General features: G+C 41.5%; 2 protein-coding genes across 2 annotated transcripts; both read left to right on the top strand.

Annotated features, from left to right (window-relative positions):
• Positions 1 to 49254: 49254 nt before the first annotated feature.
• On the top strand, positions 49255 to 49719 carry LOC145049899 (uncharacterized). The gene has a single exon (XM_078998239.1). The coding sequence runs from the start codon at positions 49255 to 49257 to the stop codon at positions 49717 to 49719; it is 465 nt and encodes a 154-aa protein (XP_078854365.1).
• Positions 49720 to 59661: 9942 nt separating this feature from the next.
• Positions 59662 to 67055, top strand: LOC145049898 (uncharacterized). The gene is made up of 2 exons (XM_078998238.1): positions 59662 to 60407; positions 67022 to 67055. The coding sequence occupies exons 1-2, from the start codon at positions 59662 to 59664 to the stop codon at positions 67053 to 67055; spliced, it is 780 nt and encodes a 259-aa protein (XP_078854364.1).
• The last annotated feature ends 5034 nt before the right edge of the window (positions 67056 to 72089 follow it).

Here is a 72089-nt window from a genome sequence, read left to right as displayed (position 1 = left end):
GATCGGCTGCGAGAGCTGTATTCCACAGATGAAGATTTGGAGCACTCAATTCAAACCTTACTTTTGTCTGAGTTTGGAGAGTTCAAGCAAAATCCTAATGAGTCTGTTACACAGACGTTTGATCGCTTCAATCATCTTCTCAGCAAGATGATCAAACATGATATTGAAAGGAAGCTTATTGAACAGAAGGTCACTTTTCTGAATGGTTTAAGATCCGAATGGAGAGCTGTTGTGTCTACAGTTAAAGCACACGAGCAGTTCAAATCATATTCGCTGGCGAAACTGGTGGGAATTCTGAAATCCCAAGAAAAGATTGTGCTGCAAGAGAAGAGTGTGGTTTCTAGTCTGGGATCCCTGGCGCTCTTGTCCAAGGGTAAAAGTGTTGAAGAAGATGAAGAGGATCTTAATCTGGGAGATCACAATCTGACAGCCGAAGACTATGCCTTAATGGTGTCAAATCCCAGAAGGTTTATTAATAAGAAGTTTCCTTCCAACAAAAATCGTAATTGGCAAGGAAGCTATAGTTTCGAAAGAGTAAAAGATGAACCGAAAGTTGAAGAGTCAAAAAAGGAAGCTAAGAGTGAAGATGACTCTGGTGTCAGTTGCTTCTACTACAGGGGAAAGAATCACTATGCAAAGGATTGTGTGTGGAAGAAGATGGCTGAGAAAGATGAAGAGGCAATTCTTATGAAAAAGCTGGAGGAGATTAAAAGAAAGAAAGCTACTACTAATCCTTCTATGAATGCTCTTATTGTACAGGGTTCGGCAGAGGATGACGAGTTCGGTGGCGTACAGGTTTGGTCGACTGATTCAGAAGACGATGAGGTGAGAAAGCCTTCGCATGGAAAGGCTTATGTTGCAAAAGATGATGAAACCAGCGGAAGATGTCTAATGGTGACTGACGTAGCTCAGATGAGCGGATATAATACTGATGGTAGAAATGACGAGGCCAAGGAGCGAGAGGATTTATGCTTCACAGCAAAACCTCTCAGTGTGCAGATCAGTGAACTTGATGAACTGATCAAGAAGGTACAATCTGTCTTTATTTCGTTCAAAATTCCTCAAAAATCATATGAAAAGGAATTAAATAACTTGAATTCAAGACTTTCAAATCTAGATAGTTGTTTAACTCATAATCGAGTCACAAATTCTAATCTGACTGACCAAATAAGCAGGGTGTCATCCAAGAGTGAGGAGCGAAGGATGTGGATTGAGCAGAAGGAGTCGGAGCTAATTAAGTCTAGAGATGAAAACATTTATTTACAAAGAGACAATTTGAAATTGTTAAAACAAAGGAATGTTTTTTGTTTGATTGCTAAAAGACATTATGCTAATATTACTCAACTGCATCTAAATTGTGAAATAGGGCAGAAGATACATCGCATGATTCTACCCTTCCTTGAGTTTAAGGAGGATGAAATCGATGCCGAAGCATACAACTGTGAAAGTGTTGTATCTTCCAATGATGTCAATCCCACTTATATGTATGGTCTGGACAAAATAGAATCTTTTATAAAGTCCAAAGACCATAAGGACATGCTTAAAAATCTTTTGGATGAAAACGATAAGCTGAAACTTAGGACCGAAACCATACAAAAATTCGACTCATTGAATGCCAATTTAAGTTCAGAAAATAAAATTGATGTTGAAAACACATCTGAACTTGATGAGGACGATGATATGAGTGAAATTTCTGTAGAGGTTGAAGTGGACTGTTCTGAGTTTGTCAAAAGCGAACCCGAAAACCACAAAAATCTGATTTCTGAAAATTCTGTGGAATTCGCTCGTTTGTCCAAAACCAAGTCCCTAGTCCTTAAAGAAAAGGCCATTGTGTTTCAGAAGGTTAGAACTACTCCCAATCAGGTGTACAAGGTCACAAGAGTAACCGAACATCAAACAGCCGAACTCACTGCCATAGTGAACGAAGACAATACAGATGGTTGTGATGAGTTTTCTGGTCAGCTCCCATAGACAATGCAGACGAAACGGTTGGTCTGTCAGAGCGAACATCCTGGAAGACCAAAGGAAGATATGAGCCAGAACTGCTGAATAAGCCTACCAACTTTGACGCACCTGGTACAAGTGGAACAAAAGAAATTCCTGTAGAAGAAGTCACCTCCACAAGCGAATCCTCTTCTGTGAAAAGTGAACCAGCTGTCAAGAAGCTGAAACAAAAAGCTAATATCCATAGACAACCGAAACAGGTGAAAAATCAAAAGTAGCAAAGAAATCTTAGATACAAGAAAAATCTCTCAAAGCGAAAACGTTTTTGGCGCTCTCAAAATCCTCATTACTCTTACCATGATAAAAATTCTAAGTCAGAGAAAAAGACTTTCGGGCCACATGAAGCACAGAACCGAAAGGATAGGTTCGGTCCCGAAAGCAGCAGCAACCGAAAAGCGAGTTTTGGTCCGCCAAGCAATAACAGGCAAAGACCTGATTTCAGTACTTCAAGCTTTTATAATAAAAGACCAAGTTTTGGATCACCAGCCAACAACACTCAAAAATCCAACTTTGGTGCATCATCGAGCAGCTACCAAAGGTCCAGGTTCGGTCCCACTAATGACCACAAACGAAAGGGTCATTTCGGACCTCAAGTCAGAAGAAACTCTCATTCTAATTTCTTTTTCTCTAATTCGTCTCATTCTTAATCTTCTTGTAAGCCCAATTCAGTTCCTACACAAAGTTCAAGATCATCAACGAACTTGAAAGGAAAAAGGAAGATTTCCTCAGTCAAGGAAGACCGAAAGCAGTCTAGTGCTCAAACACCAGAATCTGAATCCAAAACACATGTAGCTAATTCTAACAAAATCAAAGTGTTTACTATTAAAAGAAAAGATGAAACAACCTTAGTAAAACAAACATATCTTGTTGATGTTTCTCTTGCTATTCCTGTTCCTGTGAAAGGCTCACGTGAACCCAAGAAACTTTGGGTTCCTAAATCTGCTTAATTTTTGCAGGTTATAAGTGACGAGCAGTTTGACGAAGAATGGTATATTGACAGTGGCTGCTCGCGTCACATGACAGGAAGGAAGGAAGAGTTAAGAGAGTTTCGATAACTTCAAAATGGTGGCAAAGTAAAGTTTGGTAACAACTTCTATGGAACGATAAAGGGTTATGGGATGATAACCAATGGAGACTTCACAATAAGAAAGGTGGCGTACGTAGAAGGGTTGAAGCATAATCTCATCAGTGTATCACAACTGGTAGGAGGTACCGGTCTCAAAGTTTCATTCGACGATGAAGGTTCAGAGATTATAGAGAAGAAATCCAACAAGGTCATTCTCAAATCAGATCAAAAAGGCGAAATGTTTCCTCTGAATCTCAGACCAATCAAAGGAAATCTAGCCATATGTCTTTTGTCTAAAACTCATTCTGACGAAAGCTGGTTGTGGCACCGAAGGCTCTCACATCTCAACTTCAAGGACATCAACAAGCTTGTCACTGGAGGTCATGTTCGGGGTCTTCCATTGCTCAAGTGTGATCGAGAACACTTGTATGCTGCATGTGAAATGGGGAAACAAAGTCGTCAAAGTCACCCATCAATTATAAACACAAAAGTTGTTGAACCACTTGAGTTGCTTCACATCGACTTGTGTGGTCCATCATCAATCGAGAGCATTGGCGGTAGCAAGTACATTCTTGTTGTTGTTGATGACGTCTCACGTTTTACATGAGTATTCTTTCTGAAGCACAAATCTGAGGCCACTCCTAAGTTAAAGATGTTTATCAAGCAGGTTGATGTGCAACTGAGAAAAGTCGTTCGAAACATTAGGAGCGACAATGGACTGGAATTCAAGAACAAAGAATTCGAAGACTTTTTGGCAGAAAAAGGAACCAGTCATAACTTCTCAACCCCTTACACGCCTGAACAGAATGGTATTTTCGAAAGGCGAAACCGATCATTGTGTGAGGCGGCCCGAACTATGCTAAGTTTTGCTTCTCTTCCCTTATATTTCTGGGCTGATGCTATTGCTGTAGCATGTTTTACGCAGAATAGATCTTATCTCAACAAGCGTTTCTCTCTCACTCCTTATGATATCATCAATAACAGGAAGCCGAACGTAAAATTCTTCCATGTGTTCGGTTCACGGTGCTTCATCTTCAACTCCAAAGAACATCGTAACAAGTTTGATATTAAAGCTGACGAAGGAATTTTTCTGGGATATTCTCTTACTTCAAAAGCATACCGGGTTTTAAATAAGCGCTCTAGAAAGATTGAAGAAACCTATTATGTGACTTTCGATGACAGATACATCAAGAAGCTAAAGACTTCTGAAGAAGCAATTGGAGAGATTTTCTCTCAAACAGGTCAAGTCACAGCCATGATTGCTAATTTATTCGATCAATTTGTTGACTTATTCGATGAACCTGAGAAAGCCACTCTCTCGGAAGCCAAGGCAGCAGATAACAAAATCGATCATATGAAGAAAATTGTGGAAGATGCAGCCAAACAAATGGGTGAAGGAGAACAAGTTCCAAACGAACCTCCTCAGCACGGCACTTCAGTTGAGGGGGAGAATCTATTTTCTTCAAATCAATTGAACTCACACTTTCAGGGGGAGAATTCCATTCCTATAGCACCCGAAAGTCCAGTTACACCTGAAATTCCTGTAGCACCCGAAAGCCCTGCTACACCCGAAAGTCCAGTTACACTCGAAAGTCCTGTAGCACCCGAAGGTCCGACTCAATCTGAAATTCTAAATAATTCATCATCAATCGAGGGGGAGAATTCTGATATGTTCTATGATGACGATAGTCAATCTGAATTGGAAGAAATGGTCGACGCCGAATTGGATCCATCCTATGATCCAAATTATCCTCCCCTCATTAAATTGGACCAGAGATCATCCTGTATCTCAGATAGTGGGTAATGTATCTGAAAAGGTCCTGACCCGATCCCAAGTGAAAGCAAAGCAATCCTCCCTATTTTCTAAAGTAGAGTTCTGCATGTATAATTCGTTCGTATCCAAAGTTGAACCAAAGACAGTCAACACTGCTCTTGATCATTCTGATTGGGTTCAGGCTATGCAAGATGAACTCAATGAATTTGAAAGAAACAAGGTCTGGCGTCTCATTCCAACACCAAAGGATGCCTCAGTCGTTGGTCTCAAATGGGTATTCAGAAACAAAATGGATAAGGAGGGTAATGTGATTCGAAATAAAGCTCGTCTTGTGGTGAAAGGATACTGCCAGGAAGAAGGAATTGATTACGAATAAACTTTTGCTCTGGTAGCAAGACTGGAATCTGTTCGAATATTTCTTGCCTACGCTGCACACAAGAACTTCGAAGTCTATCAAATGGATGTGAAATGCGCCTTTCTAAATGGAGAACTTGAAGAAACGGTTTACGTAGAGCAACCTCCATGTTTTGTGAATGAAAAGCATCCGAATCACTGTTACATTCTAGACAAGGCGGTTTATGGTCTGAAACAAGCGCCTAGGACATGGTATGAAACGCTAACTAAATTCTTAAAGATGTCTAAATTCAAACAAGGTTCGGTTGACCCAACCTTCTTTCGAAAGAAGGAAGGTAACCACCTTATGATAGTTCAAATCTATGTCGATGATATCATCTTTGGCTCAACGAATCCTAGCTTAACAGCTGAATTCAGAAAGCTGATGGAGACTAAATTTGAAATGAGCTCAATGGGTCCGATTAACTTTTTCCTTGATTTAAACATTAGACAGGGACCCGAAGGCATCTTTATCAACCAGGAAGCATACACCAAGACTCTTCTTGCTAAATTTGGCATGATGGGAGATTCAAAGGTCAAAGTCCCAATGGCGTTCGGTACCAAACTCACACAATCCTTGGAAAAACATGCAGTCGATATTACGCTATATCGCCAAATGATTGGTTCCCTGATGTACCTCACAGCTAGCAGGACCGATATAATGTTTTCTGTTTGTTATTGTGCTCGGTTTCAGGCGAATCCTCGTGAACCACACATGCTAGCAATGAAAAACATACTCCGATATCTGAAGCGAACCACCTCCCTTGGTCTCTGGTATCCATCAAACTCTGGTTTCTTTGTTCAAGCCTACTCAGATGCAGATCTTGGAGGATGTGGTTTAGACAGGAAAAGCACTACAGGAGGTTGTCAATTCCTTGACAGAAAGTTGGTGAGCTGGCAATCTAAGAAACAAACATGTGTTTCACATTGCCGCCGCTTCTTGCACATCTCAAGTGATTTGGATCCAAAGCCAACTCCAAGATTATGGACTCAATATGAAAAAGATCCCTCTATATTGTGACTCAGAAAGTGCAATTAGGATATGTCATAACCCGGTGCAACATTCCAAAACCAAACACATTGCATTGAGGTATCACTTCATTAAAGACCACGTAGAAGACGGAAACGTAGAAATTCATTTTGTGCGAACTACTGATCAACTGGCTGACATCTTCACCAAAGCCCTTCTTGAAGCCAGTTTTAATAAAATTCTACAAGGGCTAGGTAAGATGGAATCGGAGTCAGTACCAAAAACTACTTCTCAGGACTGAAAGTTGGAAGTGAAATGAACCGAACGGGTTCGGTTCACGTGAGTGCCGAAATGAACCGAGCGCTCGGGTTCGGTCCTAATCTCTTATCTTCGCTTATCACTTAAAAGTAGTTTCTTTTGTTGTAAACTTTTTGTACTCTTATTTCTCATTTTCCAAGTTTTTTTCCTTTCTCTTTTTCAAAGTTTTTTTTAACCGAAATGAACCGAGCGTTCGGTCTATTTTGGGTTCGGTTCACAACTTTTTTTTTTCTTTTTGACTTCTTTATTTTTTTTATATATATCAAAAACTCCAAAATATTTTATTTCTTTCTTTAACTCAAAAACTCCAAAAATATTTTTGTTTGTTTTTCTCTTTAAATCAAAAACTCCAAAAATATTTTTTTTTTCGTTAATTTTTATTTGTGGATATTTGTAGGGAAATTCTAGTTCTCACGTTTTAATTAGTTAAGTGTCCCTAGAAGCATGCTGCTGTATGTGTCCAAAGCCTCACCCAATTCTGAATAATAGCCTTACTGACTTGGTAAATACAACCCTTGTCTTCCCAAATAGGCTTTTATATTTATTCTAATCATGAGCTACCTTACTCTCTTCTCACATGAGATAAGAGTTTTCTGCTTGGTCCTTTTTTTAACAGCAGAGGTACTTTGGTTTCTTTATACCATCTCCAACATTTTTCTCCATCCTATTCGCCTCATCCACGTAACCCTTGAGACTCTCAGAAATTACCACTGAGGTTTATGGTTACACAATTTCTATGTTTATGATCTTAGCTTCGTGCCACTACGTGCTAAGTGAAACCCACAATTCAATACCTACTATGCATTGACGGTGACCAATTAAATTTGCTCTAGTTTTCACTAAAGAATTGACGACTTCACCCATGGGGCTATTCCTTGAAATCTGTAAATTTTCTCTTTGTGTGATTCTTATGAAATTGTTAAATCCCGTAACATTTCTTCCCTTAGAATCCAATTTTATTTTTTTTAGATTTTCCCTAAAAGCAATTTCAAACTGCCACGTAAATTCTCTTCACACCTACTTGTTCAACAGACTACATTGGTCTCACAAGTACTTCAGTCGATTTCTGTCTTATGTCAAGATCATGAATTCTGCACTGAAGCGAAAGCCACCCAAATTAGCCTAATTAAAAGATGCCTTTCAACACTTCTCAATAAGTGTCTAATCGTAATTCAAAGGGAAACCAAACAAACACTTTAAGGTCTCTCTTGACTTTGAAGGAAGAGATTCGTGCCCGGGATCCATTGTTTCGTGTCTTTACTGACATCACAATTTCCCCCATATGTGTTGCTTTATTTCTTTTTCATTTACACACTCTATGCACGAAAATCTTTTTGATTTTCCATAATTCTGGTTTCATTACTTACAAGCAAATTTTGGCTATGAGATTCAACATTATAAAAGAGATGTGGTTCATAATGTTACACATGGTTACTTTGCTTTATGATGACAGCTCACTCTAAAGGGATAAGTTGCTAACTTAGCCAAAAATCTAATCGGTTTGATATTTCAAATGGCGCTTGATGGGAAGGCGTGTGAAGTGGAACCGTTTTTGACATGTTAAACGACGCCTGATGGGAAGGCGTGTGAATCGGGACAGTTCTTCTCTCTCCTGCGTAATCATCGGGGCTCTACACTGTCACGTGTCAATCATCTAAGGAAACTCTTCGTATTTCCCTTGAAGATTTGGGAACAAATTTTTCTCTCTCTTCTTACCACAGTATAAAAGGTAATTTCTACCATCATTTACCTCTTTACTGCACCAAACCTTCAGAGAGCAAGAAAAGCTTCGTTTCTTCTACTGTTCATCATCTCTTCCAAATTACTTTCTTCAATGGCGGATTCATCCTCAGTTCATGCTACATCTCACATTCTGCCAATCCGTCCTCAACAAAGCTTGATTATCGACCTCACTCCTCAATTTTATGATGCATTCATGTTTCCAATCATGGAATGTCTCAAGTACTCACCGTTGGTTCCAGCTCTCACCAAGGTCGAAACTGTTCCCATGGAGTGTCTCTCGCAAATATTCTCCACAGCTCACTATGACAAGTCTGTCGATCGAATCTTCTTCGACATTCTTGATCACAAGGCCTCCATCTCCAAGCAGCAATTCTGTTCGCTTTTAGGTTTTGCACCTGATGAATCTAGGGTTAACCCTGAATCCATCCCGGTGGGACAATTGTTTTCCATGTTTTATAACATGGGCTACACTGAAGTTCTGACGACGGTTACCAAATTCAAGAAGTCTTGCTTACCTCCTCAATGGAACGACTTTTTCACCGTCTTGTTCAAGGGGTTATCAGAACGTAGTGCAGGCTCAGACGGGGCGAGTCATCTGTTTATGACCATTCTTTATGGGTTATATCACGGCATTAACCTAGATTATGGGTCGGTTCTATGGCAGCAGCTGATTCAGAGTCTCACATCCACATCTCGCCATTCAGAGATCTCCTACGCCAGATTCTGGACACTGGTCGCAAAATGGGGAATGGACAAGTATCACGTTCCAATCGTTGCTGATTCTCCACTTTCTTCGATAGGTACTTTCCACACCACAAAGATTATTGTATCTGATTCTTCTAAGTTTCAGTTTATTGGCTCAATCCCTGAGTCAATGTATGGGGATGTTCCAAGTGACAGCTGGATCATCAGAACTTACAAGGAGTTTCGTCGCTCTGGTCCCAAAGAACTCACTCCTGACATGATTCAATCGATTCATGATGCCGATTGGCCTGCTCCCAGGGGAAAGAAGAATGACAAAGGAAAAGGAAAGAATGTTGTCAAGGGGGTGAAAGGTCCTTCTCCGATGAAACGAAAACCCTCCAAAGCTGCTCAATCTCATCCTCCAAAGAAGAGAAAGACTCAACCTAGGCGAAAGCTGATTCTTGCCTCCTCCTCCAGTGAATCTGAGGAAGACAGTTCAGACTCCGAAGAGTCTCTACGTGGTAATACTCCTCCATGTTCGCCTATCTCTGAGGTACATGTTTCCCCTAGACCTATTTCTCCTCCACCAATCTCCATTTCTATTTATATTCCCCCATAACCTCCACTACTCAAATACCACCAACTTCTATCCCTGTACCCCCTCCCATTTTCACTGAAGCAACAACAACAACCACCACTGGAGTTAGAACCAACGTATCTGATACGGGGGCTCCTACTATAGCACCCGAACCCACTCCCACTACCGAACATACATCCGTACCCGAACCTACTTCCACAATCGAGCCTCCACCCTCACCCTCATCTCCTGCTCCCTCAGCAGATAATGAAGAACCTTTCCTTGGAGGAGAGGACATGACATTTGACTCAGTCTATTACAGTCCGTACCAAATGCAGAGCGATGATGATGATGATGCTCCGGTAACCAAGAAGCATCTCAAGGAGCTTCATGAGAAGATTGATTCTGTAATTGCTTCCTCCTCTTCTTCCTCACAGTCTACCATCTCCCAGGATGCTATTCAGGGGATTATTGATGCTTTTACTAAGGCTCATGACGCCTCCATCAGCTCAGCCACTGCCGCCATTGACGCCTCTACCAAGGCATGTGCTGCTGCGACCGAAAAAGTCGAAAAACTATTTGCTGACGCTACTTCTCTTTTGCAGTCTTTACAGGGCACTGCTGAATCCAATGCAGAGAGGCTTGACTCTCTTGACAACACGCTGACTTCCTCAGTTGCCTCAGAACTGGCGTCATTCGCCGGTCTTCGTCAAGCTTTTAGTGATGACAACACATCGTTTAAGACGACTATTGAGGAGCGCCTGACTAAACTGCATGAAGACCTTGCTGCCGAGAACTCCGTCACGGACGCTCTCGCTCGTAAGACCACCGCTCTCAAGGTCAAGAGTCTTCAGCTTTTCCACTCTCAAAAGGAAGTTGACTCTCTTCGATCTGAGCGTGAGGTTATTCATTCGTGTGTTTCGGATGTCCACGCTGCTCTTTCCAACATTTTTGAAGCCCATGATCCGATACTGAATTACTCAGTGAGGCATACTCTCGCGGAGAAGCTTGCTCCTGCCCTTGCTCTCCTAAGCAAAATTGAAGGGCTCCTTGAGTTCGTTTCCATTCCGAAACAAGGGGGAGAAGATGTATCTCAACCACCTCCCACTTCTACAGCAACTAAAGCAACCGAACCTCCTGCTTCAGCAGGTCAAGCCTCAGGTTCAGGTGTCAAAGATAAAGGAAAGAAAATTGCTAAAGACAGTGAGGATGATGACAAAGAGACGATTGCAGATCTCTTAAAGAAACAAGGCCGTGATAAAGATGCAGACATGAGCGCTCGCGTTGCCAGAGAGGCTGAGGCGAACGAAAGAAAAATGAAGGAGGCTCATGACCTTCTTGAGAGCAGGAAAACCCTTTTTCCTCTGTGGACTCTCAAGAAGCTTTTGAAAGAGGCGATCGAAACTCCCAGCATTCTGTGGCTTGAACCAGTGATTTCATTGGACCGTATCAACTCTGTCGCTTCTCAATTCGACATGCCATTGACCCGAAAAGCCTTCATCTTTCATGCCTTTGATAAAGTTGCTGATGTCCCTCATCCTCATCCAAAGGCTGATAGGGAACTCGTCGAATTCTATCTGAAGTTTGCTCAACCACAGTATCAAACTTGGAGCGCTCAGAAGATTGTCAACGTTCGGGTCCTCAAACCGTTTCGTGAGGGGAACTTCACGAACGTTCGGTTCAAAGTGCTGAGGGGTTCTGCTAAAACCGAACATGCCATATCGCTTGCTGATCTTCCCAACCTGAATCCACATGACTGGATTATTTTGCACAACATCCTCCTCACTAACGAAGCTGAGTATGGTCCAATTATTGATCACTTCAAAAGGATGCTCGTATGCTACATTATGGAGGTTGTCAAGATGGATCAGGAGATCGCTAGCGTATTCAAGAAAAAGCCCACTATTTCTCCTGTTGGCTCTGCTAGTGATTTGAACATGATGCAGATGGGAAGGATCGACCCGAAACGGAATTTTGTCATGTTTACAAGGAACGAAGGCCAAAAATGCCTGTTCGCCTTGGCTGATAAACACCTTTACACCACTGCATGCTTGGAGCATGTTCTAAGTATCATTCATCGATGCAAGAAGAATTCGGCGGATGACAAGAAGTACTTCGATGACATGATTCAGTGGTACATTCGCTTTAGACAGACTATCCTTGCTCTCATTCCACGTCTGTTTGATACCACTAAGAAAGTTCATGCAGCTGGACCCAGCAAGCCGAAGAGTTAGTCTCGCTCCAATTGACGCAAAGGGGGAGATTGTTAGGTTTAGAAGGTGTTGCATCTTGGGCTCGCTTTTTAGTCCAGTTAGTCTCCGGTATGGGCCTGTCCATCCGTGAGTTATTTTATAGGGTTTTGTATTTATAGGTGCTTGCATGCATCCTAGAACGTAAGATTTTAGAAGGAATTCTGTCAAGTATTTTGATCTTCATTGTAACCCTAATATCCTCTACAACGGAAGTTCTTTATTGAGCTTTGCTGAGGATTGAATCAATCGAATCATTCGACATATTCAGATTCATTCTTGTGTTTGATCTTTCTGTTAGTATTTTTCTGATTAACCTATTTGAAGATCTAAACGATCAAAGAGTTTATTAAACTCATTAATTGTTTATAGTGAACTCAGTATATCAATTCATAAAATATATACAAACTATAAATAAATTGGGGCTGAGAGCTCTGACTACAAGTATACTTTTAAAATTTAAGTATTTTTACAAGAAGTATACTACCACTCACACATACAAGAACAATATCACAGTCATAACAAATATAAAAGTATTTGGATGTTGAGCACTGCAGTCAAACCTAGGCAGTTATGTAATCATATCTGGGATTAATATAGCCTGATCAACTGTATTTGGTTTGAGATACGACCAACATGTGTTTGGGAGTGAAGGTAGTGTTGCAACAAGTCTAAAACTTACCAACTATACAGAAGAACTCTAGAACAGAACATAAAGTTAAAATACTATAGGAGTTCTTTAGGCACTGTATACTAAGAACAAACTACATGAAAATAAAGGACTCCTATTGGTAGATCTATAAATACTAAGTGTATACATTACAATTATATATAATTAAGGTTATATATAGACTTAGAATGTGTGATTTAGCTTAACTTCCCTTTTCCTTGTTTGGATGTGGGGGTAGAGTAGGATCATTTATTCGAAGGTCTATTTGACTCAAGTTATATATAATTGGTATATACTTTGTAATTATAGATGGACCCAATAGGAGTTATACCATACATAATTCATTATCTATTAACTGTAAGTTTCTCTCGTAGAAACTTGTATTTTCAATTTATCTATACTAATTATATTCGATATTTCTTATATCCCTATTCTCGCTTAGATAATAATGGATGAATTCCATCTACTTGGAGACCCGTACTTTCCCAATCAGGGAAATGGAGGATGGCTTGATGCAGAGCAAGAAGAGAATCCTGAAATTCCCTTAGATGACGATTTTGCAGAAAATTTTTATGAAGATTCTGACTCAGGATCAGAAGCCTACAATCCACCACCGATTGCCTAGAATCCCAATCCACGATAAAACTTCCAAGGCCCAACGCCTGTATGGGCGATAAACTTAGACAGGTGGAGTAACAAACAGGGTCAGCACCATCCTTACCAAGGAGACTGAAGCTTCTACAATCTGGACACAGGAGGCTCAACAGACAGATCCCTTCCGATGTTAGTTCATCGTGTGGCACGAAACGATGAACAAGGAAGAGCTGCTATCGAGCGATTCATGTATGTTGATGCTACTACTGGAGTTAACACCGTTCACAATCACAACCTAGAAGACAATCATTATGCGATAAGGGATCGTACTAATTTCTTACTGAGAGAACTAGTGGCATCGCAAGCCGAAGTTAGAGAAATGCGAGAGCGAAAAATAACACAAGAAAGACATATGTGCGAAATAGAACATCAGCTAGCCAAATCCAGGGCCGGATCTAGTAGGAAGTAGATATTACTCTACCTGTTCACTACTTACTCTTTTGGTTATAGTGTAAGTCTTTGGATATGTTCTAGCATTATTTTTCATGTTGTTTAGTACAACCGTGAAAATTTCATTTTTGGTAGGTCGGTTTAATGTCGATATTTTCCCAGTATTGTGGTGTATTGTAGACCTGTTTAAGGTCAAGTTTTCCAAACTCTATGTACTTAATAAACCAATACAATTGACATGCATTTTTCATACTCTTTGAAAAACTAACCACTCAAATTCATATTATCATGCTGCAAGTTGTACTTGTAATAGACTTGTATTTCCAATTCCTTACAAGATTCATATTTAACTAAGTATTTTAGTTCAGAGATATCATATTCATGTTCATTCTTGATATCTTACCATCTTTTCATCTTTTAACTTTTATAGTGAAAGATGCCTCCACGGAGAAACCCAAAGCATGTCAATGTTAATGAAGAGCCCATATCACCTCCGCCAACACCTCCACAATTTGACGTTGTCATGTTTCTGGCGGCGGTCATTGCAGAGGTTGCAGCTGCTACGTCCCATATAAACACTACTGGTTTTAGTGGATCAGGAGTTGGTGCGCATTCCTCCAACCACGGCGAAAGTCACTGGCACTCATGAGAGTGTACCTACAATGACTTTTCCAATGCCAAACCCATGACCTTTAACGGGAATAGAGGAGTTATGGCATTAAGGCAATGGATTGAGAAAACAGAGGCAGTCTTCGAGATCTGCTCCTGCCCGGAAGGTAGCAAGGTTAAATTCGTTGCTTGTACCTTTGCTCATAGAGCCCTAACATGGTGGAACGACCATGTTAAGCCACTGACCTTAGTAGTGGCTAACTCTATAAGTTGGGAAAACTTGAAGACAATGCTGATGTGGGAGTACTGCCTACAGGGTGAAATTTAGAAGCTCGAGCAAGAGCTCTGGGGTCTTACTATGGTAGGTTCAGACATAACAACCTACACAAATCAGTTTTGTGACTTAGCGATTCTTTGTCCAGAAATGGTTGCTCTGGAGAGCAAAAATATTGAAAGGCACATCCGGGGCCTGTCACCCCAACTTCAGGGAAGTGTTATTGCTTCCAGGCATGTTACCTTTGACAATGCCAAAGAGTTGGCACATTCGCTTATTGACCATGGAGCACGTCAAAACTTAGTGGTTGCTGCTCCAGAACAACCTAATGGAAACAACAACAACAACAACAACAACAACAACAACAACAACAAGAAAGCCTGGAATAAAAGGAAGGGCAAATATTCTCAATAACCCTCGAAAAAGCAATAGTTAGGTGCTGTTTGTTTTTTCCGAGACAAAATGTATGCAGTCTGCGGACCACATCTGTAGACCTCTGCAGTAGAAGAGGTGGACCAAACGTCTGCAGTCTGAAAAAAGAAGATTGTTTGTTTTTTTAACATCTACGAGCTACTAAAATGAACTGAAATATAAATAAACTGATTTTTTTAAACTTCAAAGTGATTTTTTAATATTTTTATGACTCTGTTATAAATAACTAACGAATCTAGATCAACTTTTATGTAATATTGTATAAAAATAAAAATAAACACGGTATGAATTAACGTATATATTTGATAAAACCAACAATTTTGGTTGCAAAGTTATAACTAAACATTATAATTAGTGATCAAAGAATTTGATATATAAATGGATGGAAATAAACTTCCATTTTTTCAATTAAATCCGTTAAAAACGTGTCATAAATATTTTCTCGAGAAATTGACGATACTGTATTAAATAATGTTTTACAAAATTTGGCAAAAAAATATAAGAATATATTATGTTTTTTTTACATATTTATATAAACAACTTCAACGACTATTATTGTAATAAATCTTTATTTATAAATTTGTCAAAAATATCATGTTTGTATCGTCGAATGTTTTTTTTTTGAAGTTTTGTAATTTTTTTTTTCAAATTGTTTATCATTAATAAAGTTGGAAAAAATATAAATTAAAAAAAAAACATAAAAAAGTTAAAGATATATATGTTATTTTAGGCTAGAAGATGTCTGAAGATGTTGGAAGACTCTGGTCCACATCTGTGCCAAGAAGAGGGCGCGCAGACATTTTTAGGTCTGCAGTCTTCAACAAAACAAACAGTCTGCGAAGGCTAATGTTTGCACGTGGTCTGCGCGGCGCAGACAGAAGAAGCCATGCAGATCTACAGACAAAAAATGAACACTACCTTAGTGGCAGTCCATGCTGCTACTGTACCTACAGTTGTTCCTGCTAACCTTGCACCAGCTAAGCCCTATGCTGGTAATCTTCCTAAATGTAACAAGTGAAAATTCCACCACAACGGAAATTGTCGGGAAATGCCGGTGTCGTAACTGTAATAGAAAAGATCATACTGCCCAATTTTGTAAATCACCACCCCAACCGATTAACCAAGTACTACCGCTGGATTAGGTCAACCATGTTGTGGATGCAGTGATATTGGGCATTTCAAAAGAGATTGTCTGAAAGATGGAAATTCTGGTGGAGTTGGGAGTATTCTGGCAATGGGTCACGAGTAAGCTGTGGCAGACCCTGCGGTGGTCACAGGTACGTTTCTTCTCAACAATACTTATGCATGCATTCTATTTGATAATGGCACTGAGAAGAGCTTCATGAGCCATAAATTCGAACACCTACTAAAACAAAACTCCAAATCACTAAATGAAACCTTCATAGTAGAAATGGCTAACGAGAAATCTGAATACTCTAACGATATATACATAGGATGTACCCTTACCTTGAATAACTTTTCTTTCCCAATAGACCTTATGCCTCTCTCTATCAAAAGTTTCAACGTCATTATTGCTATGGATTGGTTGTGCTCTAACCATGCTGACATTCTATGTTATGAAAGAGCCATTCAGCTGAACTTGCCAACTAATGAAACTCTTATCATCTACGGCGACAAACCCAAAACGAATCTTCAGATTATTTCTTGTATCAAGTCACAAAAGTACCTTCGCAAAGAGTACTATGCTTTCTTAGCCCACGTGGTAGACAAAAAGCAAGAAGTTAAAGACATCGCTAGCATTCCTGAGGTCTGCAACTTTCTAGATATATTTACCGGCGATCTTCCAGGAGTGCCTCCCGAATGACAAGTCGAATTCAAAATCCACTTAGTCCTTGGGGCTACTCCTGTAGCCAAATCCCCCTATCGTCTTACACCTTCAGAAATGCAGGAATATCCAGCCAGCTGAATGAACTCCTTAGCAAAGGCTTCATAAGTCCAAGTTTCGCACCATGGGGAGCACCGGTTTTGTTCGTGAAGAAGAAGGATGGATCATTCCGTATATGCATAGACTATCATGAGCTGAATAAACTTACCATTGAGAATCGATATCCTCTACCTCGCATTGATGATCTATTCGACCAACTTCAAAGTGCGAGTTACTTCTCAAAAATAGACTTAAGATCTGGGTATCTCAAATTACGAATTTTGGAGGAGGATGTTCCCAAAACAGTGTTCAGAACTCGTTATGTTCATTACGAGTTTGTAGTGATGCCTTTCGGATTGACGAATGCACCTGCTGTGTTCATGGACTTAATGAATAGAGTGTGTCGTTCGTACCTGGGCAAATTCATCATAGTCTTCATTCACGACATCCTTATCTACTCAAGAAACAAAGAAGAGCATGGCCAACATCTTTGTCAAGTCTTGCAAACACTGAGAATAGAGAAGTTATATGCGAAGTTCCCAAAGTGCGAGTTTTGGATTAGGAAAGTTGATTTCCTAAGTCACGTGGTCAGGTCAGAAGGAATACATGTGCACCCTTCCAAAATAAAGGCAATTGAGAACTGGTCAGCACCTAAAGCACCTACATAAATCTGTCAATTCTTAGGTCTTGCTGGCTACTGTCACACCCCAAAACCAAGAACGGCGGAAACGTTCTGGGGCGGAGGACGTCATGTATAATATCAACAACAATGTAAAGTAGTAAACAAGCAACAACATTATCCATTGCATTAATAAAATAATTATTATACAATTGTATTCTGTCAAATTTTGATAAACACTAAGGCATAAATCAAAATGAAAGATAAGTCTTGAATAAGCTCCATCTTCCTTTCTCCTTGCATCTGTACCTGTCTATGATGACCTGAGGTTACAAGTAATTTTGAAAGCGAGTATCAGCTTTGAAACTGGCGAAATCATAAGTATTTAGTGTCTTAATTTGTATGTAAGAATTTGTAAGTCTATGTATTGTAAGAATTTGTAAGTCTATGTAATGTAAGAATTTGTAAGTGTATATAATGTAAGAATTTGTAAGTGTATATGAATTAAAAGTGTTTGAAAAACCCTAGAATCCCTATGATTCCTTCTAGTATATGAAGGTGTCTTCTACCAAGACCTAACTGTTCTGTGTGTGTGTCTCTTGTAAGAGTATGTATTTTCCAAAGTATAACTATCATTATCCAAAAATATAGTTTGTACATTTATGTTTAAGTGAGGTTATCACTAAAAATATGTAATGGGAAAATTAACGTAGTACTACAACGTAGCTCTAAAAGGAATACTACCGTACTAACTACCTTAAACCGGATTTTAGGCTAAGGCATTATGTGATAAATTGTACCATACTATCGACTGGTAACAACGACATACGAATGGTCGTAATAAGAAATGACGTTTGGCACCTGCAGATCTGCAGATCCCATTGTAGCTAGCAGTAAGGTGTAGGGTAGTCAATCCAGTATAGATCTATACACAAACTCATACTATATACTGGTTACATCGACATAAGAATGGTCGAAATTAATGTATGACGTTTGGCACCCACAGACCTGCAGGTCCCGCTGTAGCTAGCAGCAAGGTGTAGGATAGTCAATCCATTATAGAATCTATACGCAAACTCACGCTCTCCCTTCAAGAGACTCTGTCTACAACTCGGGCCATGTCATTTAAGTCATGCTCCGATTTAAATCACAGTAAATAACGTATTCTAGTATATGTAATGAAATGAACTGTTCTAGCTGTAATGTACGTGCTCTCTACCTAGCAAGTATAGTAATGTAAGCGTTCTAGTATAGTTGTATATGTTCTCGTCCTAGTATAGTTGTATATGTAATGTACAGTAATGTTCTAGAAAGTATTGACTCATGAATGAACTGACTCATTGTATGATATCGCGTTCTAGTAATGGTTCTAGTATCTTCCTGAACTACCCACATGGTAGCATACTAGTAATCTAAGTGGTACGTATGGACATGGATGTATACCCTTGCTACCCAAGGGCATAGGATGAACTGGAAGGACCTTTTATGACTTTATATGTACACATGATATATAACTAATATTTAAATGACCTTCGGACGAGTATCCGATATCCCACCAGACCACATCTCAAGGCGCGAAAAGGAAATAGGGTGGATAGCCTTCCTAAGTCTTTTAAAAATTTCTTATATAACTATACATATAGAGGCATGCAATTTATAATATAAAAGCATAAATAAGTTTTGTAAGACATTTGAAATATAAATATTATTTTAAGAAAAGATCGACTTGATGTCAACCTATAAAACAATTTGAAGGCATAAGTTTGATAAAACAATTTAAGTATAAGGAACATTTGTTTGAAACACAGTTGTAAATAAGTTTGAAATATGATATACAGAGTAAGAGGTACAGTGTAATAAGGAGTTTAAAACATATAAAATGTTTATAAAAATCATTTGAAGGAAACTGTTTGGTAAAACGGCTAATGAGTAGCCAAATCTTTTGAATGCTGTATAATAATCATATGTGATGGATGTAATAACTAGCGTAATTCTACTTATTAATCGCATGTGATTGATATAATACTAGCATGATTCTACTTGTATCCCCCCCCATAAAACATTTAAAATAATTTAAAACATTAGTTAAGGGGTATGAACTCACCTACAGTAAGTGACTGGAATTGAACGGGCTGTTATCGTACGGAAGGATCGGACAAGTGCTTGGTGTCAAGTGAAGACTTAGACACACAGAATGATCCTAATTATATATGAAGACATATGTATATAAATAATTAGAGATTAAATCACTAATTATACAAGTATAAGCATTTAAGCACGAGGACAACACTTTTGGTCAAGTGCTAGGAGGCTAATGGGTTGCAACAAAGGAGTGCAATGTCCCTAATGGAAGTTTAAGGTCTAATGACCATACTCATTGGAGTTTACAGCCCAGGGGAGTAAGCTCCTGGCCGTAAACTCTCAACCAAGGCTTGGAATGGTACTTTGAATTACTACAACCTTAGTGGGAATTGTTTCAAGGCCTATGCAAGTGTTTGGGCACAACATTGACTCCTTTGGGGAGTTTACGGCCCAAAGACCCTTTTCCCTTGGAGTTTACGGCCGTAAACTCCCTTGGGAGGGTTCTTATGGTGCTTTCAGGTCCCTATAGTAACTAGGAACAATTCTAGGCTTTAGTACTTGGCTTTAGGAGGGTTTATGGCACCAATTTGTACCATTTTATGGAGTTTACGGCCTTGGAACCTTTTGGGCCATAAACTCCCTCACAAATGGGGTTCTTAGAATTTTAACTAGTCCAAAACTCATCTAGGTACTTGCCCAAATAGTCTCTTGGCTTAAGGAAAGATTTAGGGTGTCCTTTGACCCCTTTATGGGAGTTTACGGCCCAAGAACCACTCTTGGCCATAAACTCCTCAACACTTGTGCTTTTCTTATGTTTCCTAGGTCCTAAACACATTAAGGTATTTGCCTAAAATAGAGTCCAAGCCTTAGGAAGTGTTTGAAAGGATTTTGGCACTTAAACTTGGATTTTACGGCCTAAGGAGCTTCTTGGCCGTAAACTCCCTTCTAGAAATGATTTCTAATGGTTTTGTTGGTAATAAGCATGAGTTTAAGGCTTCTAGGTTTTTGTTTTAAGGCTAAGGGAACATTAGGAACTCATTTGTGCCTTCACTTGGAGTTTACGGCCCAAGAGATGTTCCTTGGCTGTAAACTCCTAAAACTAGATGGTTTTGATTGATTTCTAGCCTCTAATGTTCATACATAAAGTCCTTAACTAGTTGCCTAACACGGAAATGGGACTAGATAGCTTTTAGGCCTTGTTTTGGAGTTTACACCCTAAGAACGTTCTTGGGCCGTAAGCTCCCGGATCTTGTGTTTTGGACATGTAAATAATGTTATTAAGCATATAACAAGTATTAAAACACATCTAGGAAAGTAGACTCACAATCTGGGATGAAAACCCGAAGATCCGTGAGAGAGAAATTGGCTTTTCTCTAATTGGAATTCAATTAATGAACCAATTTGGTTCAGAATTCTATTTATAGTCCTGAGATTTTTGGCAGAAAATATTTCTATTCTCGGAATGGATTCTAATGACCTAGCGTAATGGAATTACAGCGTTGCACAAAATCCTAGTGCATCCACTCTCCTACTAACTCCTTAGGTGTAAAACCCTGAAAACTGCCAAACTTATTCCATAAGTCTGAATTTTCACTGTCACTGCTCTACTTCTATTGGATTGAAATGGTTTGATTAGAATGGAAATTTCGGGTTGTCACATCATCCCCCTGTTAAAGGGAATTTCGTCCCGAAATTAGAATTTAGGCAAGGAAGTATGCACGAATGATCGAGTCGTGAGGAGGAAACTTCCTAATCGATTGGTTCTAGCGCACTTAGGTGAAATCGGGCTCTCGGTTGGCATTCCAACGAACCTTCACTAACTGGCGACGGCGTTGCTTCGTCTGCTTGACCTCTCGGTCGAGGGTCACTACGGTTCTAGTACGAAGGCGAGGATCTCGATGAGTGGACTTGCAAGAGTCCTAAGGTAAAGGTATGGTTTCACGATCGAGATGCGAAGGGTAGAATGTACGTTACTGAGTTCGCGGAGTAGGTCTAGTTAGTGCGAGGCACAGGACCGATTCTGATAAGAATCTTGGAGGTCCTGTCTAACTTGGATTTAGCTTTCCACGCTTTACGAAGCGTATTAAGCCATTGCCAAAGTGAGTTATCCTAAAGAACTTTGTCACTCACTCATAATCTCAAAGGTTCCTTTTCTTGCGTAACTTCCCAGTCAAAGGCCACCCCTTGCTGGGTCAAAGTCGTACGAGTTTCTGTAGCTTGCGAAGAGTTCTGAATGAACTAAGGCGGAAGGTCAGTAAGACCTAGAATCTAGCAAAAAACTGACGGCGTCTCTGGTGTCGATAAATGCTCAATGGTTTTTGACAAATTGAAAGAGTACTCAAAATTTCCCACATTACTAACAGTGTGTCCTAGAAATTTGACTCTTCAATTTCAAAACTCGTGCCTAGAGAACTTTGCTAAAAGTTCCTCTGTAGGACACGTTTTCATGGGTTTTCTTCTTACTACGAGGGTAGATAAGTAAGTCATTACATGGAGAAATGACGAATCGATCCAAGTAAGAAAGACGTAACCCTATTCATTTAGCTCATGAAAACTATGGGCGTATTGGTCCTATCCGAAGGGTACCACTACGGACTTGAAGTGTCCGTATCGAGTTCAGGAGATAGTCCTTCGGACATCCTTCCCTAACACTCGAACTGGTGATATTCGGATTTCAGATCCATTCATGGAAGTAGTTTCTTTCCTCGCGTTTGCTCAACCATTTTATCTATGCGAGGCAGAGATAGCGATCTCTAATGGAAATTTTGACGGAGTCCTCAATAACCGAGGTACATACAATGCGATCCGTTGATCTCTGAAGAATATGACCGGGGTTCTCTAGGGTGAGAAACCTAGTCTTCTAATTCTATTTCTGTGTAGTTCGCTTAGTTGTTTGCACTGTTCTGGTATCTCTGTGGGTGTTTAAACTATAGGGTGATCTGTTTACGGGAGTCGTACTGGGTTCTAAGGTTGTTCACATGACGATGTGATTACTCTTAGGCTTAAGCAGTTCTCCGTCCTGAAGTTCATATTAGAATTCATACTTGGTTTCACCATCACAATTTCGGGTATATGAGTCGCATATAATTAAGGTTGAAAAAGGTAGTTGAATAACTGATTCTTCTTTAAGCTCACATTCCATCGGGGAAAAAGAAGTTAAAGTGGAATCATCAATTCTAAACCTGTAGAAGCTTGATTATATATCACTCTTATGTATACCATTTTTCAGTGATAGATCATTCGCATGAATCCTTGGATTAAACTTGACGTACTGCTCGAGTGGTACTTCGGGGATTTCTTCGTAAAGAAAATAACTAAGAGGTACTCCTGGCATGAGTACTTCGGGGATTTCTTCGGAAAGAAAAAAAAATAACTAAGAGGTACTCCTGGCATGAGTACTTCGGCGTTCTGATATGACGGCTTCGCTGGAAAAGTGATCTAGAAGAAAGAGATGTACGTATGAAGCTGTTTTCGCGAGGATCAAATTTAATCGAGTCGTATGATAATGTTGGAATCATACTGAAATTTAAAGACATTAGATTTGAACATAAGACGTTTACAGACAAGACACAACCATGCAACCATGAACAGAGTTACGGTACTTTAGATTTACCACATGACTATTGCTGGGCATAAGATATACTACAAAAGACAAGTATACGCAGCACGAGAATTCCTATACAAACACGATCTCGCAAAAGGTAAGACTCTGGTTGCACTAGTTCTAGATAGTTTATAAGTCTGTTAATACGAAACGCCTAAATTACATTTAACGTGGTTCCGGAGTAGGCTCTCCTGCAGCTGTGATCCTGAGAATTTTCCCATCAGCACCTGAGTTCTTTGTTATTGGGCAATCTTTCTTGAAGTGCCCTAACTCACCGCATTTGTGGCATGACTGGCTAGTACTAGCCTTGGTGACGGGATTGCGGTGTTTAGCCAGTGTTATGTGGACACGAGTGCCTTCCGCATTACTCCACCTTGGGAATTGCTTTCTAAAGCGTTCTGCCGGAGTTTCCACTGGTGGTGGTGGCATGGCAAGTCTTTGGGCTCTCTTGCGCTCCCTTAGGGCTTTACGATATCGTCTCTTCCTTTTGGTCTTTAGGCTTCGCAAGTCCATGAATGTTGCCATTTGTTGGTTTCCTGGTTTGGTACTATCATCGGAACTCTCGACTCCTCTTTCAGTCTTGTTTGTGTTGCCTGACTTGATGTGTGTAAGGAAAGTTGTCACCGCAGCCGCTACTGCAGCTTGTAATGTAGCGGCGTCGATAGGAAAAGTAGAGGTCTCGTTGCTTGGCTGGTTTTTTCCGGATGACGACATGATCCTGTAACACGCAAGATAAGGATTTTATGAGCGATTCTGGTTAACCCTGATGTACTTAGATTGTTATTGAAAAAGGGGTAAGAGTATGATCTCGAAAGTTTGACCTACATCCCTATGATGCAGTCCTAGTAAAGAATGAAAGTATGTTCGCGAAGGTTTGACCTACATCCCTATGATGCAGTCCTAGTAATGAGTAGAGGTAAGTTCGTAGAATGGTCTCAAGACGTTTGTTGTACAAGTTGAGGTATCGTGGGTTGGTGAATAACAAGATCCAACCACTGAACGAGACTTGGAAATGTCCCCGGAGCTAAATTACTATAGTCCAAATGACTTGACTAAAGCATGATTCAGATAGACTCTAATGAAAGAATGATAAGAGTACTTGAATGAAGAATGACGCAAAAGTTAGCCGGCTGTCAATATCTTTGATATTCACGATGTAACGGTTCAGAAAAATGACCTTGTAGAGGTCTTACATCATATCCACAGAAGATAGTTCCTGACAGCATAAAGACCTAACTAAAGTATTTACGGTACAAGATAATTTCATAGAAAATACCACATCAGGCATAGACAGAAAAATATGATTCCTCTTTATAAGGAAATAAAGTAAAGCGTCTACTACTGGCGACGGTCATCCCTCTGGTGAACTCTCAGTTCAGCCAATTGACGTTCCATGTCAAACGGGTGTCTTTCGCACACCATCTGGCGTACTCGGAGTTCTATGACTTCGGCTTGTGATTCAGCCAGTGCTTGCAGCAAGGTTTCATGGTTTCTCTCTGATCTCTTGTGAGCATCTTCTAGATGAATGGTGTGGAGGGTATGCATTCTAGCATAGGCGACTACTTCTGTAATCTGACGTAGGGCTGTCCTGCCTTGAATCTCATTTCGGGTCACTCTGCGGACCAAGATTGGCAAGACTCTATCTGCTGAGCCGCCATTGTTCAACTCATAAAAGCTTCGGTCGCCACCAAATGGTATAGACTGATCTTGTCCTTGGCTCCATGTTTCCAAGCATTCCACTCACTCAGGGGTCGGGCCATGAAAAGTCGGACGAGGGTTAGGAATTTGGAAAGGGAGCTGCTCGGGGTAGGTTCTCAACCTCTGGTTTGGAGTTAGCGTTGTACGAAAAGTCTTCATCATGGTGATCATTCAAGGGGATAGGATGATCATCCTCTGGTTCTTCTCCAAACCAACCAGCTATGACTTCGTTCGGAAGATACTGGTTGTCAAGGGGATGGAGTCCAGCTATGATTTCTATGCGAGAATTTAGGGTAAGAGGATAATTATTAGACGAACTATCTAGATAATTATTTAGGAAAACCTTCATTAGTTACATCGCTATTTGTTAAGTGCATACCAGCTATGTGTAATCTAAACAGGATAGACCTTCGAATAAGTGACCTTATTTCCAAATTCACACAGAATAGGGGTAAGGCAAAATTATCACCGATTCTAAGTCTATAACATCCTAATTACATGTAGCCTTAGTGTATCCACTTAGAAACTATCAACTTAGTTATGAAGACCCCGTTTTAATTCTCAAGTATAAAGTACTTATAGTAACACCAAATACTCCTATAGTATTTTAAATTTATTGTTATGTTGTATTGTTCTCATTGTGGTAGGGTTGGTAAGATTTTAGCATTGTTGCAACCACACAATTAAATTTAGGCACATGCTAGTCAACCCTCGGATAATATAGGCGATCAGGCTATATCTTCCCAGTTTTGACCATATGTCTCTAAGCCCACTTGTGTTGTCCAACAATCGTAATTCTTTTGTACTGTCCTAGTGACACTGATTTTAGTATGAATGCAGCACATATACTTTATTAAATATTTTATTATTTAAAGTATAAACTCTTGGTCAGAGTATGTTTAATCCCTTATGTATTTATAGTTAGTATATCTTTTATGGGTTGATATACTTAATTCACTATAAACAATGCTCTGATAGCAATCTGTCACACCCCAAAACCAAGAATGGCGGAAACGTTCTGGGGCGGAGGACGTCATGTATAATATCAACAACAATGTAAAGTAGTAAACAAGCAACAACATCATCCATTGCATTAAGAAAATAATTATTATACAATTGTATTCTGTCAAATTTTGATAAACACTAAGGCATAAATCAAAATGAAAGATAAGTCTTGAATAAGCTCCATCTTCCTTTCTCCTTGCATCGGTACCTGTCTATGATGACCTGAGGATACAAGTAATTTTGAAAGCGAGTATCAACTTTGAAGCTGGTGAGATCAAAAGTATTTAGTGTCTTAATTTGTATGTAAGAATTTGTAAGTCTATGTATTGTAAGAATTTGTAAGTCTATGTAATGTAAGAATTTGTAAGTGTATATAATGTAAGAATTTGTAAGTGTATATGAATTAAAAGTGTTTGAAAAACCCTAGAATCCCTATGATTCCTTCTAGTATATGAAGGTGTCTTCTACCAAGACCTAACTGTTCTGTGTGTGTCTCTTGTAAGAGTATGTATTTTCCAAAGTATAACTATCATTATCCAAAAATATAGTTTGTACATTTATGTTTAAGTGAGGTTATCACTAAAAATATGTAATGGGAAAATTAACGTAGTACTACAACGTAGCTCTAAAAGGACTACTACCGTACTAACTACTTGAAACCGGATTTTAGGCTAAGGCATTATGTGATAAATTGTACCATACAATCGACTGGTAACAACGACATACGAATGGTCGTAATAAGAAATGACGTTTGGCACCCGCAGATCTGCAGATCCCACTGTAGCTAGCAGTAAGGTGTAGGGTAGTTAATCCAGTATAGATCTATACACAAACTCATACTATAGACTGGTTACATCGACATAAGAATGGTCGAAATTAATGTATGACGTTTGGCACCCGCAGACCTGCAGGTCCCGCTGTAGCTAGCAGCAAGGTGTAGGATAGTCAATCCATTATAGAATCTATACGCAAACTCACGCTCTCCCTTCAAGAGACTCTGTCTACAACTCGGGCCATGTCATTTAAGTCATGCTCCGATTTAAATCACAGTAATTAACGTATTCTAGTATATGTAATGAAATGAACTGTTCTAGCTGTAATGTACGTGCTCTCTACCTAGCAAGTATAGTAATGTAAGCGTTCTAGTATAGTTGTATATGTTCTCGTCCTAGTATAGTTGTATATGTAATGTACAGTAATGTTCTAGAAAGTATTGACTCATGAATGAACTGACTCATTGTATGATATCACGTTCTAGTAATGGTTCTAGTATCTTCCTGAACTACCCACATGGTAGCTTACTAGTAATCTAAGTGGTACGTATGGACATGGATGTATACCCTTGCTACCGAAGGGCATAGGATGAACTGGAAGGACCTTTTATGACTTTATATGTACACATGATATATAACTAATATTTAAACGACCTTCGGACGAGTATCCGATATCCCACCAGACCACATCTCAAGGCGTGAAAAGGAAATAGGGTGGATAGCCTTCCTAAGTCTTTTAAACATTTCTTATATAACTATACATATAGAGGCATGCAATATATAATATAAAAGCATAAATCAGTTTTGTAAGACATTTGAAATATAAATATTATTTTAAGAAAAGATCGACTTGATGTCAGCCTATAAAACAATTTGAAGGCATAAGTTTGATAAAACAATTTAAGTATAAGGAACATTTACTTGAAACACAGTTGTAAATAAGTTTGAAATATGATATACAGAGTAAGAGGTACAGTGTAATAAGGAGTTTAAAACATATAAAATGTTTATAAAAATCATTTGAAGGAAACTGTTTGGTAAAACGGCTAATGAGTAGCCAAATCTTTTGAATGCTGTATATTAATCACATGTGATTGATGTAATAACTAGCGTAATTCTACTTATTAATCGCATGTGATTGATATAATACTAGCATGATTCTACTTGTATCCCCCCCATAAAACATTTAAAATAATTTAAAACATTAATTAATGGGTATGAACTCACCTACAGTAAGTGACTGGAATTGAACGGGCTGTTATCGTACGGAAGGATCGGACAAGTGCTTGGTGTCAAGTGAAGACTTAGACACACACAATGATCCTAATTACATATGAAGACATATGTATATAAATAATTAGAGATTAAATCACTAATTATACAAGTATAAGCATTTAAGCGCGAGGACAACACTTTTGGTCAAGTGCTAGGAGGCTAATGGGTTGCAACAAAGGAGTGCAATGCCCCCTAATGGAAGTTTAATGTCTAATGACCATACTCATTGGAGTTTATGGCCCAGGGGAGTAAGCTCCTGGCCGTAAACTCTCAACCAAGGCTTGGAATGGTACTTTGAATTACTACAACCTTAGTGGGAATTGTTTCAAGGCCTATGCAAGTGTTTGGGCACAACATTGACTCCTTTGGGGAGTTTACGACCCAAAGACCCTTTTCCCTTGGAGTTTACGGCTGTAAACTCCCTTGGGAGGGTTCTTATGGTGCTTTCAAGTCCCTATAATAACTAGGAACAATTCTAGGCTTTAGTACTTGGCTTTAGGAGGGTTTATGGCACCAATTTGTACCATTTTATGGAGTTTACGGACTTGGAACCTTTTGGGCCGTAAACTCCCTCACAAATGGGGTTCTTAGAATTTTAACTAGTCCAAAACTCATCTAGGTACTTGCCCAAATAGTCTCTTGGCTTAAGGAAAGATTTAGGGTGTCCTTTGACCCCTTTATGGGAGTTTACGGCCCAAGAACAACTCTTGGCCATAAACTCCTCAACACTTGTGCTTTTCTTATGTTTCCTAGGTCCTAAACACATTAAGGTATTTGCCTAAAATAGAGTCCAAGCCTTAGGAAGTGTTTGAAAGGATTTTGGCACTTAAACTTGGATTTTACGGCCTAAGGAGCTTCTTGGCCGTAAACTCCCTTCTAGAAATGATTTCTAATGGTTTTGTTGGTAATAAGCATGAGTTTAAGGCTTCTAGGTTTTTGTTTTAAGGCTAAGGGAACATTAGGAACTCATTTGTGCCTTCACTTGGAGTTTACGGCCCAAGAGATGTTCCTTGGCCGTAAACTCCTAAAACTAGATGGTTTTGATTGATTTCTAGCCTCTAATGTTCATACATAAAGTCCTTAACTAGTTGCCTAACACGGAAATGGGACTAGATAGCTTTTAGGCCTTGTTTTGGAGTTTACACCCTAAGAACGTTCTTGGGCCGTAAGCTCCCGGATCTTGTGTTTTGGACATGTAAATAATGTTATTAAGCATATAACAAGTATTAAAACACATCTAGGAAAGTAGACTCACAATCTGGGATGAAAACCCGAAGATCCGTGAGAGAGAAATTGGCTTTTCTCTAATTGGAATTCAATTAATGAACCAATTTGGTTCAGAATTCTATTTATAGTCCTGAGATTTTTGGCAGAAAATATTTCTATTCTCGGAATGGATTCTAATGACCTAGCGTAATGGAATTACAGTGTTGCACAAAATCCTAGTGCATCCACTCTCCTAATAACTCCTTAGGTGTAAAACCCTGAAAACTGCCAAACTTATTCCATAAGTCTGAATTTTCATTGTCACTGCTCTACTTTTATCGGATTGAAATGGTTTGATTAGAATGGAAATTTCGGGTTGTCACAGCTACTACCATAGATTCATCCAGAATTTCTCCTGAGTTGGGAGCAGTGGTATTTTCTCTGAAGATCTGGAGACATTATTTATATGGCACGAAATGCATAATATTCACGGACCATAAAAGTCTTTAGAATATCTTCGACCAGAAAGAGCTGAACATGAGACAACGACGGTGGGTAGAGCTACTGAACGATTACGAATGTGAGATTCATTATCACCCTGGTAAAGCCAATGTAGTAGCTGATGCCCTTAGCAGAAAAGAATACTCGAGACGCCGAGTAAATTCGTTGACCATGACGATCCATTCACATTTGTCCACACAAATCAAAGAGGCTCAACTTGAGGCCTTGAAACCCGAAAATGTGGCAGGTTAAAACCTGAGAGGAATGGACAAGAACTTCGAAATCAGGAGTGATGGAGTCTATTGTTTCATGAACCGGATCTGGACACCAAAGTTCGGTGGTTACAAAGACGTGGTTATGAATGAAGCACACAAAACCCGATACTCCATTCATCCAGGTTCAGACAAGATGTATCTGGACCTTAATAAATTGTATTGGTGGCCTAACATGAAGGCCGAGATTGCTACCTTTATGGACAAGTACCTTACTTGTGTCAAAGTTAAGGTAGAGTACCAGAAACCTTGAGGTCTATTGCAACAACCTGAAATCCCTAAATAGAAGTGGGAGTATATTACGATAGATTTTATAACTAAGTTACCCAAGACATCGGGTGGTTATGATACTATTTGGGAAATCGTCGATAGATTGACCAAATCCGCACACTTCTTGTCAATAAAACAAACTGAGAAGATGGAGAAGCTAACGAGAACTTACCTGAAAGATATTGTTAGACTGCATGGTGTGCCAATATCTATTATTTCTGACTGAGATAGCAGATTCACCTCTCATTTCTGGCAGTCTTTACAAAATTTTCTGGGAACTAGGCTGGACATGAGTATAGCCTACCATCAACAAACAGACGGACAAAGTGAGAGGACAATTCAAACTCTAGAAGATATGTTGCGAGCCTACGTAATAGACTTTGGAAAGTCATGGGATACTCATTTAACCCTTGTCGAATTCTTTTATAACAATAGTTATCACACTAGCATAAAGGCTGCTCCATTCGAAGCCCTCTATGGCCGCAAGTGCAGATCACCTTTGGGCTGGGCTGAAGTGGGGGAAACGCAACTAGCTAGAGGTCAAGTTCTTGATAGTACTCTCACTGGTCTAGAAATCATTCGTGAAACCATGGAGAAAATCATACAAATTCGGGAGAGACTTAAAGCTTCCATAGATAGAAAGAAAAGCTACGCTGACAAAAGGAGAAAACCCTTGGAATTCCAGATTGGTGAGCGCGTCTTGTTGAAGGTCTCACCCTGGAAGGGCATAATACGCTTTGGAAAGCATGACAAACTAAACTCTAGGTACATCAGACCATTCAACATTCTTTCTAGAATTAGTCTAGTAGCTTTCAAACTTCGACTACCTCAAGAAGTAAGTAACATACATCCTATCTTCCACGTCTCTAACTTGAAAAAGTGCTTATCCGATGAATGTATTGTTATCCCATTCTACGAGATTGAGGTAAAGGAGAGCCTTAACTTTGTGGACGAGCCCGTAGAGAGCCTAGATAGGGAAGTCAAGAGAACCAAACAAATCCGTATCCTGATAGTGAAGGTTCGCTGGAATGCAAAGCGGGGACCTGAATTCACTTGGGAGTGGGAGGATCAAATGCAACAGAAATATCCACATCTATTTCTCTAGTCTTTCTGTAATGCTATAGTCCTAATTTTGGGACGAAATTCTCTCTAACGGGGGGATAATGTAACAACCTGTTATTGTCTACTTGTAAAGTCAACCCTAGTTAATCAAAGTCAAACTTGGGTCAACTATGGTCAACTCAAATCTTATGCTATCTTGGATAGGTTAGAATTAATGTTTTATAAGTGTTTACTAAGTGTTTACACCTTGTGTTCAAGGTGTTATATGTTTAACATGTGGAAACTTGAAGTCCGAAGACCATTCTTTCTTTCTCTTCGGATAACAGCCTCGCAACTGAGAACAAGCAGGCTTCGGCCGTGAACGAGGGCCGTAAGCCCTCGGACCGTGAAAGCCTTCTCGGCCACAACCGCCTTCGGACTGCAAACGACGTTCACGGCCGTGAACCCTTCGGACCGTGAGCCTTCACATATATATATATATATATATATATATATATATATATATATATATATATATATATATATATATATATATATATATGAGTATTAGCCATTTTCTCCTCATTTCTCATCTTCCAACCATGAATTCTCCCATTCTCTCTCAAGTATCATCCACAAAAGGGTCTCCTTTCATCTAAAAAACGTAAGTATCACACCCTTTTCTTGTTATTCCTTGGAAACCACTTGATTTCACCTATTGATCCTTCACTTTTCATCAAAGTTTTCAAGATCTTCAAGAAGTTCTCACCGTGAACCCTTCATCTTGGCCGTGAACCCTTCATACAGTCATCATTTGGGTCATGAACACTTCAAGTGTTCTTGGACCGTGAACTCATCAAGGGCCGTGAACCCCTCTTGTGTAGCCGTGATCATCTTTTAGCTCTTCATTTTCGATTATAACACTTTATTGTAAGTGTCTCCTAGTTCCTAAGGATGTTTCTTTTACATATTAACTATTATAGGCTCTAATTTCATACACATACACACACACACACACACATATATATATATATATATATATATATATATATATATATATTAATAAATGCTAAATAGGATCCATTAATGTAATGGTTGTTTGTACTTTGATTACTATAATGCATGTGTTGTGATACTACAAATAAAGTCATCCACCCCCGGACGTTTCCGCCGTTTAGTTTGGGGATGTGACAGAGAACTTAGCGTACATCTTCTCCTTCTTCAGAACTTCTAACACTTCTCGCAGGTGCTTGCCATGCTCCTGCTGGCTTTTTGAGTAAACCAGAATGTCATCTATGAACACTATTACATATTTATCGAGGAACGGTTTACAAACCATGTTCATCAAATCCATGAATACTGCTAGAGCATTGGTTAGTCCAAACGACATACCCAAGAGCTCATAGTGTCTGTACCTCGTTCTAAATGTGGTTTTCTCAATATCCTGCTCCCTCACCTTCAGCTGATGATATCCTGACCTAAGATAAATCTTGGAGAAATAACTCGAACCTTCCAACTGATCGAACATGTCATCAATCCTCGGTAGTCTATACACATTCTCATGCTCCCGTCCTTCTTTTTCGCGAATAACACCAGAGCTCCCCAGGGTGATGAACTAGGTCGAATAAAACTGTTGTCCAACAACTCATGAACTTGCGTCATAAGCTCCTTCATCTCCGTTGGTGCTAATTGGTATGGTTCTTTTGCTATTGGTGTCGTTCATGGTAACAAGTCTATTCGAAACTCTACTTGTCTATCAGGGGATAATCCAGAAAGATCATCGGGAATGACTTTCGGATAGTCACACACCACTGGTATATTTTTCATCTCCTTCTTTTCTTTCTTAGCATCGATCACAAATGCCAAGTATGATGTGCATCCTTTCGACAAATATTTTCTGGCTTTCGTTAGTGAAATGATTCCAGAATTCACTCTACGTTTGTCCCCATACACCACAAATGTGTAACACCCTAAAAATGGTATGTCTTGAAACCCTCAAAAAATTTCATTTTTCATAATTGGTCCTTTAAGTACGCTGGGCATACTTAAGTGTACGCTTAGCGTACTATGCATGGATGGACGCGGAGGAGTTAGGCATACGCTGGGCGTACATGTCGGGGGTCCAAAACCCTAATTTTCGGACATGAAACCTATTTAAGCAACCTTAAGTCCCTTGGACTTAACCCTAGAGAGCCTCCACTACCATAGAACGTCCTTATACTCCAGAGAAATTTGTGAGACCATTTTTGGGCTTTAAAGAGTGCATTCTAGCCTTTTTAGTGTTCTTTCCAAGAAGAAGAGGTGGATAAACAAGCTTGGAACGAGTTGGTGATTCAAGAACTTGAATATTAGGCACCTTGCAAAGCTATCGGAGGTAAAAAGCTTGGATCTTTCTTCTTTAATCTTTAGATCTAGCTAGGATTTTCATCTTTGTCCCTTTTGGTTGATTTTAGACCTCTATTAATGAGTTATGCAACTCCAAAGGATGGAAATTCCAGATCTGAGGTCCCTTAGTCCTTTTTCAACATAAAAATGGAGTCTTGGTGGGTATTTTGACCTCATGCATGGGTTAAGAGCTTTAAAAAGGTCTTAATGAGGGTGTTGGGAGCATATGAGACATGCAAAGGTATAAAGTTGCCAACTTTATGCCTTAGGTCGTCTTAATAGGGTTAGATCTTACTTCTGGACGTAAAATAATTGAGTATTAAGCACTTAATGGAAAAAGTGCTTAAACCGCTGGTACGTTGGGCGTAACCCAGTGTACGCTGCGCGTACACCTTAGAACCTCAGTACGTTGCGCATAGCAGGATGGTACGCTAAGAGTACACATGACGGTGGAGCGAAATCTGTTTTGGGCCTCATTTGATTATTGGGCTTGAGGGTATTCTAGGAATTATGGGCTATATCATTCGCTATGGACCATAGACATATTGATTGGGCCTTATTGGGCTAAGTGGTGCATTAAGGATTTTGGACTTGGACTTTGGGACCAATAGCAAGGGATGGATAATTGGGCCTTATGGAAGGGTTGGGAATTTGGGTCTCCCTTGGTTATTTAAGTCCTAACATTATCTAATATTATTATTCAGCACCGGAGGTTGCAGACTCTTAGAAGAGCAGCTTTTGTATTCAGCAGACAGAGGTGAGTCTCCTCACCATACCAATGGGTCGAACGCACCAAGGTCGGCCTATTAATTGTTACATATATTCTATTTAGACTATTTGATATGCAATGTGCTAGTTGTTTCTGTGTATTGTGTATGGAAGACCTCGGGGGGGTTCCCGAGGCACTTAGGTGTAAGACCTTGGAGGGTTTTCTTGGCTTCCTAAGTTATAGATCCTGGGGGGGGGGGGGGGGGGGGTTTCCCGGGGCATTGGGCTAAGACCATGTGGGGGTTCCCATGGCACCTAGAGTAAGAACCTGGAGGGTTTCCAGGGCTTCCTTATGTGTTGTTTCGCATGGATTATGTATTCTGTATTGATGTTTATCAAGTATGACATGTTGTATGTGTTCTTGTGTGTGGGTATGTTTTGGGGAACTCACTAAGCTTCTAACCTTACCGTTTGTGGATTTGTTTTAGGTACTTTTGAGCCCAAGGGCAAAGGCAAGGCATGATGGCACGGCGTGCACTCTATCTCTTTTTTTTACCACTATGTTTTGGGACACTCTGATGATTTAAACAAAGTTGTAATGAATATGGATTTGAAACAATTATGTTGGAATTTCTTGGGTTATGCAAGTGTTTTTATTAATTAAAAATGATAAATTTCTTTGTAAAAATTGGGTTGTTAGAAGTTGGTATCAGAGCCTTGGTTTGAGGGATTCGAGGACACTCTCGAGTGTGTCAGGACTCAAACTAAGGAAATGGTGAAATTGTTTTCAAAAAAAAAAATTAAAAAATGGTTTTCAAAAGGAAATGAAAAGATGAGAGTGCAACGCACGTGATCAACCTAGCCAAGTAAGTAGTTCCTCAATATGTTAGCCATTCTATACTGATATTTGAGCTTGTTGATTTCATGGAACTTGCTATGTGTATGCTTTTAAAATTGTATACGGTTAGGAGCTTATAGCCTTAGAATGATTGATTTGGCCTTATTTCCTGTTCCTTGTTTGGTTGTGGTCCTAGGGTAGAATCTTTTATTCGAAAGTCTATTTGATCCTTTTTTTGTGTACAATTTGCATGCATAAAGGCAACCTGTCAGGATTAGTTTGATGGATGTGAGTAGAATAAATCTTAGGATGGCCTGAGATTTGATGTATGCGGTAGTTTGTGGAATATGGTTTAGTTTTGGGACAATTTGGGGTTGTCAGGTAGGGAATTGGGGCAAGGTACATGTAGGTGTGGAAGGTAGTATAGGGCCCGTACTACTGAAAGCACAGGAACTGTACCCGAACCAATGCTAGATCTGACGATTTCAAGGAGGACCGGTGTGGAAAGATCCCTTATATGGAAATCTGGATCATTATAATTTATGATATTTTAGTCCAGCATGGTGGTGACACGATTTGGAGCAGGAGGATCAGGATCAGGGTCTGGATCCGGGGCGGGATCAACATATACTACTGATGCCATCAATGAGAGGCTGCACGAACTCATTGCAGCCGAGGTTAGCAGGGGCATCCTTGACGCGACCCTGATCATTTTTAGGACGGTCAAGGAGGGAATGGATGGGGTGCCTAGGGAAGCACAACAGAACCGCGTCTAGCCGAAGTGCCGAGCCCGCCAACCAAGCTCAGCCCAGCAGGCTCAGTGCCCGCTGGCACCCCCGGGAGCGAAGCGCGCAAGCGGAAGGCTCGCGCCTGCCAAGAGGCGCTCCTTAGTCCTAGACAAAAGATATGGTCAGGAGACAAGAAGAAGGATCAGATCATTACCATCGGAGCCAATGAGAGCGCTCTAACGGTTGAAGGCGCACGACCCTCCAATCAGCGCCTCTGGTCCTGTCTCCCCAAAAGCGATCCTATCCGGTATGGCTCGGGCAGGAGTGCTAGGTATAAAATGATGTGCACTCAGACCTGCGAGTTAAGTTCTCTGAGATCTCAAAAGAGAATACACACAAACCCTAGAACATCCTCTAACTTGACCGTCGGAGCATTCTTCCGGGAGCTTCTCCCGGAAAGCGGCTGACGGCCTCTGTTCTTTGTGACCTTGCAGTAACAACTGGACGTTCGATAGAAGTTCACGGAAAAGAAGGGCTCAAGGTCACATCATTTGGCACCATTCGTTTGTGAGACGAAGAACACAGACAAAAAGCACAAAGGCAAACATCAATGGCGTCCACCGGCAGTGAGGGACGATCGATTAGTTCCATACGTCCCATGACGGCGTTGCACGAAACACCACCGCCTATAGTGGCCAACATGGCCATTTTATGCAAAGGAAGCTCTACAGCAATCGCCGGAAATGTTCCACAACTGCCATGTTCTCAGTAAGGAATGACTCCGGTGGGGTCACTTCCGTCTACACACCTTCAGATGCCACCATTCTTTGCACCGCCGCTGCAACAAACACAACCGGTTCACTCAACAACACTTCCACCGAGTCACGTTTTCATCATCTCACCATCGTTTGCGACACCATCATCATTCCAGATGAGTGGTGGACAGACTTCAACAACCTGGTTACCGCCGTTGGCGCAAACCATGATAAACCACCCACCACCCATCTACCCGGTGACCGGCACATGGACTGGACTGACTATTCCCGCCAGTTACCCCCTCTAGCTGCCATTCCAACCATCCCCCTTTTATGGGTCATGTCCCGGCTATTTCACACTGCCATTGCATGGCATTAACCCTCAATACGAACAGGGAACATCAACAATCCCAAGCCAAGATAGTTTTCCCCGTAGCGTGACATCCCCGTTTGTTAAAGAGCTGTTGGATTATGAAATACTGAACACAAGAAAGCTCGCGACGCTCAAAACGTACAATGGGACCACCGACCCGGATAGCCACATCGACACGTATGAATGGACGATGAGGTCGTTGAAGCTCAACGAGAAGTTCTGGTGCACATACTTCCCGACGAACCTTGATGGCAATGCCGACACGTGGTTCAAGAAGTTGCAACCAGGCAGCATTTCAAACTTTGCTCAGCTTAAGTACCTCTTCCTGACCAACTTCATGTTGTTACGTAAGTACTAGGGAGATTCTCATTCAATCATCGGCTGTAAACAGAAAGAAGGGGAAACCGTGTGAGAATATTTCACAAGGTTCACCAATGCTACGCTGGATGTACCGGGAGACGATGAAGGGCTCATAGCCGGCGCCTTTACATGGGGGCTCTTACTAGGCCCTTTGTCTCAAAAACTCATGGGAAAGAATCCCTTAACACCGGCCGATTTGAAGGAAAGGGTAGAGCGGTATCTACGGCAGGAGGAAGGCGAAGCGGCCAAACAGGCCTACTTGAATGCCATGGCGACCAGACATCACAACTTGGGTCACATGGATTTCTAGGGGGGGAATAGGCACTATGGCCAGGCAAGAAGACCACCGACGCGTTTTCAATCGTTTGACAAACGCAGTCGCCACCCAGAAGTGTACACGGTGTCCAAGAAACAGCAACCGACCAAGTCACCCAAGAATCGATACTGTGAGTATCATAAAAGTAAAATGCATGATACGACCAACTGTTCGGTATTGAAGAAAGAGATGGAAGAAAAGCAACTCAAAGGAGATCTGGTGGAAGTAGTGCGAAGCCTGCGCGCCAAGTTTGATGCAGAAAACGCCAAGAGCACACCTCGTGAGGGGATCCAGCCCAACGAGATATTCATGATACGAAGTAAGAGAAGCTGGGAGGAATAACGGGGGGAGCAAGAGATCGCCAAACTTTCAGCACAAACACTCACGTTTTCCGTACAGGACCCCCGACCGGAAGGATGGAGGGGCGACAACCCGCTGGTGATACAAGCTTTCATCAGGGATGTAACTATACATAGAGTCTACGTTGACACCGGGAGTTCGACAGACATCATCTATGAGCATTGTTTTCGGCTCCTCCCAGACCGCTGGCAGGATAATTTACGGCCCACGACCGGGAGGCTAGTAGGATTCACCGGTCATAGCCTATGGCCGCTGGGCACAATCCACCTCCCTCTGACCATCACTAGCCACGACAAACAGCGGAAGAAAACCGCCTTGATAGACTTTATGGTCATTCGGGACTCGGCGAAACACAATATTTTCCTGGGAAGACCGGCACTCCTAAAGCTGGGGCAAGTACCATCAACTATGCATGGGATTATGAAGTTCGATAACCCAATGGGCGTGGCTATTGTGACATCCCCAAAAATCACGGCCAGAAAAGACCGGTTTGTTTATGCTTTGTTTAAAAATCAGAGTAACATTTTAAATAAAAGTGTTGCAGAATTTGTCCCAAAACAAAATATGATAAAGATTTATCAAATGCATTTCCATAGAAATGTATTTCATTAAAAGACTTGGGATGTCATGTTAGTACAGATCAAAAGCATAAACAGTACAATATAAGCCTTACTACATTATTTCATATCTACAGGCCTATATCCGTAATCCCTCGTCCAAACATCATATCTATGCTCAAGCGCCACTACCTGTAATACAAGAAACTGAGTGGGTCAGGCTTAGGAGCCTGGTGAGCACATAGGGTTTTCAACCCACAATAAATAAGTTATTAGATTTATCAAACCAAACAAACCCGATTACCCGTTCCCGTTATCCTCACTTTACGTCCCTAAAACATCTAACACAAGGGACCTAGTCTAAGGACTATCATCGGGATGGACACTACTACTAAGGGGATTCCTCAGCAATAAATGTCCTTAAGGCAACCAAGTGGGGGATGGAGTACACCTGGTGAGCACACAGTTCACACAGTTCGAATAAACACCTACAGGTTGCGAGCCTGCTAGTGTTTCCACTGGACTGTCTGGAATAGTCCGTGGTCATCATCTATACTCCGCTAGATGACTGGATCATCAATAACATCTATAACGAGGCCTCTCATTATTTCATTTTATCACACAACATCTAATACATCTACCCATGTTTTACCCTAACATTTTCGTAGATATAAAATACATATACAGTTTAAATTATTGAAAACATGTATAAAAACGTTCATCCAGCATAGATAGCAGGTATTCAGATAATATGCAGACACAACATGTAATTTATATAAAATACTTCATATCAATGTGTAAGCTGAAAGGGACTATGCACTCACCTGAAAGGTGGTGACTCAGCACTCGGACAGCGCCTCGATACTCTCAAAACGATATTCCTTCGATAAAACCTAGTATCGATACCACTAGGGTTTAGTCTAACGATAACCGCGACAAATTAATTGTCTAACTATTATTATTATTATATAAGCGTTAATAACACTCAATATAACTCATAATAATAGCCCAAATAATTATTTTAAGGACCTAATAACATTCCTATAATTATTTGAAAGCTATATAAAAAATTGCGTAAGCGTAGCACACTTACAACGAATTTTATCGAAAAACGGAACTTAATTAGAGCAGCGTTTCGAAACCGAAAGGCTCTTTTTCTCGGGACTCCGGGAGCCTCGGGGCTTCCCTCGGGAGCTAGGGGATTTTTCCTAAGGTTTAGGGGTGGTTTGGAGCACTTAGAGAGAGAAAGTAGTGAGAGAAGTATGAGAAATGGTGTGAAAATGGAGGCAACCCTCGCAACTATTTATAGGCGCGAGCCTCCTCGGATTACGCTGGGCATCGGAGGAGCTACGTTAGGCGTAGTCTCGGATATGGTTGCCAGCTCGCACCAGCTGGCTCGCACTCGGACTCGGAAGGGATAAGACCGGAGGTACGCGGGGCGTACAAACTTCGGACGCGGAGCGTAATAGCGAGGCTTCGTGGCATGATCCGAAGCGAGATCTGAGACCATCATCGGATGGTTGTGGTGCTGCCACGTCATCGACTTAGCAACAGACTTCGCAATTTCATGCTTCAACTTTAAAAATTCGTAACTTTCGCATACGAGCTCCGTTTTCGACGTTCTTTATATCCACGCGAAGGTGGGAATGTACTCTACAACTTTCGTTTAGAATCCGTCGGCTAATTTTGGCTCAATTTTAGATTTTATATTATTAACAGGCCGGGACAAGATTGGTCCGTTAAATTCTCATAACTTCTTCATCTGATGTCCGTTTTCGCCCATCTTTTTCTCGTTACGCTAGTCTTAACGAGATCTTCGATTCTCGTTCAGGTCATGTCGGCTAAAAATCGCTCGATCTAATATTCGGATTTCGGGCTGTACACTGCTAATCCGAAACTTCGAAAAATCATAACTTCTTCATACGAAGTCAGATTTGGGCGTTCTTTTTATCGATGTTCTTAGTTTAACATATTCTACGACTTTTATTTAGATCGCTAAGGCTAAATCTCTTCCTATCGTAAATTTACTATTTACGCTTCCCGATGTCGTGCCGGTTCTGTCGCGAAACTTCGACGGGTCATAACTTCTTCGATATAACTCGGATTCGGCGTTCTTTATATGTACGGAAACCTTGTGACATATTCTACAAGTTGGTTAAGATTATTTATTCTAAATAATCTTTTATCGAAAAGTCGTTTTCGACCCCTATTGCCTCTAAATTGACTAGCCCGAATTTGCGGGCGTTACAGCTATGGTGATGGCCACCCCACCTAAGGAATTGCAATGCTACACAACCATGAAGCTGGCAGAGATAACCAAAGAAACCAAGAGGCCCAAACATAACCCCGTGAAAGGAAAGGAAGTAATCAATGAAAGATACCCCGACCAGCCAGTCGATGTTGGAAGAGACCTCCCAAGTCACACAAGAAGAGCACTGGTTGACTTACTCAAACAATACAAACATGTGTTAGCATGGAATCCTACGGACATGGTAGGGGTAGAAAGAAAGGTTATCGAGCGTAAACTTGTAATCAAACCAGGTGCAAAAGAGGTTAAGTAGAAAAATAGAGTCCAGGGAGGAGATCGTAATAGGAAAATTAATACCGAAGTGGCCAAATTGGTAGAAGCCAGGATAGTACGGGAGGCAATATTCCCGACATGGATCGCGAACCTAGTTATGGTCCGCAAGCAAGATGGGTTGTGGCGCATGTGCATAGACTTTTCCGACCTAAATAAGGCATGCCCTAAATATTGCTACCCCCTCCTGGAGATTGATCAGAAAGTGGAATCGTTACAAGGGTTCAAGCTAAAGTGTTTCTTGGACGTATACAAAGGGTATCATTAGAATTTGATGAGAAAAGAGGATGAGGAGAAAACAACCTTCTACACGAATCATGGCACTTTGTGCTACACCAATATGCCTTTTGGCTTAAAGAACATAGTGGCCACATATCAGCGCCTGGTCGACTCGATATTTTCTAAACAAATCGGGAGAAACATCGAGGTATATGTGGACGACATGGTCATTAAGAGCTCGCATGAGGACAAGATGTTGCAAGATATTGAGGAGACTTTCTGAAACCTAGATGCGGTAAAAATGAAACTGAACCCGGCCAAATGTATGTTTGGGGTTCAAGAGGGGCAATTCTTGGGATACTACGTCACCAAGCAAGGTATCCAGCCCAGCCCGTCCAAAGTTGATGAATTCATCGAGACGCCAACCCCGAACTCCATCAGGGATGCACATGGTCTAAATGGGAAACTTACAGTTCTGAGCAGGTTCATTTCGAAATCCGCTAACAAAGCCATGCCGTTATTCCACACGTTGAAGGGATGTATTGAGAAGAGCAATTTCCAATGGATGAAGGAAGTAGAAGAAGCGCTCCAAATAATCAAGGGAGTGCTACATGAGTTACCCACGCTGGCTAGCCCTGTACCTGGAGAAACGTTACAAGTGTACCTCTCAACATCAGGCGAAGCGATATCTTCGGGTTGACTGTAGAAAGGGAAGGGGAACAGAGACCGGTATACTTTGTTAGCAGAGCGCTGCAAGGACCGGAACTCAACTATCCTATGTTGGAGAGGCTGGTCTTGGCACTCATCTATGCAGCGCGACGACTAAGGCGGTATTTTCAAGCACACCAGATCGAGGTGCTCACGAGTTACCCCATCAAAGAGATACTACTCAAGCCAAAGACGTCGGGCCGACTGGCGAAGTGGGCGATCGAACTAGGAGAGCACGACATAAATTACCGCCTAAGGACAAGTGCTAGCCGATTTCCTTCTAGAAATTCCAGACGGAGGGGACCCGACCAAAGAGAAAGTTTGGGTAGTTGGAGGGGCCCCGGGTGATAATGAGTCATGGACTTTGTATACGGATGGAGCGTCCAGCAGGGAAGGCTCAGGGGCGGGGCTGATCCTGACTAGCCCGGAAGGAGAAGAGGTAACCTATGCTCTCCGTTTCGATTTCCACAAGTCAAACAACGAGGTGCAGTACGAAGCCTTGCTCGTAGGATTGCGCCTAGCTAAACAGATTGGTACGAAAGCTGTAACGACCCTAACCGAATCAAGGCTAGCAGCAAACCAGGTTAACGGAAGCTTTGAGGTAAGAGACCATAGGATGGGAAAGTACGTAAAGATGGTGAAACAACTGATAGGGTCATTTGGGCAGTTTACAATCAAGCAGATACCCAGGAGCGAAAACAAGAGGGCAGATGCTCGAAGTAAGCTGGCATCCACGTGCTTCGACCACCTGTCAAAGAAGGTCTTAGTAGAGGTACTCTGCGAAAGAAGCATATATGAGAAGCAGGTGAACACTCTAACCCCGGCTGGGCCCACATGGATGACACCGTTCCGAGAATACCTACAAAGGGGGGTGTTGCCAGACAATCACGACGAGGCTCGGAAGATACGTATAAAAGAGCCTTCGTACGTAATGGTTAATAGAGAATTGTACAAGAAAGGGTTCACGGCCCCATAGCTAAAGTGTGTGGACCAAACCAAAGGGAGAGAAATGCTACAGGAAACACACTCAGGCTAGGTAGGCTCGTACGAAGGGGCACGGGCTTTAACAGGTAAGGTGTTACGAATGGGGGTGTACTGGCCGACGATACAACAAGATGCGATAGAAATGACCAGGAAATGTGGGGAATGTCAATCTTACACCGCAGTCCAAGCGAAACCCCCAGTGCCACTGCATAACATATCCAGCCCGTGGCCATTCTACCTATTGGGTCAAAATATGGTTTATACTTTGCTTATCTGGGCAAATGTATTTTTCTGTAATATTTATGAATTTATGGTCTAGTTTACGGCCTAAACACCTTACGGCCGTAAACCTATTTACGGCCCATGTCCACCAAGCCCATGTTCCCCTTGTATAAATATACGTGGTAGGGTGTGAGAAACAGATTGATAAACAAAAGAAAACATAGGAGCTTATATGTGTGTGTGTGAATCTTTTGTATCTGGAACTTTAATTCATATCAATTCATATAGAGATTCATATTATTCTTCTCCTTCTTCTATTATAATTGATCTGACATCATCCGTTTGATTGGGATTCCGCACCATCAAACGGATCTGATTGATACATTGGCAAATTAGGCACTTACAATTGGTATCAGAGCTTGGTTGTATCAGTCAATTTTGGTAGATTTGGGGCATTATTTGATCTTATTTTCGAAATATTCTTGCGTTTATTAATAGATCTCTGAAAAATAAGGGGGGTTTGTTCTTCGCGTTTTTCATAAAAACGGGTTTTTGATCGAGTTTTGGAGCAAAAAAGGGTAAAAAACGGTGTTTTTAGTCGTAAACAGCGAAGGGGTGGCGCCCGGCGGCTAGGCTTTCGGAGTTCACGGCCGGAGGTTCACGGTCCGAGCTTGCGGCCTCGGAGTTTACGGCCGGTCCTCGGAGTTTGCAGTCCAACAGTCTCGGTCTTCACCTCGCACCTCGGTCCTCGTCATCGCTTCGCAGCAGCCTCGCAGCAGTAGCAACCCTTCGCATATAAAAAAATAGCAAGCGAAGGTGGAGGTGCCGGGGATCGAACCCGGGTCTCCTCTTTACTAGTCCACCCGGGTCTCCTCCTTACTAGTCCACGCGTTTTACCAAGTCTTCTACGCTGCATCTTGGTTTATTCCTTCCGATTTTAATTCATAAAGACACCTTTTCGCACCCAATTTCGAATTTTGACACTTTTAACCCAAAAACTCAATTTCTTTTAATTTTAAACTCCTTTTTCATCCAAAATTAAAAAAAAAATTATTAAAAAAATAAAAATAATAATAATAAATAAATAAGTAATAAATTAAATTTTAATTAATAAATAAAATTATATATATATATATATATATATATATATATATTTGACTTTTATTTTTGATTTTTTATTTTGACTTTGACTTCCAAGTTTGATCTTTGATTTTAAACTTTGACTTTTCCGTTTAACTTTTAAATTTTCAAATTTAGTTTTTCGGTTTGACTTTTAAGTTTGAATTTTGAGTTTAACTTTTTAAATTTGACTTTTAAGGTTGACTTTTGAGGTTTATAATCAAAGGGTTTGACTTTTAAGTTTGATTTTGGTTTCTAGTTGTGCTTTTTAATTGATTTTAAGGTCTACGAGGGGGTTGAAACATGAAAGAGAGTCGTCAGGATATGTTAAGACAAAATTTCAACATTTTCGATTATATCCCTGAAGAAACCCTTGAAACTCAGTTGCAGCGATTTACTACACTTACTACTGAGATGAATATAGCCGGGATCTTTTTGACTAAGTTCGAGATAAACAAAAAGCTGCTAAATTCACTTTCGAAATCGTGGGATATGAATGTGGCTATCATCAAGAAGACAAAAGATCTCAATCATCTTAGTCTTGCTGATGTAATTCAAGAACTTGATGCTTTGAAGTGTAGAGAAACAATGAGTTCTGAAAACATTTTGGTCACTGAAGTTACATGTACTCCAGCTTGTGAAGCTACGATTAAATTTCTTCGGGATCAAATTGATTTATTAAAAAGAGAAGTTGAGGACCTAAGATATGAAGGATATCAACTTAGGAAACGACAGAAACCTCTGAAGGCTGAGTTAGAAGCAAAAACCAAGGACTTTAGGAAACTTCAGGAAGAGTATAGCAACAAGTGTGAAAATTATGATTATGTTAAGAGACAACTTGCTGCTGTAACTGAAGAACTTGACGCTTTAAAAATTAAGTGTGGAAAAACAGACATTAGTTTCAAAAATTATACTGCGTCAAGTCAGACAGTCGAGTCCTTATATGAAACCCAATTAAAATTCAAAGAAAATCAAAACAAGGGTCTAGGGTATGATAGTGTACCTCCTCCTTATAATCATAACTACACATCCATCCCTATGACACAGGACGAAACTGACAGGGAGGCACATCTTTGATATGGCAAACTAGCTGGATTTGTGTCAGGAGGAGTTATTAATGTTGAAAATACTAATGTTTCTACTTCTTGTGCAAGAAAAGTAACGGTGGATGAGAACAAGGAGAGTTCTTCTGAACAAACAAACGACCCCTTAAACTCTAAATCTGTTACTTCTAATCAACCTACCGTTGGTAAATACAGGCCACCATTTCAAGCTAAACAGAGTGCCTGTTGCAACTGTGTGTGTGGGAAAAGCAAGATACAAGGCAAGGATACGCCACCAGGGGCAGGAAGAAACAACTTCACAGTGAATAAAAAGACTTGTTATCACTGTGGAACACCTGGACACATTGCTAGAAATTGTCCTAATCGTGCATACGTTCCCTACTATGCATAAGGATGGCAAAACGTGCCAAGTGGGAGATACTTCAAAAGAAACCCTTCAAGGTCACGTTCAGACAATGTTGACTGGAACGCGCAGAAGGCAAAGAATCAAACCCACAAGGCCAAGAATCCGAATGCCAAGGGCAAGAAGGGAGTGTCGGCCAAGAAGCCCAATCTAAGAGATGCTCCAGTGAAACAAAGACCGGCTAAGTCAAAGTCATCTCGAAGATCGGTTTCAAGTTCCAAAGCAAGTGCCGAGGCACCCATCGGATCGAACAAGAAATGGGGTAAACCCGAATATATATGGGTACCAATGGTGAAAACTCCCAAATCTCCTAATGCTTCTAACGTTTCTACATCTTCTGTTTGTGATAAGCAGGATATGTCATGGGAGAGAGTATCGTGCGTTGATGACAAAGGTCGACCCAGTTTCAAAATGGACTGGGTTCCAAAGACCAACTGATCCGGCTCTGTGTCGGAGCAGCTATGGAGGCATATCATCAGACTTCGGTTTGTTGGTAGTAGCTGTTCCAGGCACATGATAGGGGACATCTCTCAACTATACAACACTCAGAACATTATTTGAGAGTATGTGTCCTTTGCGGGAAGGGAAGAAAGGAAGGGATCACTCATGGGGTTAGTGCTTAATGACATAAATAATTTTCGAATCTGTTCTGAGATTACGCATGATGTTCTCAGACCTTCTGAATGCAGATTCAATCGGTGAATTACGGTTTGCATTTTCTTCTCTATACACCTAAATTTTTCTTAAGCTGATTCGCTTTAAAGACTAATTTTTGTTTTAGGATAGTTTAAATTTGCGCATTTACTTTCTTTTCTCTCCTATGCATAAATTTAGGGGGAGAAATAAAAACAAAACAAAAATTTAAAAATTTAAACAAATCCAAAAAGCATTACAAAATTAGAAAATTCAAAAAAATATGGTGTAAATGAAATGTGCTTGAGGGAGATGTTTTGGGAAATGAAATCAACAAGTGATAACGGGCAATCTGAATCGGCGTAAGGTACCTAAGTTGAATCGTCTATGCTCTGTACTCGATGTGCTGGTAGGCACGAAAGATTTTAAATGGACTTGACTAGGAAAAGTTGAACCTAATGAATTTAAGGACTTGACAAACTTTGACCTAGTTAGATCCGTTTAACCTGATGTCATGACGCTCAGATAGGTTGAGCAGGGAGATATACATGAGAATCTACCGGTCACATTAAATAACCCGTATCTAGAACTGTGGATTCACTTTTCCTCGATGTGTGGATTTTGTCCTTAATTCCGGTTAGATGGGGCGACTGGTAAATTCCGATAAATTAGGTCTGTAGAATATCATTTTATTTCTTTCCGTCTGTTAGCCATATGTTGTCTCCTTTGCGTGACTTCCAATCCGACCTAGTACGCAACATATGCAACTCTATTTCTCTGCAGGCTATATATATGAAATTCCTCTCATCTGTTAGCCATATGCTGTCTCCTTTGCGTGAATTCTAATCCGACCTGGTACACAACATATGCAACCTTCTACTTCTCAACCCCTCTAAAACAATAAGTAATAGAATTTTGAATCTATCCTCTCTCTGAATGGTTGTCTGCTCACCCGGTGTAAGGAGTATTCTGCAAGTTCTTGATGGCTGGGGCATGTCAAGAAATGGGAAACATGTTCTGGTACACTTAAAAATTGAACACATACAGGTTGTTTGTAGATCTCGCTGCTCGATTTAGGTGGACAACAATATCCCTGGTTGTAGTCAGTTAAATGGTCTTAAGAAAAGTTTATTTAAGAATTAGAGCCAATCATGATAATAAAGTTACAATTAGATATATGCATGTATCATGTCATTGGTAAATTGTCCAAAATTGTCACAAATTTTTCGTGTTTAAGTGGACCACAATACTGGCGATCGATCAGACGAAGATGTGAAGATAAGGGTACCGACAAGTGGAATAAGGTTGTCCAACAACTTTGATCCCAAATCACTCTTAAAGTTAGCTATTATTTTTGTTTTTGTTAATTTTGTTCATAGTGTTCTTCTAATTTAAATATAAGGGGGAGAACTAAAAATAAAATAAAATAAAAAAAAACAAAAATTAAAAAAATTAAAATTAAAAATAAAAAAAAATAGTGTTATTTCTGTTTTATTTCTTGTTTAGAAAAATCAAAAATCCAAAAATATTTTTGTTTCTGTTTTAATTTGTGTGCTAAGTTTTCTTTTAGTTTTGTTTTGTCTTGAAAAGTGATTTCAGGTATAGATGAGACTCATGGGGTTTATGTTGAAGATTTCTGAGCAAAAGGCTTCGTCCGCGAGCATCGAAGAATTCTCATTCGAAGGAGCAAGAAATGAAGATCATTCTTTCAACATTCAATCCTTCAACCCCAGAAGCAAGGTGAAGCAGAAATTGAAGATTATGTGACGGATTGCATTGAAGCCTCCTCAACCAGTCTGCTGCTATATTAAATCTGCTGAAGTGATCCAGAAGATTTGTTCTCTCTGATGTTCTCTCTGAAGATTCTCAAGCTGAAAGCGATATCTTTCAAGAATCAGTACGTCAAGCCTCCTCCCCCAATGTGGGTTCAATGCCAAATTATGAAAAAAAGTTCAAGTGCTCAAGATGAAGTCATTCATTGAAGATTCATCAAGTTCATCTTGAAGTTGTGAAGAATTTGAAGATAAATGCTGAAGCCAATCTCCCAATGAAGATTAACAGGAAGAGCCAGCTACTTTTTAGGGGGATTTTGTTGGGTCATTAAAAAAAGAAAGCTATAAACCAAGGGGGAGATTGTTGGGTCAAAATATGGTTTATACTTTGCTTTTCTAGGCATATGTATTTTTGTGTAATATTTATGAATTTATGGTCTAGTTTACGGCCGTAAACACCTTACGGCCGTAAACCCATTTACGGCCCATGTCCACCAAGCCCATGTTCCCCTTGTATAAATATAGGTGGTAGGGTGTGAGAGAAAGATTGATAAATAGAAGAAAACATAGGAGCTTATATGAATGTGTGAATCTTTTGTATCTGGAACTTTAATTCATATCAATTCATACAGAGATTCATATTATTCTTCTCCTTCTTCTATTCCAATTGATCTGACATCATCCGGTTGATTGGGATTCCGCACCATCAAACGGATCTGATTGATACATAGGCAAATTAGGGACTTACACTACCAATGGGGCATAGATATAGTAGGTCCGTTCCCAGAAGCGCTAGGAAAACTAAAGTATATGGTGGTGGTTGTAGACTACTTCACAAAATGGATCGAAGCGGAGCCTCTGGCGTGCATATCGGGGAGACACTTGATAAAATTTGTATGGAAGAATATCATGACAAGATTTAGGACACCTAAAGTTCTTATCAACGATAACGGTCTACAGTTTGCTGAGAACCCATTCAGAGAATGATGCACCACCAAAGGGATAAACCAACGTTTCACATCGGTAGCACACCCACAAGCGAATGGACAGACGGAGGTATCCAATCGAACCATTGTGAATGGAATCAAGAAGAGGTTGGGCAAGGCGAAAGGGAATTGGGCGGAGGAGATACCGATGGTGTTGTGGTCGTATAGAACTACACCACGAACAAGCACGAAGGAAACCCCTTTCAGTCTGACGTATAGGACAGAGGCCATGCTTCCCATGGAGGTGGCAGTGAACACACTGAGGGTTGCCAACAAGGATGAGGAAAGCAACGCACAAGACTTAAGGATAAACCTGGATATCCTACAGGAAAAGTGTGAAAGATCCGGAATGCGCCAAGCTGCATACAAGGATGCAACAGAAAGGTACTACGATCAAAGAGTAAAGGAAAAAGTGTTCAGAGTTGGTGAATACGTTTTAAGGAAAAATGAAGCAAGCTGCGCCCAACCCCAAGGCAAGTTGGGCCCAACGTGGGAAGGCCCTTATAAAGTCACAGAAGCAAACAGGAACGGCGCATATGTGTTAGAAACAATGGAAGGAAGGCAGATTCCAAGAACATGGAACGCCAGGAACTTAAAGAAGTATTTATTTTAAACAAGAAAGAGGAAAACAGACACAATCCTAGCTGATCGATGTGCTCCTTAGTGTGGCACACCCCAAGTACTTAGAGTACATATGTCCATGCTTAGTGACATGAGTTTAATACTTAGTGTATTTAAAAGTCCGTGGTCAATATAAAATGATAATGCAATTGTAACATCTGGAATTTCAGGTATTATAATTATTCATTTTATTTCGAGTTTTGTGGAAGGACTCGGCGATTTGGTGCGTAGACTCGCTGAGTAGAGACGCGATTTCTCACCCAGATTAATGACCAGACTTGACGAGTCACATTGGTGGACTCGACGATTTCGTGCTATTTAATGAAACCCTAATTTCTCGGGTTTGGGACCTCTTTAAACGGCCTTATGGCCGTCATTTGTGATCACCAGTCCTCAGAGTGAAACCCTAGCGAGCTTGAGTGTTTGGAGTGAGAGAAGGAGCCATTGTTGACCTTGGTGGTGTTATCTAGAAAGGGAAAGGAAGCTATAGCCAAGAGGAAGAAAGAGGGTTAACTTCCTGAAGATCTGAGGTCCAGAACATCACATTTGAGGTAATGTTTTCGAACCATTTTCTGTTGAGGTGATGCTCATGTTGATTTAGGGCTTATTGAGCCCTTTTATGACTAGATCTAGTGCTCCCATGGTCCCTTAAGCGAGTTAGGTTTTGGATCTGGACCCATGGAGGTCCAGAGTGCCTCTTTGTCCAATCTTTATATGAGTCTATGGAGGTTTTGGTTTGGGATCTTTGTGGTTGAGGTTAAAACACCATTTATGAGTCATTAGGTGTGATATGAGCGCCAAGAAATAAACTTTACGTGATAAATAAGCTTGGAAAGACTGGATCTATGAGTTAATGGAACAGATCTGACCTCAGAAGGTCGTTTGGGGTTGTGCATGGAATGCACTCGTCAAGTCCATTGGCAGACTCGATGAGTTGGAGCGAGTTGTTCCATGTTTTCGAACCAGGGGTTGAGTAACCGAGTTGGGTGAGTGACTCGGTGAGTCGGAAGGGGATTTAGAGGAATCGGGTCCCCGAAGGGACTTGGCGAGTCCATACCAGACTCGGCAAGTTGGGTTGACCGTTGACCAGAGTTGACTTGATAGAGTTAGTCAACCCTAGTTGGGAAAGTGTTAATTAGAGATGTATTTGTGTTATAGGAGGACTATACCTCGGGAGATCGAGCACTAGTGATTTCAGGGATTTATGAGTTACCGAGATACGCGAGGTGAGTCTTCTCACTATACTTTACCTTGAGTAGGTAATTAGAGTTATGTGATACAGTGTTGTATGCTATATATGTGTTATGTGTTGCACTGCATTATTCTATGTGATTTATGCTGTGCATGCTACAGAGTTAGAACCGGAAGGTTCACAGAGATAGAGCCTGAGGGTTCATAGAGTTGGGTGCACAGACCCAAAGAGTTATAGCCTCGAGTGGCTAATATGTGTTATATATGTGGTATTTTGGGGAAATCACTAAGCTTTGTGCTTACAACGTTTGGTGTTATTTGTTTCAGGTACTAGTGAGGATCGCGGGAAGGCGCCGGCCTGATCAATACACACACGGGATTTTTATGTTATGAGATCTTGGGAATTGTTATGTGCTATGAATTTGAGTTTCAAACAATGATGTTTTTATGAATAATAAATGAACTATGTTTTTTATAAAATGTGAAAAATTGTTTTGAAATTTACGGTGTTACAGCAATTGCTAATCTTCGATACTTAGCATATTAATTTATAACGATTGAATGTTCACATGCAAAACTCGATCGTGGGATGCTAAGAGCACCCAATACCTACACTTAGTGTGTCAACGATAACATGGGTAAAGAGAAATGCCCAGCGCATCAGGGCGCTATATCTCCTAAACAATGTACAATAAACAAGCAAGCAAAACGATAAGCAAAGAAATAGACAATGCTTAGAGCATGCAAAATACACATCTTGGAAAGCAAAACATTGTTTTTTCAAAAAAAAAAAAACAAAAAAACAGAAAAAAAAAGTCCAAACGTTATACAAGCCAAAGCACTAAAACCCAAACCAGCTAAACAGAGAAATTTTTACACCCCAGGAGGGGTAGCACATGATGCCGAGGCATCCTCCCCAACACCCCCTCCACCACCAACAACCGCCTCACCAACGTTACCATCATCAATATTTGCTCCAACACTGCAATCACCTCCACCATCAGCCTCACCATCCTTACTGACTTACCCCGCATCAACTTCAACTACCGACACAATTTCCTGACCCACTCCGCTTTCTAGAGTACTCTTGAAACCATTAAAGGAACACAGCTCACGAAGACCTTCAATACCCAACTCCCCCAAACCCAACAGAGATGCATGATCCATACTAGCGAAAGAAAAAAGAGCATTGTTTACACTAACCGCAGGACCAACCGATGGCGCACTAGCAATTACCTCCACACCACCAATACCAACAGAAGTCTTCTTGTAGTGGTGTTGATTATGATGGGATGTGCGGAATTAGAAAGATCTAGTGAATCATCATGTAAAATCAAGAACACAAGAAGTAAATAATTCTTTTTAAGCTCTCATTAGTTTCATAGAAAGAGTACAAATGGGTCTTGCAATATTTCTCTCTCTAAACTAATGCTCTCATAAGTGTTCCTTCCATAAAATGAGTGCTACTCACTTCCTTATAAAGGAAAGGCAACTCATTAAACACACAAGTGGGTAAAGCCTCATCCAAGCGTGACTTTGCACCCTAACATTCTCCCCCTCAAAGTTATGATTGGATGTCCGGCTTCAATATCCAACGAGCTAGCGCGATCAAGACAAAAATCCCCCTCGAATTATCACCGGTCTTCAAGATCCGCAAAGAATATCCGAGAAACCCGTGAAGCTTCGAATACCCATCATTCTCCCCTTTTTATAATCAAAAAATGATTATAAAACCCACTAAGGATGAGAAGCGCCCGAGGAATAGTCTTCACACACTCCCCCTTGATGTGTACCAAAAATGAATCACCAAAAATCTTGCACGGAAAAACAAACACAAAAAAGCCTCAAAAATTTTCCAATTTGTGAAATTTTTTGACTTTTCGGGTGAACGTTGCAAGATTTTCCAAAAACCGGGTATACATTGTCACTTTCTGAAACTTGCAGGGACCCGTTGCGTCCAAAACAGCCAAATATGCAAAACTCTCCCCCTTTTCCAAAGCTGGGTAGAAAGCGTCAATTTGCACAAACTGCAGGGACTAGAAATGAACATTCTTCAATTTCTCAGAAAATTTGCCAAATTTCGAAGTTGGGTATTTTCTGCCAATATTTCGAAACTGCAGGGACTCATTTCAAAACTTCTGCATTCTTCACTTCACAAACATAACAAAAACACCCATTTTGTCGAAACTGGGTGAAAGATGTAACTTTGCAGAATCAACAGGGACCAATTGTGAAATATTCTATCATCTTCCCAATTCTAACGAAAATAAACCCACACAGCTTCCCATTTGACATCGACCTGTAACCATTCGACTGTAAACACGATTCTCATATGAACCAAATCGTGAGCTCAAATCGATCAGATAGCGAAGCCATTGATGCCAAAACAAACCATCGATCAACAGATCTTCGAAATCAATCCATCAACCAAAATCGATTTCTTGACCCATCTGATTTCAATTTCAGTTCTAAGTTCTCAAGAACACTGATTTTCACTCCAAAAAGTCAATGCAAACCCAATCAACATTCAAATACTCAAAACGATTCCCAATCTTCGTTCTCAAGCAATCGACATAACATAGCAGCTTCTAGTTCGTTCCAAAACTATGACCATTAATCAACTGTTTGTCATCATTCGTCGACCATCGAATATCGACCATTCACTTTAAGTCCTTCTTCATTAATCATTGAATGATTGTAACATATACTTCTCTTGTTGAGACTAACCCAAAATTGATTTCACTTCTCAGTCCAAATCACAATTCCAATACCCACAAATACAGTCGATGCAAAACTTGACCCCAAACCAATGATTTTCGATCAAAATCAACTTCACAAAACTAATTTTAGTTGCAATCGACTCCATAACAACTTCTAAACTGATAAAGAAACTTGCTTGGCCTCTAATTCATTTTCCAGTTCATCAGAATCAAACCAAAGTCGACCATTGGAATCACAATCAATCAGGCTTCGTTAATAAACCCACAGCTGTTAATCAAAAACCATTGATTTTGACTTTTCAGCAGCCTTTGACTTCACGATTTTGTATTCAATTCATTCCATTCTCTGGTTCGCAATTTCAATAGAAAAGAATTGAACATATGAACCACTTCGTATCAGAATTAACTTTCAACAATCTGAACCCAATTTTGACTTCTACTTTTATCATCGTAACACATTTTGACTTTCAATTCAAGATAATCAGTGGAACAAGTCGAAATTATGTTGACTCGAATCAACACATAGTCAAAATCAAATTATTCCAGAAAATCCCACTATCGACTCTAAAGAAGAATCGATTCAAATCAATTTCGATTGTAAAATCAAAAACAATTTCAATTATGTGGCTTACGATTTGGAGACTGACTTCAAAACAATATCGATACTAGACTGATTCTCAAAAATCAAGACATCGAGAAAAAAAACGTGAATGAACAAGAATCGATTAACAGAAAAGTAATGAAATCATATGCGATTAATCATTCACATTGAAATCATGAATTCGATGCTTGTACCAGACCGTGAAGACACATCGAGATGAAACATCAGATGGAACAAGAAATTTCTCAAATCGATTTGATAAAATACGCCTTTGAGCAGATGCGATTTAAAAAAAATCAATCGAGAGATGTGAATAATGGATTCAATCGAGAAGTACAAACCGGATAGAAATCTTGGGTTCAATAAACGGATTATGAATAGAAGTGGATCGAATGCTTAATATTGGGCCTAAAGAGGAATGATGAACAGTAAACAGATAGAATTTAATTTTGATTTTGGTTTGGGTTTGATCTATGAAAGAAAATAGATTGGATCTGCAATTTGGCTTGAAACGAATTCGATCCAACCGAGACAAAACGATCAAAAATGAAAAACGCAAAATATGAATCGAAATCATGGACGTTTTGGAATCCATTTGAGAATTTGAGTTACCTTTTTCACGAATCGAGATCCATTTTCAACGAACGAATCAAATTTGGAAGATCTTGGTTCTTTTGTCGGAATGAGAAAATCTCCAAATTGAACATTGTACCACCACCATGCGAGATGTACAACTCGTTCTTCGTGTTCTTCGTCGGTCCAAGAACATCTTCAAAAGAACCACCACCACTTTTGGGTTTTGACTTCAAATTCAATTCAACACTTGGAGATTGTTGCTTTGGAACCCAAATTTGCTTCACGGATTTTGGCTTCACAACATATGACGATTTTTGTGAGTAAACCCGCTTGTTCTTTCGATTCATCTTCTTCTTCTTTTTCTTTCTCATCTTTTTGCATCTTGAAGACTTGACTTCATGAACAAACCCACTTTCAACAACATGAACATTTTGAGTTTGAATCAAATCTTTTGGAGTTTGATATTTGTGATTTTCTTGGATCACCGGCTTTCGATAAGGAATCATTCCTTCAAACGAATCACAAGAACACAAAATATCATCGGTTTGAACTCCAATTGAGCAAAAAACTTTTTCATCTTGAGAATCAACTTGAACTCCTTTTTCTTGAACATCAAGAACATCACATTGAACTCCTTTTTCTTGAACATCAAGAACATCACATTGAACTCCATTGTCAAGAACTTCAACAATCTTAAGAGCATGAAGATCATTTGGGTCTTCAATAAGAGAAACATATTTCTTATTGAACAAATCTCTTTCTTCTCCTTCCTTTTGATTTCTACTACGAACTAATATGGACAAGGCAATTTTATTCAACCATGCAATCTTACAAATTGGTTGAAATACCAAGCTTCCATGATTATCCTTCAAACCTCCATAAGAAACCAAATTACCCCATGAAATCAATTTGCTTAACAACAACCCATAAAATTGATCTTCATTGACTTTGTATTTCACATCTTTAACGATCACAATCCAAGAATCATATGGCAAACCCACCATGATCACAAAAACTTGATGATCGAATCCACCATGATCATAAGAAGGGACTCAAACCCGACCACAAACGCTGCATGACGAATGAGGCTTATGGCATTGGTAAAATCGTGATGCTCGATAAACTTGTCAACAATACGGACAACGCCAACACGCACCAACGAATCCAGGTCTTGACGGGAAGCATCCACATCTGACTATAGCGACGACATAAGCTTGTCACGATCAGCGACATCACAATCAAGACTCTCCACCTGAATCATCAAACCCTCATTCATTTGAGTGAGGGAGTCAACCTTAGCTTCCAACACGGCTCTAGTTTCATCATGGACATTTTTCTCAGACACTAGCAACTCACACTTTTCCTCAGACAAATGAAGATCATCACCAAGCTCCCTAAGGCGGCGCTCCAGACTTGCCACATGTGATCCACAGGTGGCATGCGTGGTCTCCATCTCGCCAAGGGCATGGATGCGCCGGGAACCTGCAACAAGGTAAAACATGGACTGCGCGGCAACATAGGCCATATTGTGTGCAAGGGCAGGGTTACCCATTGCCTCCATATCTCCAACAGTAGCCGGAGGAAAGGCGTGGCGCGAAAATTCCAAAGCATTAGCATGCACGGAGAGCTGAGAGTCATTACGCAAATCCCAGGATGGAACAAAAACAGTAGACCCAGAAGCACAATCTCCGGAACCACCATCCTTGGAGACGGCAGCTTGACCGGGGACACCAAAACGTTTTTCGGGGGAAAGCTTCAAAGGAGTAAACAAAACACGTAGAGAAGGAATAGAAGAAAAGTCTGAAATAGCGGGCTATTTAGTCGCCCTGTTGATCCCTTCGGACTATTGTGTGTCGTCATCAGGGATCGCTACCACACCAGTTGGTTCAGAACTCATAGAACTCAGCAGGCGAGAAAAGTTGCGCCTAGTATGAATCCTCTTGGCAACAGTGGGCGCGCCGGTAGCAGGCTCACCCATGGCTTGTACAACTTTTCGTTTTGCCTGCATCCGCCGGACATCATTGATGATTCCCTCCTTGCTATCCTTACTGTCCTTCACGAAGGACGAAGAAACTCCGCCCAGGGGTATGACAACAGAAATGGGGCGAGCGTGCAACGGATTCTCCTCGAACGCTGAAGAACTTGTTGTAGGAACGGGAGGAGAAACGGTTAGGGATAGTTGATCCACCCGATGAGGTGGAGGAAGTCGATCGACCAGATCCACCTCGCAAAACTCCAACCTACCACGATAGCGCTTTCGTAGCACCTCATCCATGGACACAGAAGTCTCAGCACCTAAGGAAAGCAGAACGGAAAAATAAATAACATAGGAGTATAAAGGGGGTGAAAAGGAAAAGAGGAATACAACACTCACCGTCAACGACGGAGAAGAACACCGCCATTTTTCCACACCGCCTCCAAGAGGGGCTCATCCCTACCCCAGAGAGAAGCGCTTCGTAGAAATCTTCAGCGGACACCTGCACATTCTTCAAGTAGTCGGCAACACCTTGGTTGTGAGGAAAGAGCTTAGGGATGGTGTCGGCGAAAGCGTTGGCACGATAGCGACCACTCCCAACCAGCTCCTGATTCACCCACAACCATTTTTCCTACCAGTTTTTGGGGGTACGTCCATCGGGAACTAAGGCGTGTCCCCCTCGCTGGACCGAGAAGGTGCATTTATCTCCAGTAACACATAATCGGAAGAAAAACTTGAAGACAATGTAATCTGGAAGATACTCGTTAGCCCTACAGATCATCTCAAACGCAACCACTTTGTTAACCGCATTGGGAGTCAACATCTGAAGACTGCAACCGTCTTTCTAAACGACCTCCTCCTGAAAATCCCTTAGAGGAAAGCGTATACCAGCGTCTAGGGTTTTCAAGTAAACCTCAATCTTACTAGGGGGAGGGGAAGAGATGCTAGAACCAGGAGAGGGAAATTCCACACCCTCCAAAGACGACAAGCCATAAATGACTTCCAACTGATGATACTCGATAGCGGATGGAATGATCCCGGGAAGGTTTGCCATGAAAGGAAAATAGAAGGTAAACACAAGATTGAGAAGAAGGAACAGATGAAGCAAGAGAAACCGTGCAAATACCCTTATCAAGAAGTGGAGGAGGCGGGACATTTAAATGACTGACACAATGACGCAACTGCCAGTCATCCTTATCTGTCACGTCTCCATTAAGAGCAGAGTGGCGGATAAAGAAAAACCGACACGCGTTAATTAATTAAGCCCAGAAGATCGTAACTAGCGCTGCAACGCTACGACTAGTGGACCGGGGGACTTGATGGCGTGCCTAGGGCAGCACAGCAGAACCGTGTCTAGCCCAAGTGTCGGGCATGCCAACCAGGCTCAGCCCAGCAAGCTCAACGCCCGCTGGCGCCCCCGGGAGCGAAGCACGCAAGCGGAAGGCTCGCGCCCGCCAAGAGGCGCTCCTTACTCCAAGACAAAAGATACGGTCAGGAGACAAGTAGAAGGATCAGAGCATTACCATCGGAGCCAATGAGATTGCTCTAACGGTTGAAGGCGCACGACCTTCCAATCAGCGCCTATGGTCCTGTCTCCCCAAAATGATCCTGTCCGGTACGGCTCGGGCAGGAGTGCTAGGTATAAAAGGATATGCACTTAGACCTGCGAGGTAAGTTCTCTGAGCTCTCAAAAGAGAATTCACACAAACCCTAGAACATCCTCTAACTTGACCGTCGGAGCGTTCTTCCGGGAGCTCCTCCCGAAAAGCGGCCGACGGCCTCTGTTCTTTGTGACCCTGCAGTAACAGCTGGACGTTCGAGAGAAGTTCACGGACAAGAAGAGCTCAAGGTCGCATCAGGCATCATGGAGATTATGGAGGAGAGACTCAGATCTTTCAGGTCTGAGTTGGCGGTGGGTCAGTTTGAGGCCTGAACTCCCTTGTTTCGGGAGTTCAAGGCGTGTGGGGCGCCGGAGTTTTTCGTGGTCAGGGACCCTATTGTTAGCTGACGCTGGGTAGCGGATATTGAGAACGCTCAGCGCACGAGTTCCTGCCCGGATGTGGCAAAGGTTGGGTTTGCTTCATGTATGCTGAGGGATAGGACCCGCGATTGGTCGGGCGAGGTTACTTGCCAAGTGGGGCCAGCCAGGGTGGCAGAAATGACATGGACCGAGTTTGTTCGGCGATTTGATTCGGAGTTTGCACCACCTATTGAGGTGCAATGACTAGTGAGGGAGTTTCATGACTTACAGCAGACCACCGAGACTGTGGCGGAGATCACCGCCAAGTTTCGGGAACGTGCCTTGTTGATTCCGCAGTATATTACTGATGAGTAGTTGAGGTGTACCCGATATCATTCCATGTTGAGGGATGATATTCGGGAATTTGCGAGCTTTACGGGTTGCAAAACCCTGAATGAGATGGTGGAGAAGGCCCCGGACGGGAGATGGAGTTGGACTTCCGCACGAAGCGGAAGCCTAAGCAGGCCCAGGCAACAGTAGATCAGGCTAAAAAGCCAAAGACCTCGGATTCATCTAGTCAGGGCCAACAGGGTTGGGGCCAGTGCGCCAAGTGTGGGAGGTCGCAAGGATGAGCTTGTAGGGGACAGGGCACGACGTGTTATACCTGTGGTCAGCTGGGCCAGGCGAGTAGGGACTGCCCTAAGAAGGGCTTGATATGTTGTCACTGCAACCAGACTGGCCACTAGCAGGTCGATTATCCAAAGTTGCAGGGAAGGGGTAGAGCTGTGGTGGCACCCGTGCCCGTTACATTGAGGATTGCCGATGGCCGCCCTGCCAAGGCGAATGTTCCAGCGGTAAAGAGTGGCACTTTTTAGTTTACCACCGAGGAGGCTCGGGCAGCACCAGACGTCATGGCTGATACATATCTATTATTCTCTGCTCATTATGATTTATACGAATTATGTGTATTCTATGATTATACAGGGACCTTTCTGGTCAGTGGTATGCCTGCTCATGTCTTGATTGACTCGGGTGCTACCCGATCATTTGTATCACTTGCTATTAGCAATAAGTTTAGGGACGCGCCAGGGACCTTGGATTCCCCGCTCGAGGTAGAGATTGCTGACGACCGCACTGTCAGTGTTGCAAGGGTATATCAGGGCTGTGTCCTGAATGTGTTGGGTGAAAGGTTCCGTGTTGATCTAGTTCCGATACCATTGCAAGGTTCGGAAGTGATTGTTAGGATGGACTGGTTGGGGGTGAACGGGGCCATGATCGATTGCGAGTGCCAGTTGGCCAGGGTTCGAACCCCAAGTGTGGGAGAACTGGGTATTCACGGTGAGAGGGTCTCGCAGGGACCGACCCTCTATTCGGCTGCAAGGGATAGGAAGTTTTTACAGCAAGGCTGCACGAGATTTCTGGATTACATCTTGGATACAAGGATAGAGACCGCGACGGATGCAGGCATTGTGCCAGTTGTTCAGGACTTTCAGGACGTTTTCCCCGAAGAGTTACCAGGAGTGCCTATGGAGAGGCAAGTGGAGTTTCGTATTGAATCGGTGCTGGGTGCCACTCCGATAGCAAAGGCACCATATCGGTTCGCACCACCGGAGATGCAAGAGTTATCCACTCGGCTTCAAGAGATGCTAGACCGAAGGTATGTCCGTCCGAGCAGTTCCCCGTGGGGAGCACCAATCCTCTTCGTGAAAAAGACGGATGGATTGCACAGGATGTGCATCGATTATAGGGAGCTGAACAAACTAACTTTGAAGAACCGTTATCCGTTGCTGAGGATTGATGATTTGTTTGATCAGATTCAGTGCGCGTCTTGGTTTTCCAAGATTGACCTTCGGTCTGGATATCATTAGATGAGGATTCAGGATGAGGATATACCGAAGACGGCTTTCAGGACTCGGTATGGGCATTATGAGTTTGTGGTGATGCCGTTCGGGCTCACCAATGCCCCAGCAACATTCATGGACCTCATGAACAGGGTGTGTAGGACGATGTAGGATCAGTCGGTGATTGTTTTTATTGATGATATTCAGGACTACTCTAAGCCCAAGGACCAGCACGAGCAAGATTTGAGGGAGGTATTAGAGACCCTTAGGGCGGAAAAACTTTATGCGAAGTTCTCCAAGTGCGATTTATGGCTGTGGGAAGTACAGTTTTTGGGGCATGTCATCAATCAAGAGGGTATTTCGGTTGATCCAGCCAAGGTTGAGGCTGTGATGCGGTGGGAAGTATCGAAGAGTGCATCAGAGATTCGTAGCTTTTTAGGCTTAGCAAGATACTATTAGATATTTTTTCAGGATTTCCCCATGATTGCTGTGCCATTGACCCGCTTGACCAAGAAAAGTGTGACTTTTCAGTGGGGTGCGGTTCAGAAGCTGGCTTTTGAGACCCTGAGACGGAAGTTATGCGAGGCTATGATTCTAGTACTACCGGAGGGGTTAGATGATTTGGTGGTGTACTGCGACACATCGATCTTAGGGTTAGGGGCGATACTGATGTAGAGGGGGCATGTGATAGCTTACGCCTCGAGGCAGTTGAAGCCTCATAAGGCGAATTACCCCACTCATGACTTGGAGTTGTGGGCAGTGGTGTTTGCCCTCAAGATTTGGAGGCACTACTGATATGGAGTGCGGTTCAATATCTATACCAACCACAAGAGTCTGAAGTATTTGATGGATCAGAAAAACCTCAACATGCGTCAGAGGAGGTGGCTGGATGTGCTGAAGGATTATGATTGCGAGATTTTATACCACCCAGGGAAAGCCAACGTGGTGGCTGATGCACTGAGCCGCAAGACGGCAGGGTCCCTAATTAGGGACATTTGTATGAGGATGACGGTGACTTCTCCCTTGTTGGAAATGATCAAATAGGCCCAGGTCGAAGGGGTGAAGAAGGAGAATTGGAAGATCGAGTGGATTCAGGAGTAGTACCCTTTGTTTGTGAAGGATAGCCACAGTCTTTTGATGCAGTGTGGTCGGGTATGGGTACCAGTGACAGGGGGAGTTAGATCGAGGTTATTAGAGGAGGCACACAAGTCCAAGTTCTCTTTACACCCAGGAGATACAAAAATGTATAGGGACTTGAGGATGGGTTACTGGTGGCCCTGCATGAAGTGGGAGATTGTCGGGTTCGTAGAGCGGTGCCTGACCTGCAGGAAGGTCAAGGCCGAACATCAGCGGCCTCACGGATAGGTTCAGCCACTACCTATTCCCATGTGGAAGTGGAAAGAGATCACGATGGACTTCATCACGAAGGTGCCTAAGACAATGAGGGGAGTGGACGCTATTTGGGTGATCGTGGACAGACTAACGAAGAGTGCCCATTTTATTCCGATTTCCGAGAGTATCTCCGCGAAGAAGCTGGCAGACATTTACGTCCAGGAAGTAGTGGCTAGGAACGGGGTGCCTGTGTCTGTAGTCTCCGACAGAGATGTCCGGTTCACTTCCAGGTTTTGGAGGAAGTTCCACGAGGATCTGGGCACCCATCTACATTTAAGTACAGCGTACCACCCTCAGACTGACGGTCAGAGTGAAAGGACCATTCAGACACTGGAGGACATGCTTCGAGCCTGCGTACTGGATTTTGGAGGGAGCTGGGATACATACCTTCCAATGGAAGAATTCTCGTACAACAATAGTTATCATTCTAGTATAGACCGAGCCCCATTTGAGATGTTATATGGTCGGAGGTGTAGGACCCCAGTGTGTTGGGACGTGGTTAGGTATCGGGTCATGAGGAGCACTAAGGTGGTGCTTAAGACCACCAGATTGATTAAGCAGGTGTGTGATCGGTTGCGAGTCGCACAGAGCCATCAGAATAGTTATGCTGAACAACAGCGTTCGAATCTCGAGTTTCAGGTAAGGGATTTTGTACTGCTAAAGGTGTTGCCCTGGAAAGGGATTATCAGGTTTCGGAAGAAGGGCAAGTTGGGGCCTCGGTTCATAGGCCTGTTCAGGATCACGACCTGGGTGGGCAGGGTGGCATATCGCTTAGTGCTCCCCGAGGAGCTGAGTCAGATCTACAATACCTTCCACGTGTGTTAGCTTCAGAAGTGTGTTAGTGAGGAGTCCGCACTTGTTTCCTTGAATGATATTCAGGTGGATGGGAGCCAGAATTATTTCGAAAATCTGGTCAACATATTAGATAGGAAGACGGAGAGTCTTCGGAACAAAGAAGTGAAGCTGGTAAAGGTACAATGGCAGCACCATAAGGGCTCTGAATCGACTTGGGAGCCGGAGGAGGAGATGCGGGAGCATTACCCTGAACTGTTTGCAGTTATGGACTTCGAGGACGAAGTCTAGTTCAAGTGGGCGAGAGTTGTAAGACTCTAAAACTGGTATGTCTTGAAACCCTCAAGAAATTGCATTTTTCATAATTGGTCCTTTAAGTACGTTGGGTGTACTTAAGTGTACCCTTAGGGTACTATGCATGGATGGACATGGAGGAGTTAGGCGTAAGTTGGGCATACCAGCATGTACGCCGGGCATACGTGCTAGGGGTCCAAAATCCTCATTTTTGGACATGAGACCTATTTAAGCAACCTTAAGTCCCTTGGACTTAACCCTAGAGAGCCTCCACTGCCTTAGAACGTCCTTATACTCTAGAGAAACTTGTGAGACCATTTTTGGGCTTTAAAGAGTGCATTGTGGCCTTTTTAGTGTTCTTTCTAAGAAGAAGAAGCGGATAAACAAGCTTGGAATGAGTTGGTGATACAAGAACCTGCATATTAGGCACCTTGCAAAGCTCCTGGAGTTAAAAAGCTTGGATCTTCCATCTTTAATATTTAGATCTAGCTAGGGTTTCCATCTTTGACCCTTTTTGTTGATTATGGACCTCCATTGGTGAGTTATGCAACTCCAAAGGATGGAAATGCCTGATCTGAGGTCCCTTAGTCCTTTTTCAACATAAAAATGGAGTCTTGGTGGGTATTTTAACCTCATGCATGGGTTAAGAGCTTTAAAAATGTCTTAATGAGGGTGTTGGGAGCATATGAGACATGCAAAGGCATAAAGTTGCCAACTTTATGCCTTAGGTCGTGTTAATAGGGTTAGATCTGACTTCTGGACGTAAAAGAATTGAGTATTAAGCACTTAATGGAAAAAGTGCTTAAACCGCTGGTACGTTGGGCGTAACCCAATGTATGCGGCGCGTACACCTTCGAACCTCAATATGCTGCGCGTACCAGGATGGTATGCTAAGCGTACGCATCACAGTGGAGCCAAATCCGTTTTGGGCCTCATTTGATTATTGGTCTTGGGGGTATTCTGGGAATTATGGGCTATATCATTCCCTATGTGTAACGCCCCATTTTTGGTATGTTATTTAAATATTTATTTTCAAGTTTTCAAGAGGAACTCGACGAGTCAGTAGCCCTACCCGTCGAGTTGAGACGGGATAAGCATGCATTTGGAGCCAGCGACTCGACGAGTCCATATGCCCAGACTCGGCGAGTCCACCAGTCTGGATGAGACCCTAAATATACGGGTTTGTACCCTATTTAAACAACTCTTTGGGCATTCAATAGGCTCCCTCACCCACAAAAAAAGCCTCATATGAAAACCCTAGCCACCCTTGTCATTTTGGTGTGATTTTCTCACTTTGTGAAGTTGTGGTTCATTTGTGGAATAGAAAAAGAAAAGATAAGAGGAGGAATCAAGGGAGAAGCAAGTAGATCCGATTTTTTGGAGGTATCACAGTCTTCTTTGAGGTATCAAGCTCACACCTTTGTCGTTCTTCAATTAGATCTCTTGTTAGGCTTGTTTTTATCATTTTTGGGCTTGGTAGTAGTATTGAAAGCATGTGGTGATGAATAGCCATCAGATCTACCCATGTATGAGCTCTAGAAGCTCAGATCTATCGCCTTTATGGGGCCACTCTTGTATCAAAGCCCTAGATATACTCTTTTGGTCCCTTTAGAGCCTTTAAACCTCCATGGATGCATTTATACACATAAAGTTGGAAACTTTATCTGTGAAACAAGCCTTAGGAGCCCAGATCTATAAGTTGAATGCAATAGAATTGACCAGAATCATTTTTTTAGTGGTTTCATGCAATCGACTCAGCGAGTCGTTCTTCAGACTCGGCGAGTCGAGTCACGAATCCCCGATTTTGCCCTTTTGAGTTTTGCCGAGTGGAACCAGTGATTTAGAGGTTGGAATCAGTGAGTAGGAGGTCAGATTCAATAAGGAAGGGACTCGTCGAGTTAGTGCCATGACTAGGTGAGTCCAAGGCAACCTTCATACCTCAAGAACAAACTCGACGAGTTGTTCATACAACTCGGCGAGTCACAGCCATAGTGTTCATGCGATCAAGGAGAACTCGACGAGGTGTTCATACAACTCGGCGAGTCGGATACAGATTGACTGAGTGTTTGTATCGAAGAGGAACTCGTCAAGTCTATGCCAAACTCGACGAGTAATAGCGAGCAGAAGCGAGAAGTGAGAGTAGGGACTTGACGAGTTGGAGGCCCAACTCGATGAGTCAGGTCAACTGTATGTTGAATTTGACCAAGAGGTTGACTTTGACCAGGGGTAAAATAGTCATTTTACCCTCAGCATAATTATTAGTAATTGATTGAGTGTACTTATGGAAATTCTAGCCGGCGACATACCGGAGCAGTAGCAGACAGTTTCCCGAACAGTTCATTCAGCAGCCAGATTACGAGGTGAGTTTCCTTCCAGTAGGAATGGGTCTACAACCGTAATGCCGGCTTGCTTAGTTAGCAGTAGTTTCCGGACATCGGTCCGATGCAGTAGTTAGTATGTCTGATGCCTTCGTGGCTCGGACATGATTTATGCCTTATGTGTTCCGGGCTACGGCCCGATGCAGTATGCAATATATGTGTTTGTGCTAGTTGATATGTTTTATGCTATGCCATGTTCAGTTAGTTCCTGACCTCGGTCCGATGCAGTTTCCGGACTTCGGTCCGATGTAGGGGGCAAGGCCCCAAACAGTTCCGGACTTCGGTCTGATGCAGTTAGTTCCGGGATTCGATCCGATGCAGTTTCCAGACTTTGGCTCGATGCAGAGGGCAAGGCCTTGGTTAGTTCCGGACTTAGGTCTGATTCCGTTTCTGGACTTCAGTCCGAGGCAGTTTCCGGACTCCGGTCCGATGCAGTGGGCAAGTCCCAGTAGTTGTTTATATGTTGTATGGTATGTGGTAGTTTGGGGGAGCTCACTAAGCTTCGTGCTTACGGTTTTCAGTTTTGGTTTCAGGTACTTCCACAAACAAAGGGAAGAGCTCGAGATGATGGCATCGCACACACCACATCTTTAGTTTTATTCCTGGGAGATTGTTCAGTGTTTCCTTAGATGTGATTCGATACAGTTTGATACAGTTTTTATCATGATACTTGTTTTGGTTTGAGATATTGACGTATGGTTTTTATGAGATAACTTTCAGTATATGATTTTAATAGTATTAAAACGAAAAAAAATTGGGTCGTATTTTGGGATGTTTCACTATGGACCATAGACATATTGGGCCTTATGGAAGGGTTAGGTCTCCCTTGGTTATTAAAGTCCTAACTTTATCTAGTATTATTATTCAGCACCGAAGTTTGCAGACTGTTAGGAGAACAACTTTTGTATTTAGCAGATAGAGGTGAGTCTCCACCATACCAATGGGTCGATGGCACCAAGGCCGTCCCATTAATTGTTACGGATATTCTAATTGGACTATTTGATATGCAATGTGCTAGTTGTTTCTGTGTATTGTGTATGGAAGACCTCGAGGGGTTCCCGAGGCACTTAGGTGTAAGACCTTGGAGGGTTTTCTTGGCTTCCTAGGTCAAAGACCCCGGGGGGTTCCCGGGGCATTGGGCTAAGACCATGTGGGGGTTCCCATGGCACCCAGAGTAAGACCCTAGAGGGTTTCCAGGGCATCCTTATGTGTTGTTACGCATGGCTTATGTGTTATGTATTGATGTTTAGCTAGTATGACATATTGTATGTGTTCTTGTATGTGGGTATGCTCTGGGGAACTCACTAAGCTTCCAAGCTTACCGTTTGTGGATTTGTTTCAGGTACTTTTGAGCCCAAGGGAAAAGGCAATGCGTGATGGCGCGACGTGCACTTTATCTCTCTTTTTTCATTACTATGTTTTGGGACACTCTGATGATTTAAACAAAGTTGTAATTAATATTGATTTGAAACAATTATGTTGGAATTTCATGGGCTATGCGAGTGTTATTATTAATTAAAAATGAAAAATTTCTTTGTAAAAATTGGGTTGTTACAAAAATGACTTTTTTCCAGGCGGGTTTACCCTTACTATGTTCTTTTTGCATAGTATCTAGGCATCATTGGCGCTAAGACAATCCATTCCCTGTACGCTACTGAAATCATTCAGCTCAATAGGTAACAAATCGTTCTTGGGGGTTAGAAATAGCATCGACCAAGTCCTCGTACGATGGCCTGGAGTGCCGTAATAGAATGCCTGGTCTTGGAGGGATGAATGCGCTATATGGGTAAGGTTTCTCCCTTTCTAACACCGATTGGTTTTAGATCAACCGGTAGCGCTGATGCTCAACACTCATTGTGGAATTCGTTTCCGTTCAAGTCAATGACGATATTCCTAATCCAATTGCTAACAGGTATGATTTGCCACTGGCAACTTCTACAACTAGATCATTATCAAGTTTTTCTATAGGCAATGCTAGTCTTCCACCAAATTTATGTGATATAAAGGAGTAATTTGCTCCGGAATCAAACAATATATTGGCAGGTAATCCATTTATAAGAAAGGTACCTGAAGCGACGTCCGTTGCTTCCATCGCGGCTTCGAGTGTCATCTGGAAAGCTATACCTTTTGGCTTCGGTGGGACATTATGCCTTGTTGCCTCCTTCTTCTTCGGGCGGTCCCTCAAAAGGTGCCCTTCCTCATTACAGCGAGAACAAACTTTCTTGTTGGACGTGCAATTGTTGGTATAGTGCCCGGGCTTCCCACATTTAAAACAAGTGACCTCCCAGTCACATTTCCATGGTGCTTCTTTTTGCACTTTTCGCACCATTTCGCTACGCCTCCCCCTCCTCTTGAACCAGACTTTGAGGATTTCCTTTTCTTGTTGGATCTCGAGGAACCCTCAAACTTCCTCTTCTCACCCACCCTAATTTTCTCCATACCCCTTTCTTTTAACTGGGTCTTAACATTCTTGGCTGCTCTAACGACTGCCTTTAACGTGCTTGCCATTTTGACTGTTGGGAAAAAGTCTGATGGCAATTCGTTAGCAAATTTCTCTATCTTGGCGAGTTCAGTCGGCACCAAGTAAGGAAATAGCTTCATCTTCTCTGTAAACATAGTATCATAGTCATCAACGCTTATTTTCCCATTCTTCAAGTTCAGGAACTCATTGTTAGATCGATCAGATCTATCTCGGAGAAGTACTGCATCTTCAGCTGTTCCATGATGCTTCCCAAGACATCTTCAGAGCTTCTCCTCGTGACATCGTATCTGCCAACAATTTCCACCAACTCAAGACTCCGGTCTTCAGTGGTCGAACTGCAAAGACGGTTTTCTGCTTATCACTGCAGTTCCAGTTTTCAAATAGCATCTCCATTTCGGAGATCCAATCCATAATCTCCATAGGCTTTGGGTTTCCGGAAAGACTTGGTGGTTTGGCACCCAAGAAGTTCTTATACATACGACCATCTCTGTCGATTTCCGTCTTCGGGTCATTCCTTCTCACCACTGGGGGTTCCACTTGACTGACAGTGCGGCTGTTATCCCATTCTTTAGACTCTCCATCTTTCAGTTCCGGTTGTTCAACATCCATCAAAGGTTCATTTCTGTTATTCAGCAACAATTGTCTTATTTCTTCCTTCTGTTCAGCCATCATAGCCCGCATCATGGCTTGAACTCCAGCCATAGTGACCGGCACATGTGCAACTTTAACTATCGGCACTTGCTCAATCACTTGGGGACGAGGCTGCTAATTCTTGTTTTCATTCCTCTTTCCAGCTCCACTTCGGGTTCTTGCCATTTTGATCTATACACCAAATTAGGTGAAGTTAGATCTTTATTCACGATAGACGTTTAACTTGTCCTTATCACTCCTAAACGTTACATGCTAGTTCTAATATTGTAATCGAACGCTTAGAATCCTGAACACATAAGGTTTCTAGATTCGGTCGGCTACAGACCATAGATCGGAACAAATAATAGTACATAGGGAGAGCATAAAGCATTTAGTATATAAAAGCATTTTAGGCGTCTTTCCTGAAATAAACTAGTGCTCGTGTCTATAATATGGTATACACTCAACTCACAATCATCGCTTAGCATTCTAAATTTAAGTTTAGAAATCCTACAAATTCCTAGTTCGCTTAAACTAATGCTCTAATACCAACTGTGACATCCCCATTTCTATGGCCAGAAAAGACCTATGTCGTTTATGCTTTTTAATAAAAATCAGAGTAACTTCTTAAGAAAAGTGTTGTGGAATTTGTTCTCAAAACAAAATATGATAAAAATTTATCAAAGCATTTCTTAAAGAAATGTATTTTCATTACATTACAAAAACTCAGTATGTCAATCATCGATACAAATCATAAGCATATACCAAAAACATCATAGACCACAAAACACAATCTGGCCTCAAAACAACATAGGCCTTACAACATTCCATTAATTTTCTACTGGCCTAAAATCCATAATCTCTCGTCAAGTCATCCAACTATGCTTTTGCCACTACCTGTAATACAAGAAACTGAGTGGGTCACGCTGGGGATCCTGATGAGCATATAGGGTTTTCAACGCACAATAAATAAGTTTATTATTTTCAACAATCATTAAACCTGATTACCCGTTCCCGTTATCCTCACCTTACGTCCCTAAAGCATCTATCATAAGGGACCTATCCTAAGGAATTTCATTGGGATGGAAACTACTGCTAAGAGGATTCCTCAGGCATCAGTGCCCGTAAGGCAACCATGGGGGGATGGAGTACACCGGTGAACAGATCGTTCGCAAACACCTACATGTTGCGAGCCTGCTAGCGTTCCACTGGACTTTCTAGAAAAGTCAGTGGTCGTCATTCATCACACACCAACTATTTCATCTACCCATGTTTTACCCAACACATTTGTAGATATAAAATGCATATACAGTTCAGATCTGGAAAACAAAGTTTAAATATTTCATACAACATAGATCTCAAAGTATAAAACATATATATACAGTGTAGATCTGAAAAGTTTAGATCTGAAGTGAGAAAGTCTAGATCTGAAGGATAAAGGGTCAGATCTGGAAGAAAAGTTTAGATCTGAAAGAAAAAGTCTAGATCTGAAGGAAAAAGATTCAGATCTGGAAGAAAGAGGTTCAGACCTTTTATCCAACATAGATCCCAAGTAAACAGATAATATATACATACACATAGCACGTTATTTTTATAAAATACTTCACATCTCTGTTTAAGATGAAAGTGACTATACACTCACCTGATAAGGATTGATTCGGACAACACTTTGCTTCTTAAAAAAATATTCTTTGACGAAACTGGGAAGTTTTCTTGAAAACCGGGCTCTGCGCGGGCAGAGTTTCTAACCGAAAAACTCTTTTTCTCAGATCCTTCGGGCGCTCCGGGGCTTTCATCTAATGCTAGGGAGGTTTACTAGGCTTTGGTGCTGTTTTGGAAGGCTTGAGAGAGAGTAAAGAGTGAAAGAAAGTTGGAGAATGGCAAAGAAAACGAGCTGCCCTCACAACCCTTTTATAGGTCGAGGCCTCACAGTACGTTGGGTGTACCCTCGGTGGTACGCTGCGCGTAAGGGGCACGTGTCTGTTGTTTGGTGGAGCATCGTGGACCTCTTTGGAACCATAGAAAGAGTCAAAATGTGGGGTGTTCTCTTCTCGTACGCAGGGCGTACTCCGGAACGCAAGACGTACCCCCTCACCTAGCTAGCAAATTTCCATCCCGACTTCAAAAGTTCATAACATTTGTATACGAGCTTCGTTTTTTACGTTGCTTATGTCCACGCGTAGGTCGGACTGTACTCTACAACTTTCATTTAGACTTCGTCGGCTAATTTTGATTCTATTTTTAATGTTATATTTTTAACAGTCTGGGACAGGAAAATCCGTTAAAAATTTATAAATTCTTCATCCCATGTCCGTTTTCGTCTGTCTTTTTACCGTTGCACTACTATTAACGAGATCTTTTATTCTTGTTTAGGTTGTGTCGGCCAAAAATCGACCAATCTAATATTCGAACTTCGGGCTGTGCACTACCGTTCCGAAACATAGAAAAATCATAAATTCCTCATACGAAGTCAGATTTGGGCGTTCTTTTTATGCACGCTCTCGGTTTAACGAAAACTACGACTATCGTTAAGATTGCTAGGGCTAAAAATTCCTTTATCGTAAATTCATTATTTACGTTACATAGTGTCGTGCCGGTTCTATCGCGAAACTTCGACAAACCATAACTTCTTCGTTAAAACTCGGATTTCGGTGTTCTTTATATCTCCGGAATCCTCTTCACGACCACTATAACTTTCTTTATAGATATCGGGTTTATCTAACATTTTATTTTGATGCTTATTTTTATAATTTATTTACTATATTATTGTAAACAAGTAATAAGCACACAAAAGCACATAATTCACGTAGTATTCGAGTAAAACAATACTTTTCAACTACTATGTACACACATGGGACAGACTCGAAACACTGGAGGGCAGGACCATTTTGGCATTTACGATGTTCTGACAACAAACTTATGCGGCCCTTTAAACCAGATTCCCTGTACTGCGAGCAGTTAAAAGGTATTATAATAACACTTTGTATAATATATTATACTTAGCAAATATATTGTTTATAGGTTCATAATAACGATAATGAACTTCAACATAAGTTACTCTTAAAGTAGGGTAGGCATAACTCACTTACAATGGTGTTTGGCTAGGAGCCGGGCTCTGCGGGGGAAGAACTTCTGAGCCAAAAGCACTTCTTCTTGGAGCCTTCTAGTGCTTAGGGACTCGCGTCTAGCACTTGAGAAGTACTAGGGAATGGGAGGGGCTAAGAAGAGTGTTTGAGAGAGAAAGAATTGGAAAGGTGTTAAGAAGAAAACACTTCTATTTATAGACTAGGGGGGTTGCGCATACGCTGGGCGTACTCAGTACGCGGGGTGTCCGAAGCCATACACTGCGCGTATGAGGGGGTAGGTGTCACCATTCGAAGCGAAGCCGTGGGGAGAAAAGGAGGGTCAGGATCGTGCCACGTGTCAGCCTCACATCCTCTCATAATTTAATTAACTTCTAAATTCCGTAACTTTTGCATATGAGCTCCGTTTTTGAAGTTCTTTATATTTAGGCGTAGGTAGCGACATGA

Source organism: Lactuca serriola, chromosome 5 (genome assembly GCF_051521515.1).
Source record: "Lactuca serriola cultivar US96UC23 chromosome 5, Lser_US96UC23_V15, whole genome shotgun sequence".
NCBI classification, from domain to species: domain Eukaryota; kingdom Viridiplantae; phylum Streptophyta; class Magnoliopsida; order Asterales; family Asteraceae; genus Lactuca; species Lactuca serriola.
Note: the sequence above shows the minus strand (reverse complement) of the source record. Positions and strands in the feature narration are given on the sequence as shown.

Bases quoted from the DNA above. Each gene is read 5' to 3' on its own strand.
- LOC145049898 (XM_078998238.1), top strand. From the start codon at position 59,662: ATGGCTGATACATATCTATTATTCTCTGCTCATTATGATTTATACGAA. The intron at 60,408-67,021 runs GTATGTCCGTCC...ACTTTTTTCCAG, and splicing joins CAAGAGATGCTAGACCGAAG to GCGGGTTTACCCTTACTATG.
- LOC145049899 (XM_078998239.1), top strand. From the start codon at position 49,255: ATGGTGTTGTGGTCGTATAGAACTACACCACGAACAAGCACGAAGGAA.